General features: G+C 33.2%; 2 protein-coding genes and 1 pseudogene across 2 annotated transcripts; 1 reads left to right on the top strand and 2 right to left on the bottom strand.

Moving 5' to 3' along the window:
• Positions 1-11,206: 11,206 nt before the first annotated feature.
• Positions 11,207-12,615, top strand: LOC115984416 (UDP-glycosyltransferase 79B9-like). Its single transcript, XM_031107445.1, has one exon. The coding sequence runs from the start codon at positions 11,207-11,209 to the stop codon at positions 12,581-12,583; it is 1,377 nt and encodes a 458-aa protein (XP_030963305.1). The 3' UTR covers positions 12,584-12,615.
• Positions 12,616-23,809: 11,194 nt separating this feature from the next.
• On the bottom strand, positions 23,810-29,699 carry LOC115986687 (vicianin hydrolase-like). Its single transcript, XM_031109930.1, has 13 exons — positions 29,460-29,699; positions 29,273-29,342; positions 27,761-27,819; positions 27,229-27,304; positions 26,972-27,049; positions 26,513-26,600; positions 26,163-26,415; positions 25,838-25,953; positions 24,971-25,188; positions 24,853-24,884; positions 24,641-24,743; positions 24,451-24,559; positions 23,810-24,197 (listed from the first exon to the last, which is right to left on the bottom strand). The coding sequence occupies exons 1-13, from the start codon at positions 29,613-29,615 to the stop codon at positions 24,029-24,031; spliced, it is 1,527 nt and encodes a 508-aa protein (XP_030965790.1). The 5' UTR covers positions 29,616-29,699; the 3' UTR covers positions 23,810-24,028.
• Positions 29,700-36,641: 6,942 nt separating this feature from the next.
• LOC115984417 lies at positions 36,642-42,079 on the bottom strand (annotated as a pseudogene).
• Positions 42,080-72,089: the final 30,010 nt, after the last annotated feature.

Here is a 72,089-nt window from a genome sequence, read left to right on the forward strand (position 1 = left end):
TAGGTACCCCAAGAACTTTCTGGAACCCACACCAAAGGAGCACTTTGAAGCATTCAAGCGCAACTTGTGTTTTCTTAGTATCGCAAAGATACTCGTGAGATCTTTCACATGCTCAGACACCACTTTACTCTTCACAACCATGTCGTTGATATAAACCTCAATGCTTCTACCAAGTTGTGGTTCAAACATTTTCGTCATCATGTGTTGGTAGGTAGATCCAGCGTTTTTCAAACCGAAAGGCATCACCTTGTAATGGTAATTCCCAATTGGGGTGACAAAAGCAGTCTTCTCCTGATCGTCCGCGGCCAACGCTATTTGGTGATATCCTTGGAAGGCATCCAAGAAACTCATCCTAGGATGACCCACGGTTGCATCCACCAACTGCTCTATCTTCGGCATGGGAAATGGATCCTTGGGGCAAGCCTTATTGAGGTCCGTGAAGTCCACGCACACCCGCCACTTTCCAGTATTCTTTTTTACCACCACCATATTGGCCAACCATTGAGGATAAAAACTTCCTTGATAGTCCCAGCTTGTTTGAGTTTGGCCACTTCACTCCTAACCGCCTCGATGTGCTCCTTCGATGGTTGTCGAGGAGGCTGCCTCCTGGGGATAATGGTAGGATTCACATTGAGTCGATGACAAATGAAATTCGGGTCCACCCCTGGGGCTTCATACGGGTTCCATGAAAACACGTCTATATTCGCTCGGAGGAATTCCAGCAACCTCTCCTTCTCTTGCAAAGGCAACTTAGCCCAACCTGGAAGAATTTTTCCGAATCACCAGCAACAATTACCCTTTCCAAATCTTCACACTTTACCTCATCGGTTGGTACATCCAAGCGTAATGCTGGGGGCTTTAATTGCTATAATTCATTGTCGGTCGTAGCCGAGGTTTCTGCTTCTGGCCGATGCTATATAGCCGCTATTAGGCATTGCCAAGTAGCCGCCTGACTCCCTACTATTTCCAACACTTGGCTTCCGGATGGGTACTTCACTTTCTGATGTAAAGTAGACGAGACCGCTTTAAGGGTATGAAGCCAAGGCCTGCCCATAATAGCCGTGTACGGAGAAAAAACATCTATGACAATAAAGTCCACCTCCACCACATCCATACCTGCTTGTACAGACAACCTGATCAATCCTTTGGGAGCAACCATCCTTCCCTCAAAACTTACTAGAGGGGAGTTGTAGGTTGTTAAATCCTCTGGCTTCAAACCTAGCCCCTTATACAAGTCTGGATACATTATATCCACAACACTGCCCTGATCTACCATCACCCTTCTAACATCGTACCCACCAATTCTCAGCGTAACCACCAAAGCATTATCATGGAGCTGTATAGTTCCAACCATGTCCTCATCCGAAAAACCCAGAATCAGGGGGACATCCACCATGGCCCTCTTCGATACTTGGGAATGTTCCTCGGCCGGGGGTCGGAACACCGACAATACCCTGGAAGGGCAAGGTCCAATCCTCCCCGGGGCCGCAAAGATAACGTTAATCATGCTCAGAGGAAGTCTTGAAGAAGCGTCCCCATGCATCTCTGAACTTGCTTGGCTTGCCCTACCGCTGGAGTGATGCAAGAGTTGCTTTAATTTCCCTTCTCGGACCAACTGTTCCAAGTGGTCCCATAAATTCCTGCAATTTTCCGTCGTGTGCCCATGATTCTGATGATAATGGCAATATAGGTTCGGGTTGCGTTTCCTAGGCTCTCCCGCCATTTTGTTCGGCCATTTAAAAAATGGTTCGTTCTTTATCTTCTCCAAAACCTGCTGCACTGGCTCTCAAAATATTGCATTAACCACCTGGGTGTTCGCCGAACCCGACTGCCCGACAAAGTCCTTCCAGGGTCGATTACTATTATAACGTTCCGACCTTAAATCCCTCCTCTCTTGAGGGATCACCTTGGCCTTCCCTTTTCCCTGCAGTTAATCCTCCTCTACCCTTCTGTACTTATCTATCCTGTTCATCAACTGGTGTACACTAGTAACAGGTTTACCCGTCAGGGATTTTCTTAAATCGTGATCGGCTGGGAGGCCAGCTTTGAAAGTGGTTATGGCCACATCATCGTTCTTTCCTTCTATTTCATTAAACATTTCCCAGTACCTATCCGAATAAGCCTTGAGAGTCTCACCCTCTTGCATAAACATAGTCAGCAAAGATCCCAAAGGCCGAGGAACCTTGCTGCATGTAATAAAACGAGCACCAAAAGCCCGAGTCAGTTTTTTGAAAGATTCAATAGAATTGGCCCCTAAGCCGTTGAACCATCTAATCGCCACTGGACCCAAACTTGATGGAAAGACCTTGCACATCAAAGCCTCGTCCCTGGAGTAGATAGCCATTTTCTGGCTAAAATAGTTTACATGTTCTACCGGGTCTGATAGGCCATCATATAGGGAGAACGTAGGCAGATGGAATCGCCGAGGAAGAACTGCATCGTCAATATTCCTCGTAAAGGGTGATTTGGAAATTTGGCTCAAGGCTTTATTCATGGCATTGTTACCCAACCCCCTGCTAGGTGGACTTCTACGCCTACGTCGATGGCGGTTCTCCTCCTCATAGGAAAAAGTCTCGCTTGGCGGAGTTCTCGATTTCCGCCTGTAACTAGCTCCATCCGACTCCTCGGATGATGGTTCGGAGCAAGGTGGGGAGCGTTCCCGCTGGGCATGACGCAACTCTTTCTTCAAATCGGCAATCTCACGTTGTAGATTCCCGTCATGCTTTGCGTGGGAGACGTGACTCTTCCCACGAGAGTGACTTTTAGTGGTACGAGTTGTGCGTACACTCCCCTCACGGCCTTCTCTCCGTTCGGGACTCCTATGTGGATCACCATGCTGGGAGCCCCTTGACTCTGCCTGGTGTGGGTTGGCATCCTCCTGATGCGGTCCCGCCGCATAATGATGCGAACCTGCTTCCTCCATCATAAACGTTGCACTGGAAGTCTTTTAAGTTAATACAAGCTCTCCCCACAGACGGCGCCAATTGTAAGGACCTAATTTGCAACGACCACAAAATGATATTGGGCTCGCACGTAAAAAAGCCCAAACAATATAATTTGTAGAGCGTGGGTGTTCAAGAACTAGATTAACCTCTCTAGAAGTAAAAAGATCCAACCTCACGTTTATAGATGGATCAAAGCTGATATAACAATCGGTTTTTCTTTGAAATAAATACAGTTCTTTTGTTTTTCAAGTTTTCTTCCTGAGTCTTCTCTTTGTTTTTCTCTATGTTCCAATCCTCTCTTCTGCATGCCTGTTATATACCGGCCTCTTTACTCCATCTTAACCACACACGTGTAGGTTGGGTTCAGGGAATCTCTTTCTGTCCCATCTAACACCTTCTGGAACCTCTTTCTAGTAGCTGTAAGGTTGCTTTCACACTATTCAGGCATCACTTCCACATTAATGCGGCCAGAGAGTTGGTTGAGAGGCAATTAATGTGGTGGCAACTGTTGTCATAAATATTTGTTTGCCTTCTCTCTCTCTCACCTCTGGTCCCTTATCCCACCTTAAGTGGTGACGTAGCTCTGAGGAATGTTCGTAACCAGATGGCAACCTGAACGCCCTTGGACTCGTATTGCCGAGAAGGGTTGTGTCCTCGGACAAATACTAAACTCTCCTTTCGTGATATTCCCTCTTCCCTTCATTTGGTTACCCCTTCAATATGATATGGGCCTCCTCAGGTAGGTTTGCCTCCTCGGATGGGCCACTGGCCCAATTAACTTGACTTTAATAACTTTAGTGACTGACCGGCCCCCACATACATTAAATATTAATTATTTAATGTTGGTGTATACGGTTCGAAAAGGAGTTGATGTATAATTAATATTTGATTATTTAATGTCCCCAAAAAAATAATGTTGGTGTATATGGTTCGAAAAGGAGTTGATGTATAATTAATATTTGATTATTTAATGTCCCCAAAAAATATTGGTGTATAATTGTAAGGACTCAATTCGTGACAGCCCCAAAATAATATTGGGTTCACACGTAAAAAGGCCCAAACAATATAATTTGTAGAGCGTGGATTTGAAAGACTAGGCTTTGGTCATCGAATGGTGGTTAGTCATGGTGTTCATACGGAAATAAATTATGCTTGCTCGAGGAGTCTTTCTCCTCAGTTCGGCCTGGGAGGCTCTGGTTCCTAGCCTTTTTTCCCCAGCCCCTTTTTCGATTGCTTGCTTCTCCTTTTATATTAGCCTATATCCTTTATCCTACGTTCATGTGTAGGTTCGACTTTCCAGGACTGATACTTGTCCCATCAACCCATACCCAAAGTGGTTGGGGGTGGTTGTAAAAGCTGAAGAGCATGGTCCTGTCAGGTGCAGAGTATTCAATGGTAGTAATGGCAGCTTTCCCTTTGTCCTTGGTCCCCATATTGTCCAGCGGTCCTTTCTCTATCAACGTAGATATTTTAGGTTTTTCCTAAAACTGTTCCTATACCATTCTTACCCTTTCTTTCAGGAGGGCCTCGAGGATGCCGAGGACAGAATCATCCTTGGCTATGTCTCAAGATTACTTGGACTTTTATTATATATTCTCGGCTATATCTCTCCTCGGCTCGGGCCTTGGGCCCCAATGTAAAAATGGGCCAGGGTCACAAATTATTGGGCCCCACAATAGCCCCTCAAAATCCTGCTGCCCCACTTCTTGGTCGGGGAGGAGGATTTTGCTGATGTCGGGCCTGTATCATGGCTTGCCCAGCTTTGTCCCTCATTAATGTCGGTGTCTCTTCATCTACCTAGAAAATGCGCTGGGTTACGAGACATTCTTTTAGATTTACTCACGATGCGCTCCTGCCGTTCCCGTGTACAAGGCGTGTCTTTAATAACTTTCCTTTACGAGGCCAATTAAATCTGATGGTTATAGATGACGTTGGGGAGTTGAATGGACACTATCTCGTTTGTAGCTCTTCTTGGAAATCTGTACGAATTAAATGCTACTGAACTTTCCTTCCATATAAGAAGCAAGACAAGAGGGTACTTCCTTTGCATAGAGGCCCTTTAACCTTTCTAAAGCCTTAAACCTCAAGCTGCGCTTAAAGCTTTCCTTATCAGCACAACCAAACCTTAGAGTGTGATATGTCTGAGGTCAAAGCGGGGGTGAAGGAACCACACCCTCTCTAAAAGCACCGTGTCCCTCCGAAGTTTAAGATGGCTCGGTCAGGACAGGGTAGGCAAAGACTCAAGATATTTTTTATCTTCCTTCAGCCAAAATTCGAAGCAGGCGTTAATGGCATCAAATTTTTGGTGCAATTAAGCTAGTGTTGCTCATCATCAGTACCATCCATTCTCTTTTGAGCATAGCTAATATGGTACCAGCGTGATAGGAGTCAGGGCTGACACAGGGATTAAGTATCCTTGCTTCTTCCTCTCTTCCTTCACTGGTGCCTCCTTTTGCCTCCCCTTCTTCTTCTTTCCCATCACCGGATTCATCCTGGTGCTTTTACTTCTTCCTCTTCTTCTCCTCATCCATCAAAGGGGGTCACCCTCTCATACACGATTGCTATTGGAGCAGAGTTTAGAAAGATTTGTCGTTTTATTGTATTTTTTTTTTTTCTTTTGCTTTTGTAATTAGATTCCTGTATAGGCTTGTTTAAGCCCCTCATTATAGGCTGTACTACTTCTTTATATTAATAAAAGTTGACATTATTTTATTCTATGTATTCTTTCTTTTCTGCAATAGTTATGTTGTGAATAGATGTGCTATCATATGACCTTTTTTTTTTTTTAATTTATTTATATATATATATATATATATTCTGACCAATACTTAGAGCCGAAACCCCTGTTAAGAAAAAGATATCTTTACGAGCTTACTGAAACTACTCGGCACAATAATGCCGACCTGAAAAAAAACGATACTTAGGGCCGAAGCCCTTGTTAAGAAAAAGATATTATTCCGAGCTTATTGAAACTACTCGGCACAATAATGCCGACCTGAAAAAAAAAAAACGATACTTAGGGCCGAAGCCCTTGTTAAGAAAAAGATATTATTCCGAGCTTATTGAAACTACTCGGCATAGTAATGCTGACCTGAAAAAGGTTACATACCCAAGACTAACCAAGGTAACAGCTGAATGCTCGATACTGTGTAGGGGGTAATCATCCGAGGAGGGGTAACCCAAAATGAGCTGCCCATGCGGGTCGCCAAGTACTAGGGTGATTTATCACCTTCGTATTATCCTTCATAGCCTTAGCCATTTTTGGCATCCGGTCCGAGGATTGAAGCACGATCGTACCGAACTTAAATGCTCGTTTACATCAGTTCCCTTAGAACTAAGGATTTGAGAATAGGCTGGGACCTTCATTCCGTCTAGGACTTAATCCAACTTTTAGTATATAATCATCCTGTAGGACTGAGCAATTTAGAATTCTCCTTAAATGGTTGGTTTTGCCATAGGTTTGAGTCCGAGGGCCATGTAATACCCTGGTTCTGTCCAAAACTTGGATATTTTCATTAAGTAATTGGTTTCCCCATAGGTTTGAGTTCGAGGACCATGCAATACCTTAGTTCTGTCCAAAACTTAGTTTTTAAGTAGTTGGTTTCCCCATAGGCTTGAGTCCGAGGACCATGCAATACCTTGGTTCTGTCCAAAACTTGGATATTTTCATTAAGTAGTTGGTTTCCCTATAGGTTTGAGTCCGAGGACCATGCAATACCTTGGTTCTGTCAAAAACTTAGTTTTTAAGTAGTTGGTTTCCCTATAGGCTTGAGTCTGAGGACCATGCAATACCTTGGTTCTGTCCAAAACTTGGATATTTTTATTAAGTAGTTGGTTTCCCCATAGGTTTGAGTCCGAGGACCATGCAATACCTTGGTTCTGTCCAAAACTTGGATATTTTCATTAAGTAGTTGGTTTCCCCATAGGTTTGAGTCCGAGAACCATGCAATACTTTGGTTCTGTCCAAAACATAGATTTTTCTTTAAGGGGGGGGGGGATTAGCCCCTTGGCCAAGCTGTGGGACATTGGTTTGGGGGGATTAGCCCCTCGGCTAAGCCCCTAGAACTATCCACGCTACCGCCGCTTCGACGCGTAGCCCCTAATGGTACTTTATGTTAGAGCACTACAACAGGTTGTTGGGAGTGATGGGGGGACTTTCTTGACCACTGCCGGTGCCAAGACATAAGCATTTCCCACAGACGGCACCAATTGTAAGGACTTAATTCGTGACGGCCCCAAAATAGTATTTGGTTCGCACGTAAAAAGGCCCAAACAATATAATTTGTAGAGCGTGGGTTTGAAAGGTTAGGCCTTGGTCATTGAACGGTGGTTAGTCATGGTGTTCATACGGAAATAAATTATGCTTGCTCGAGGAGTCTTTCTCCTCGGTTCGACCTGGGAGGCTCTGGTTCCTAGCCTTTTTTCCCCAGCCCCTTTTTCGAATTGCTTGCTTCTCCTTTTATATTAGCCTGTATCCCTTATCCTACGTCCACGTATAGGTTCGACTTTCCAGGACTGATACTTGTCCCATCAGCCTATACCCAAAGTGGTTGGGGGTGGTTGTAAAAGCTGAAGAGCATGGTCCAGTCAGGTGCAGAGTATTCAATTGCAGTAATGGCAGCTTTCCCTTTGTCCTTGGTCGCCATACTGTCCAGCGGTCATTTCTCTATCAACGCAGATATTTTAGGTTTTTCCCAAAACTGTTCCTATAAAGTTCTTGCCCTTTCTTTCAGTAGGGCCTCGGGGATGCCGAGGACAGAATCATCCTCGGCTATGTCTCAAGATTACTTGGATTTTTATTATATGTCCTCGGCTATATCCCTCCTCGGCTCGGGCCTTGGGCCCCAATGTAAAAATGGGCCAGGGTCACAAATTATTGGGCCCCACAATAATTAATATTTAATGTACATTAAATATTATTATACACCAAGTTATTTTTCTTGTTTAAAAAGCCAAAAAAAAAAAAAAAAAAAGAAGAAGTTCTTCTTTAGTTATTATTATTATTATTGTTATTTGCTGGTGCTTCTTTAGTTATTCAGTTTAGAGTTTGAAATAGTCTAAATCAATGCTAGTCTTTGAAAGTTGATCCCTCTTTATGGTTGGTTTGAATTAAGGGAAAGAAAAGCAAAGCAGAGTAAAGTAAAATATAGTAGAATTGACCTAAAATTAATGATATATACAAAATAAACAATGTTAATTAAAATCACAACTTTTTTTACATACAAATTATAATGAAATAATATGATTAATATCACTTTCTCATATGCTCATTATTAATTAATTATTACTTTTATTATGCACCACCACAATTGGGTCACGACGGTAGTAAACAAAGTTCTGAAAAATTATATATCCCTAGTATTATTTTAATGATATAGTGACTGTTTGGATTCAAATGCGTTTGCGTTTGCGTTTGTGCTTGTGCTAGTCTTTTTTGTGTGGGTCTCATGCATTGTTCACGAGACCTGCAAGTACGGATTTCAGCAAATTTTTCTTTAAAATTGAATCCCACGGTACTATTCACACATTTAAATATTATTTTGTTACAGTATTTTCAGTTTTTAACAATAAGTGGGATCCAAACAAACTCATAAGCAATGTTTATATTAGGCGGTAATTGTGCCTTGGTAGCTGTTTCCACTTGTTTTTTTTTTTTTTTTTTGGACATCTATCGATAAGATATTAGTGGTGTATACAGCTGATATTAGTGGTGGCTGGTGAGACAAGATAAAAGCGATGTTAGATGATCAATCCCAATATATTACCATAAACTTCTTGTGAAACTTTTTGTCTCTATTATTTCACTTATGAAACTTCATCAAGTCGTGCATCACACGGGAATAATACTAGTACTATTATATTTTAAAATATATTTTTAGAAATATTACAATTTAATTATTTATTAGTCTATATTAACAAATATATCATAATTAATATGAGTGGTAATTAAAGTCAGTCTAACAATTAAAAATTCTATCAGATCAACACAATATAACAAATATTATAATTTTTTTTCTTTGCATTGAAATATCACTTAAATCAGATAATTTTTTTTTCAATAAAATTTAGATTGGTCTCAAGTACTCATATACATGTATGTATTTGTCGCTTATAAATTTTGCCTCCCCTGACATCCAATCTTGGCTCCCCCACTAAGTGCCAAGTTTTTTATTATTATTATTATTATTTATTATTTTATTATATTTTACATCCATGGGATTTTGTTGGAATTTGATAGAGATGCAAGAAGAAAAGTGCTTCTTTGACCTTTTCAAATGAAATCTCAAAAAAAAAAAAAAAAAAACCTTATACCATATCAGCTAGCAATCTCTCTCTCTCTCTCTCTCTCTCTCTCTCTCTCTCTCTGTGAGATTGAAGTTTAAGAAATTGTGATTCCTATAAGATCACCTTCACATAAGTTCATCACAATTGTAAATTGATCACAAGATTAGTTCACAACACATAAAAATTTATAAATTCTTCTGTGATACTAGATTCATTGTAGGGATTATATATGAAAGAATAGTACTGAATTAGTAATTCTGAAAATAAATGCATGCTGCAATTCCTCTTAATATAGAACAGAAAAAAAAAAAAAAAATTAAAGAATTAGTTCAGCATACAACAAATCAGTACACTTGCTATAACTATAAATTACAATTCACTGTACAAGTACAACAAAGTTGGCCTTCTGGTGACATTCTTCTTTTGGAGAAAGTTTTTGAACCATAAAGCATTAATTGTAAAGGATTGAGAAATTTTTTTTTTTCTTTTTTAGAAAATAATTAACTACGTACGTTGGGTTTTAATTTTGAAATTTCACGTTTATCATTCAAAGGAAATGTCCTCTCCTCCTCTTTTTCCTATGCAAATGTTCTTAGTTTGGAAATTGATATAGTCTTTGTTAGTAGAGGTAGTGTGAGTTAGAGAGAGAAATCCAGAATTAATGTGATTCAGCTTAGCTGCCTAGATTGATAGTAGAAAATCATTACTGGCTACCTTTATACTAATTACAAATTTACAATGAATCTGATGTATATGGGTTATATGCATTTAATTTTCTTGTTATACAACTTTACAAGTACATGGAAAGAGGAATTTGATGAACTTCAGTGCTCTACGAATTTGCCAATGTGAAGAATTGTTGTAGAGTTTAGCTCAATTTGTGACTCTTAGTTTTGTGGAATTTGAGCCAAGGTAGAGATTTGTTAGAAATTGTCTCAAATAATTGACTTGGATTGAGTTTTCATGGAAGGTAAATATATTCCTTTTTAAACAACTAATAGTACTCATTGTTTACAACTGAATGTATTCCTTGTTCAGGAAAAAAATATGTATTGATATCTTACAAATAAACAATAATATTAAGGTTTGATGGATTTGAATCACAACTCCTCACACATGGAAAGAGACTTTGAATTAATTTGTGAATACCTTTTGAGTATGTAAACACTTTCGTAATCACTCTTTAAAATATATGGTCATTATATGAAAATAATATTCATTCATAGTGTAATCATGTTAATCATAATTAATTGTTTTTTATTCACATGTTCTTAGTCTTTGTTTATTAAACACTTTCATCGTCTAAAAAACAAAATTCAATATTAAAAATTTTGTTGATTCACTTCAATTAATTAAACATAAATTTCATTTTATGTATGTTGCATGCACACCAAATACAAAAAGTCAAAAATGCAATTATTTCTATGACAAGATATACACTTTATATAACATAATTTATACTTCTCTTTCATTTGATATAATATAATATGAATTGTGGCATAATATATTTGTCGTGATTTATGTGCTGTTTGCTTTATAAAGTGTATACTTCATGAACGATTGTTAGATAGCACATATTTAATTAGTAGGATGAACGTTAGCTTCAACTTACCCGACAATAAATAAAAAAAGATGAAGAACGTTAGCTACATAAATATAATATGAATTGTGGCATAATATATTTGTCCATATCATTTTTAATGAACTAGAACTCGGAATTGGAATTGGAATGTTCAACTCTTCAAGACTAAAGTAATAATGAACTAGATTTCCATAGCCCTTTTTGTTTATTAAAATATATTTATTAAAAAAAATCAAATATTCATCACTAAAAGAATATTGGGTCCCAAAAATGATTATAAACAACTTTTTTGTCTCTCCACTAGGAAGATCCGGTTCTATCAGGTATACATAAAGGAATCACTTTAGTTCTCAAGTGGATTTTTACACCCAAAAAAAAAAAAATTCAAGCAAAGATGAGCAATCCAAGAAGCACAAAACTTCACATAGCCATGTTTCCCTGGTTTGCCTTTGGCCATATCACTCCCTACCTGCACCTCTCAAACAAGCTTACAGAGAGAGGCCATAGGGTGTCTTTCTTACTGCCCAAAGGAGCACAAGCAAAGGTAGAACATCTCATCCTTTATCCAAACCTCATCCACTTCTATCCCCTTCTTGTTCCCAGTGTAGATAGGCTACCCCCTGGTGCCGAGACTGCCTCAGATGTTCCTCTTCCACTTCGTGGACATCTTTGTGTTGCCTTTGACCAAACCCAAGACCAAGTTCAAACCATTCTGAGCACTCTCAAGCCTGATTTCATTTTCTTTGACTTCAGCCCTTGGATGCCAGCCTTAGCACACCAAATTGGCTCCAAGGCCATATGTTATTCCATTGTAACCCCAGCAACGCAAGCACTAAAGGTTCCTACCAAGGAGAAACCAGAGGATATGACTGTAGAAGACTTCATGCAACCGCCTCCTGGCTATCGTCCTTCGTGTGTGCGAATAAAGTCCAAGGACCATGAGATTGCACAACTAAAAGTGTTTGCCAAGGCTCTTGGAACAGAGATGTCTCTTTATGTTCGAATTACGTATGGCTTGATTTGGAGTGATGCCCTGGCCTATAGGACATATCATGAGTTTGAAGGGCCATATTGTGACTACTTAAAGCAGCATTATGCTAAGCCTGTGCTGCTAACAGGACCTGTCCTGCCTAAAGCACCGGCCACAAAGCTAGATGAGAAATGGACTAATTGGTTATGCAATTTCAAGCAAGGTACTGTGGTGTATTGTGCATTTGGGAGTCAAAATAAACTACAAAAGGACCAGTTTCAGGAGCTACTTTTGGGGTTTGAGTTATGTGGGCAACCATTTTTGGTGGCTCTGAGTACTCCAGATGGTTGCGCAACAATTGAAGAAGCTTTTCCAGAAGGCTTTGAAGAGAGAGTTAAAGGGAGAGGATGGGTGTATGGGGGATGGGTACCACAAACATTGATATTGGAGCACCCATCTGTTGGCTGTTCTGTGACCCATTGTGGATATGGGTCCATGTGGGAGTCTCTCTTTAGTGATTGCCAAATAGTATGCGTTCCATACCTTGGTGATCAAATTGTGGGTGCCAGGTTAATGGTGGAAGAACTTAAAGTTGCAGTGGAGGTGGAGAGAGAAGATAATGGGTGGATTTCCAAGGAAAGCCTGAGTAAGGCCATTGTCTCTGTGATGGACGAGGACAGTGAAATAGCTGGGCTGGTGAAATATAATCATGCCAAGTTGAAGGAGGAACTTACTAGTGAAGGCATGCAAGAGAGATATTTAGACACTTTCATTCAAAACCTGCAAGGTCTTATGGATTGACTAAGTGCTACATATGAACCCAACTACTTAATCCTTTGCACTAAAAAGAGCAGTAGCAGTTTCAATTGAGGAAGGATTCACTTGTGTTATAGTTTGGATGCTACTTCTTTGTCAATGTTGTTCTATTTGGATATCCAGTTGTATTTCTTTTTTGGGTTGTACTTGTGTTTCGTTTCTCTTTTAGCAAAAAAATGACAGTAATGATAAGGAAAATACAATTTTTACTACTTGAGCTTTGCAAATAGAAGTATGTCAAGTTGTAAATATATTTAAAGTTTGTTGCCAAATCCTATTATTATTTTGCTTCTGCACCTTCCTTCCCACCATCCTAATATCTCAGCAACCTACTTAGGCAGCCGACAAACCTCAAAGAAGGAAACATTTGCAGCCATAAGCAAATTATAACTAAATACTGCAGCAACAGCTTATCAACATGTTTTCTCCACTGCCCTTGGACATACAACAGCAGTCCATTTAAATAATTGTCTATTGAGGGTATTCTTTACAGCTTAAAATCTTTCCAAAAGGTGCAATCTTGCACAAAGAAACATTAGAGGACACCCTTGGACTCCACGTAAACATACTTCCAATAGATGCTCTGGAAGCCCTATAATAAGAGTGGACATCAAACTTTCTATATTCAATTAAATTCCAAACCAACAATTAAGAAAGGAAGAAACTAACTCTAACTCCCTCAACTCTGCTCGACTTCAACAAATCTTTGGTTATGATGAAGATTCCCAAATGCAACCAAATAAGAAGCCAATTTGGCAATCTTACCAAAACTATCACAAAGAAATTTGGATATAATATTAGGTCTAAAAAACAAAATTCGACATTAAAAATTTTGTTGATTCACTTCAATTAATTAAATATAAATTTCATTTTATGTATGTTGCATGCACACCAAATAGAAAAAGTCGAAAATTCAATTATTTCTATGACAAGATATACACTTTATATAAAATAATTTATACTTTTTTTTCGTTGGATATTATATAATATGAATTGTGGTAGAATATATTTGTCGTGATTTATGGCTTTTTGCTTTGTAAAGTGTATACATTATGAAAGATTGTTAGGTATCACATGTTTAATTAGTAGGATGAACGTTAGCTTCAACTTACCCAAAAGGAATAAAATAATAAATAAAAAAAAAAGATGAAGAACGTTAGTTACATAATTTGAAATAATCAAGAATTGTTCCCTTATCAAAAAATATATATAATCAAGCAAAATCTATAAAGATCCAACCTAGTCCAATCTTTATTTAGGAACAGCGATATATATATATATATATATATATATTTTTTTTTTTGCTTAAAGTATATTTGTATTGTGAAAAAATGAGAAAAAAAATTAGGCTTAAAAAAAAAAAAAAAACCTTGTACATTATACCTAAAAACTAAAAATTGAACTTATAAACTCTAGCCAAACAGACAAATTTGATTCATTAGATTGTGCACAAACCCAATCGGTGTGGCTCTCTTTTTTTCTCAAATCCAAACCTTTAAAGTCCAATCCAATACCTGAAGCCACCTCCAATAAATCCAAACCCACATGTTTTAAACCCAAACTCAATCAACCCACCCCAAAACATAAGCCCAAGCACCACACTTCCTAACCCAATACCCCCATCAAGCCAAAAGCCCAAACCCAACTTCCATATTTAACAAACTACCCTTTAGTTCCAAAACTACATTTTGACCCCTTTATTATATAGAATTACCCAAACATCACTTTACCAAATTGCCCACACAGAAATGTCAATATCATTTTTAAAATCCTAAAGGCTTAAAGTAATAACGAACTAGATTTCCATAGCTCTTTTTGTTTATTAAAATATATTTGTAAAAAAAAAAAAAAAAAATCATCATTAAAAGTATATTGGGTCCCAAAAACAACTAAATTCCACCAATTGTCGGTCTTACTTATCCTCTAACTTAGGATGAACGTAAGCCTCAACTTACCCAAAAAGAATAAAAAAAAGATGAAGAATGTTAGCTACATAATTTGACATAATCAAGAATTGTTCCCTTATTAAAAAATATATATAATCAAGCAAAATCTATAAAGATCCAACCTAGTCCAATCTTTGTTTAGGAACAACTAATTTAGTTTTATTTATTTTGCTAAAAGTTTACTAAAGTATATTTGTATTGTGAAAATTGAGAAAAAAAATTAGGTTAAAAAAAAAAAAAAAACTCATACATGATACCTAAAAACTGAACTTATAAACTCTAGCCAAACAGAGAAATTCAATCCATTAGATTGTGTACAAGCCCAACTGGTATGGTTCTCTTTATTTCTTAAACCCAAAGCTCTAAAGCCCAACCCAATACCTGAAGCCCCCCTCCAATAAACCCAAACTCAATCAACCCACTCCAAAACATAAGCCCAAGCACCACACTTCCTAACCCAATACTCCCATCAAGCCGAAAGCCCAAACCCAACTTCCATATTTAACAAACTACCCTTTAGTTCCAAAATTACACTTTGACCCCTTTATTATGCAGAATTACCCAAATATCACTTTACCAAATTCCCCAAACAGAAATGTCCATATCATTTTTAAAAACCTAAAGGCTTAAAGTAATAATGAACTAGATTTCCATGGCTCTTTTTGTTTATTAAAATATATTTGTAAATAAAAAAAAAAATCAAAAATTCATCATTAAAAGTATATTGGGTCCCAAAAACAACTAAATTCCACCGATTGTCAATCTTACTTATCCTCTATCTTAGGATGAACATTAGCCTCAACTTACCCAAAAAGAATAAAAAAAAGGAAAAAAAAGAAAAGAAAAGAAAAGATGAAGAATGTTAGCTACAAAATTTGATATAATCAAGAATTGTTCCCTTAAAAATATAAATATATACAAGCAAAATCTATAAAGATCAAACCTAGTCCAATCTTTGTTTAGGAACAACTAATTTAGTTTTTTTTTTTTTTTTTTGGCTAAAAGTTTACTAAAGTATATTTTTATTGTGAAAAAAATGAGGAAAAAAGAAAAAGAAAAAAAATTAGGTTAAAAAAAAAAAAAAAACTTGTACATGATACCTTAAAACTGAACTTATAAACTCTAGCCAAATAGAGAAATTCGATCCATTAGATTGTGTATAAGCCCAACCAGTATGGTTCTCTTTATTTCTCAAACCCAAAGCTCTAAAGCCCAACCCAATACCTGAAGCCCGCCTCCTATAAACCCAAACCCACATGTTTTAAACCCAAACTCAATCAGCCCACTCCAAAACATACGCCCAAGCACCACACTTCCTAACCCAATACCCCCATCAAGCCAAAAGCCCAAACCCAACTTCCATATTTAACAAACTACCCTTTAGTTCCAAAACTACACTTTGACCCCTTTATTATACAAAATTACCCAAACATCACTTTACCAAATTGCCCACACAGAAATTTCCTTATCATTTTTAAAAACCTAAAGGCTTAAAGTAATAATGAACTAGATTTCCATAGCTCTTTTTGTTTATTGAAATATATTTGTAAAAAAAAAAAATAAATAAAAAATTCATCATTAAAAGTATATTGGGTCCCAAAAATAACTAAATTCCACCAATTGTTAGTTTTACTTATCCTCTAACTTAGGATGAACGTTAGCTTCAACTTACCCAAAAAGAATTAAAAAAAAGAAAAAAAGAAAAAAGAAAAAAAAAAGATGAAGAACGTTAGCTACATAATTTGATATAATCAAGAATTGTTCCCTTATTAAAAAATATATATAATCAAGCAAAATCGATAAAGATCCAACCTAGTCCAATCTTTGTTTAGGAACAACTAATTTAGTTTTTTTTTTTTTGGCTAAAAGTTTACTAAAGTATATTTGTATTGTGAAAAAATGAGGAAAAAAAAAATTGGTTTAAAAAAAAAAAAAAAAAACTTGTACATGATACGTAAAAACTGAACTTATAAACTCTAGCTAAATAGAATAATTTGATCCATTAGATTGTGTACAAGCCCAACCAGTGTGGTTCTCTTTATTTCTCAAACCCAAAGCTCTAAAGTCCAATCCAATACCTGAAGCCTGCCTCCAATAAACCCAAACCCACATGTTTTAAACCCAAACTCAATCAACCTACTCCAAAACATAAGCCCAAGCACCACACTTCCTAACCCAATACCCCCATCAAGCCAAAAGCCCAAACCCAACTTCCATAATTAACAAACTACCCTTTAGTTCCAAAATTATACTTTGACCCCTTTATTATACAGAATTACCCAAACATCACTTTATCGAATTGCCCACACAGAAATGTCCATATCATTTTTAAAAACCTAAAGGCTTAAAGTAATAATGAACTAGATTTCCATAACTCTTTTTGTTCATTAAAATATATTTGTAAAAAAATAAAAAAAAATAAAAAAAAATTCATCATTAAAAGTATATTGGGTCCCAAAAACAACTAAATTCCACCGATTATCAGTCTTACTTATCCTCTAACTTATCATATCACAATTATCAGTCTTACTTATCCTCTAATGAGAGAGATGACTGTTTTCTTCATTTGCTAAGATTACAGGATATCTCATATATATACATGGATCTACAACTAACACCTATATTTTGTACTAAATATAAAGATTGTAAGAATATTTTTTCATCACTAACCCATTGAAAAAAAAGTGTGATGTGGGTTGCCAAGAGGATAGGATCCAACTCGAACTCTACTTGCCCTTATACAGCATTTAGCCTATATATGTTAGGACCAATCATGCATACCCTCAGGTAGCTCTTTTAACCCCAAATTAAATTATTTCCTATAATAAATATACTTATATAAATAATTAAAGCTTGGCACCAAAAATTACACTGGCACAAAGATATACTATAAAGACTCGTACATTTCTTTATTTCTTTTCCTTCTTTTTGGATGGATTCTTATAGTTAGGTTGAATTTTATTTCTTTATTGCATTTGCATTTGTTTTTGTTTTTTATGTTCTAATCTGCTTTGACCTATATGATGAAAATGATGATTAGACAATTATAATGGTTATGGGAATGGTTTAGTTTCAGAGATGAAACATTCTTAGAGTATGTGTTTTGACTTTTGAGATAAATATGGTTTATAATTCTTATACTGATATGTGGGCAAATGTAGCTAAATAGCCTCAATTTTTAAATTATGTAGCCAATTAGCCACATTTTCAAATTATGTAGCAAAATACCATTGTTTTGAAACTCAATATTGCTGATGTTGAGTTCCAAGTAAAATTCGACATTAGCAATATCGAGTTCTATGATAATTTTGCTACTTCAATTTTTTAAAATTTTGCGCAAAACTCAAAATTAAGAATGTCAAGTTTCATTTAAAAATACGCATAGAACTTGACATTACTAATATCTACAAGTTCTATGCTAATTTTGCTTCTTAAATATTTTTTAAAAATTTTGCGCAAAAGTTGGCATCAACAATATCAAGTTCTATAAATTTTTTAAGTGGAAATTGATATTGCTAATGTCAAGTTTTGTGCAAAATATTAAAAAAATTTAAGTAGCAAAATAAGCATAGAACTTTTCGACATTAGTAATTTCAAGTTCTACGCATGTTTTTAAGTGGAACTTGATGTTCTTAATGTCAAGTTTTGCTCAAAAATTAAAAAAAAAAAAATTAATTAGTAATATAAGCATAGAACTTGCCAACATTGGTAATGTTAAATTCTATGCATATTTTTAAGTGGAAATTGACATTCTTAATGTCAAGTTTTCCGTAAAATTTTTAAAATAAATTTAAGTAGCAAAATAAGCATCGAACTTGTTGACATTAATAATATCACGTTTTATGCATATTTTTAAATAGAACTTGACATTCTTAATATCAAGTTTTCCACAATATTAAAAAAAAAAAATTATATAGCAAAATAAGCGTAGAACTTGTCAACATTTGTAATGTTAAGTTCTATGTATATTTTTAAGCAGAACTTGATATTTTTAATATCAAGTTTTGTGCAATTTAAAAAAAAAAATTAATTAGAAAAATAAGAATAGAACTTGTCTACATTCGTAACCTCAAGCTCTCTATATATTTTTAAGTGGAAATTGACATTCTTAATGTCACGTTTTTCACAAAATTTAAAAAATAAAAATAAAAAATTAACACAAAATAGCATAGAACTTGTCAACATTAGTAATGTCAAGTTCCTTTGCATATTTTTAAGTGGAACTTGACATTCTTAATGTCAAGTAGTTTTGCACAAAATATAAAAAATAATAATAATAATAATAATAATAATAATAAATAAAAATAAAAAAGCATAAAACTTGTCTTCATTAGTAATGTCAAGTTCTATGCATACTTCTAAGTGGAGCTTGACATTCTTAATGTGATGTTTTCCAAAAATTTTTATAAAAAATTATTTAGCAAAATAAGCATAAAACTTGTCAATATTAGTAATGTCAAGTTCTATGCATATTTTTAAGTGCACTTGACATTCTTATGTCAAATTTTCCACAAAATTTTAAATAAAATTTAAGTAGCACTTGATTGATTGTTGCTGGCTGTAAAGTTCCTCATTTCATAAACGATGAAGATCATGAAGTACTTGGTTACAAAAACCAATGACGTACCAACATAGTAGCTTCACATAGAGTATATGAGTTCTAGGTTTTTGCTTCCATAATTGATGTCTTTTAAAATTTGTTTTATATATGTCTAGGGTTGTAGAGAGAGAAACCCTAATAATTTAAGTCATTATTGACCAAAATTCTGATATAAAGAAATATGAAATCGTAATTCTCTATAGATTGAGCTTAAGTCGAGCTTCTTCATTAAGCAACTATGTTGAGACTTAAAAAAAAAAAAAAAAAAAAAAAAAAAAAAAAAACCTTTTCTTCACTTGTTTCTTGGATCAAACGTAATGTCTTTACTAATACCCTTTGATATGTTTGAACAACTTAGATCTACCCAATTACGAGTAAAACACATTTTGTCAAAAAATTAGTCAATTACATAGAAAATATTACCCTAACAAAGTTAACCTATAAAATTAGCATGCAATTGAACAATTTTTGTCATTTGTCTTTAAATGCTGCTTGTCGTTCCTCCTGACTTAACTCTAGATTAATCTTCAATTGGGTTTTGTGCAACTTAGTGTACTCTTCAGTATCTCTATATCACACTTATGACCCTTTTAACATTTTCCCATCATATAATCTTTGTATATATAGTTTAAAAGGGAAGACCTAGGGGCTCAAATATATATGAATGGATTGTTGCTTCTGATCATTCTACACCTTGTTTCGTTGTTGCCTGGAAAAATAATTTATATATATATATATATATAAAATTTTAAATTTTATAGTGGTAGGAGCCTTGTAGGCCAGTTGTGGATTGATTTGAATGAATATTTTATTTCCATGTTTGACTAAATAGCATTAGAAATGTTATACAGTCTTATGTTTCAAGTAGATGCTGTCTTAAATTTTCATGGAAGTAATCTGTCAAGAAATTGATGTGCTGACACTGACAGGTGGTGGTTTAACTTTTTATGTTAGTATTTCAAACTCCAAATGTTCGTGAATCATTGATTTTATTATGTGTTATAACTTCATATAGTAGTTTGTGGTAAATCATTTGGACTGTAGGGTGAATGGAATGCCATAACCATCCGGCTGAGTGAGTGTAGCCAACAATACTTGAGAATCCCAACCCTATTTTCGTGCTGGGCTTCTTTTGAGGTTATGTTCTATTACTTTATCTTGTTGTTGATGCTGTCCACCTCTATAAAAGAACGTCATTGAAGCCATTCCAATTCCAAAATCATTCCATTCAACCTTGAGGAAATTTTCACAGGATCCTTTTCCCCACCAGGTAAATTTGACAATGCAATAGCCCTTGATCGTGGGCATAAAAATCATCATAACCCCCAATATTAGATGAGATTGGTTCTGGAAAATGGCATGCTCCCTTTGCTGGAAAATTTTCTCGAGCTTACGTGTCAAGAATACACGTCAAGAATTTGAATGTAAACCACTAATTGTTGAGAATACATGTCGAGAAATTTGAATGTAAAATCACTGGGGCATTAGTTTGAAGAAAGATTATATTGGAAGATTGCATTTAGAAGATTTAGGGGTTAGGAATTTAGAGGTTAGAGATTTAAGGGTTAGCGATTCTGCTGATACAATAATTATTTTAACAAATAGTGAAGATGAAAAGTGTGGAGATGTTCTTAATTAAGGTTAGCAGAGTTACATATTCTATCAAAATTTGTGGGTTTTCATGTGTTGGAATAAAGATAGGTTTACATGTACAATACTTGTGATGGGGTTCAATTACGTTGGCTAATAAGATCAAGAATGTCAATACCGTACCGGAGGCCGTACCGGTTTGGCCACCAGTACGATATATTTCGGATATCGGTCAATACCGGTGTTCTGTTTCGGGTTTACCACTATTTTTTATATTTATAAATAAATATATATATATATATATTTTATAATAAATATAAAAGTTTACCATAAAATATTTCCTCAATTCAGAACTAATTATTTATGGTTTTAGACTTTAGTATCAATCAAAAGGGGAAGAAAAATAAAAAAATAAAATAGAAAGCTTAAAAGTTACCATTGCATACTAAGAAAACAAATGATACTAATAAGTTAATGCAAATAAGTTACCATTTTGTCCTAACAAAAATTCAAAAATTACAAAACTTAAAAAAAAAAAAAAAAACTTTTTTTTTTTGTACCGGCCGGTACGCCTGGTATTGGCCGAAATTGACCGGTACGGCCAGTACGAGGTCGGTACAGCCGATATTTTTTCCAGTACGAAACAGGGGGGTTGAGCATACCAGATTACTGACCGGTACAGAATCGATAACCTTGAATAAGATAGAGTGTAAAGTTGTGGGGTTAGCTAGATTATTAATATGTTAGATGGAACTTTTAAGACCTTGGGTAATGTGAGACATGTATCCTAGCTTGAAAGAAATTTAATTTTGTTAGGCTAGCTAGATTCTTTGGGCTATGGAAATTCTTCCAAAGGTGGAGTTATAGAAGTCACTAAAGGTGCTTTGGTAGTGATGAAATGAGAGAGAGCTTTCATGAATTTGTATAAGTTGATTTGTGAGATAGTTAAATGAAGAGCATTTGGTTTAGAACATTGTAGAAGAAAAACAATCATGGATGGAAGAGAGTGAGAGTTGTAAATAATGCGGTTGATATGGTTGTGAAGCCAAGTTCAAAAGAGAAGTTTAAGCATTGGTTGTGCTGAATTGAACATATATCTCTTGTTGAGAATGAGGTGGAGCACCCCTATCCAACAAATGGGGTGCAAAGGGCCCCCCAAAGAGGTACTAGTAATGCACCTCATGGGCCATTGGTGGAGATTTGTCAAATCTAGTGCGTAAGATAAATAGTTTGGGTTTACTAGTAGTATTAATTGGTTTATTATTTAAGATTTTTTTGGTGTGGAAAAAAAGCTATTTCATTGTAAAAGAGATTAAAAGCTCGAAAATGTGTCAAAACACAAAAGCTGTTTAGACCCCCAAATTAAAGATTACGACTCGATTGATTTTACTCTAACTTATACAAAGTGTGAAAAAGAGTAAATGCGAGTGGATAAACAAATAAACTACTCTAACCCATAATCATTATAACACATAGTAAAATGAAAGGTAAAAGAGTAGGAAAGAAGAATACAAACACAAGATAACATGCCGATGTGTTATTGAAGAGGAAACCGAAGTAATCGACGTAAAACCTCTTCGTCACCCTCCAAGCTGTAATCGATCCACTAGACAATCAGTTGGGATACACGAATAACAAAAAACCCTACAAGCCTAGTCTACCTAATACACCTACGCCCTTCAAGCTCCTACTTCAACAAGACTTCTCGGAACCGTGTCTTGTTTAGCTCTCCAGATCCCGCAATATGCCCGATTGCATCTGCCAAAGCCTGGCTTCTTCCAATACTTCCCAGTAATACCAAAACCTCACTTGACACTCTAAAAGAGTGTGGGAAGTTTTTGGGCTATCAACCTCTCAATGGTATGGAAATGGAGAGATAGGAGTTGAGGAAAATCCACAAATAATTGTGTAGAGAATTATGGGTATTACAATCTCTAACTCTTAATGTTTGTGGCTAGGGTTTTCTATCAAAAGCACTCCTCAACATATGTGGGTAATGGGGGTATATATAGTGTGGGTAAGGATAGAGTGTATCTGGTAAAATAGAATGTTTCATAAGTGTCTCGCGAGAAGACCTTACCCGTGAAACACTCGCGAAAACCAGTTGTCTCAATCTTGTCCTGACTCTTCGCATTCCAGTCATCTGTAGGGCACATGCATCACTTCGTGAGAAGCTTACTTGTGAGCTACCCGTGAAAACAGCTTTAGTCTTCAATTAGCCTTGAGTCTTCACACTCTCTTTCTCTCACACACCTCCCTTACAAATAAAAACCCACAAGAAATACAAGGTACATAAGATTTAACATAATTACAATCAAATTTGATATGGAATAAAAGCCAACAAAATATATAGTTGTAAATTACAACTTTACAGAGATAATGCTATGTTCCTTGTCCATCATGGAATTTGAGTAGTTTTGGGTATATTGGGATTTTGGATTAGTTATGTTTGTGAGAATTTATGTGTGGATGTAATCCTTTGTGAGGGAATTATTGTATAACAGACTTAATGGCCAGAATAAAGTTTTTATCCTAATTATTAGTTATTATATTTGCTTAATTGTTTAACATCATGAGTCACAAACAAAGACCCAGCCCATTAGGATTCTAAATGTGAAGAACTATTAGTTGAATAGATATTTATGAAAAATCACATCATCAAGGAACAATCAATAACTCCTTAATGGGAATTGCGAAAATTTTATAAAGAGACTACACAAAAGGAGTCCCTTGTTGAGTTCTGTGTTTCCATCAAAAAAGTTTTATAAAGGTCGATCATAGACTAAAAGAATCTTTATAAAATTTTTATGTTTTGTCTTGAAGGTACTTTAATAATTATAGTTGAAGGTATGTGCCATTTATTATGTTGTGATTGCTCTATATAAATTTTCATACAAATGAATGCCGAATGGGTGTATTTCTCCACCAAAAAAATAATAAAATAATAAAATAATAAAATAAAAGTCTCTTTTTGTGATTGCTACAACATAAACATTTTAATCCGTTTATATTTAGGATAATTGATCATTTGTGTATGTAGCATTACTCAACAATAAAATGTAAAATAAAATAAAATGAGACATGAATAGGACTTTTTCTTATTTAGATAGATGTCTAAACATGATGACCGGGTTTGGATGAAGAAGATTACATCTCCTTACATAAACAAACCTTTCTACTTAAGACATCACATACAAAACACAATAATCTCTCCAATAAACAAGACGAAGTTTGGAGAAAGAAAACATAGCTAGCTCTCCTTATTCTCACAGATCATACTAGCACAATGACGATTTATTTTAGGAGGAACGACTTCAACCAGTAGGCAGAGTATCTAAGGTGTCTTTTCAAGTTGTCCTTATAATCAATATAAGTAAGGCCGAATCGAGCTGTGAAACCAGCATCCCACTCAAAATCGTCCTGTAAAGACCACACATAATATCCCTTCACTTTGACACCCTCCCTGCCAAAATCACACTATTAGCCTTCACGTACTACAACAAAATGTATATTTAGTGACGAAATTTTCTTCGCCTTTTTGATAAGCTTATTTTCATCATTTTACTTTGTTTATTGTGTATTATGTACACTTATACCTTAGAAAAAAAGTGAAACTTTAAAAGGTTGTATAATCTATTTTAAGATGAAAATGAACTCATCCAAATGAATACAAATCAAGGAGAAAATAACAGGACATTATTTTCATCGACACTCACTTGATAGCTTGTGAAAGATATGATAAATGTCCATAATGGTATCTTATCCTCAAACTATCTTTGATGGCCTCTTTAACTGACAAGGAGCTATTTTTTGCATCAGCCATTCCTGCAAAAAGAAGAGCACAATCAATTACATTAAAAATATTAGTTAAGACAATGCAAAAACATGAGGGAAAAGTTTTGTTACCATTCTCCGTTATGTACACTACTGGATCGTTGTAATTCTTCTTTACATATAGCAGAAGCTCTCGAAGCCCCTTAGGATAGATGAAAAGCCAGCTCAATGCAGTCTACAAAAAAATTTTCACTATATTCATTAGGTAAAAATAGCATACAAGCAACATGAAAAAGAAAATAACACAAATGCGTGAGTACACAGAGAGATAGAAGAATATGTACCGCTGTACCGATAGAAACCCCATTTTTTTCAGCTGTGGAGCAAAGAAAAATGTATTATAATCCTGGAATGGCAAAGAAAATGAAAAGGATGTTATTATTATTATTATTATTTGCTTACTAGTGAGAGTGGTTGCTCTATCTGTGAGATAAGTAACGTTGACACCGTTGGCTGAGGGAGCATTTTCTGCATAATTTGAAGTGTAATAGTTTATACTAAGAAAATCAATGGACCCTTTTAGCAACTTGGATTGAGCTTCTGTGAATCTGGGTAGTCGTTCCTTTACTGCTGCTTTCATGCTCTGGGGATAGTCACCAAATGTGATTGGATGGGCAAACCTATACAAATAGTGGATGATATTTCAGTAATTTTTTTTTTCACATATAATAGTGTTAAATTATTGTGCTAATGGAAGTTTTTCATATAAACACTAACAATGTAGAAAATGAGTGATGTTACTATAAATTTTACCATATAACTTTTACCATGTCAACAATAACAAAAAAATAATTAATTAATTCTGACATTTATTTATTATGTTGTAGGCTTGTAGCCACCTACTAATCACATTTATTTCTATGTTAGTTTTCAAAGATTATGTAGTAAAATTTGAAATATTTATTATATTTTTCAAAGAAAAATATGAACAAATAGGGGAGAAAATGATGAGAAAAAAAAGTTTGTTTTCAAGAAGAGTAATAATTATCTCATACATCAAATATATATATCCTCCTGCTAACATTGTATGGACTATGGACCTTATAACTGTGTGGGATATGGATTGGGATTCAGTGCAATTGCTCCGTGCAATTCACCCAAGTCCTTCACAAATTTTTTTTTTTTTTTTTTTTCACTTTTTTTACCTTTTTACCTTTATTTTTTTACTTTTCTTCATTTATTATAATTAATAGTTGAGATTTAAAGTTGTTTTTTTGCAAATTTAAATCTCAACCATCCATACCAGTTGCATATGATCTCAATACTCACCAACCAAACAAGAAATCAAGAGCTCTGGAGGCTGCCTTTTTGCTGCTAGAAGACTGGTCTTTTGGTATAAACCAATGGGTCACAATTGTAATCCCAATTTCTCCCTTTTGATGTGGCTGCACTCATATTAAAGTCAATCACAATTTTTCCAACATGACATAATCACTTTGTTAAATTAACATTACAACGTTTATTAGTGGGAAATATGAAATTTTTCTTTTTCATCAAAATGAAATACTATAATATAATCCTTTTTGTTTATTTCTCTTTGTAATTTTGTTTCGAAAATATATATATATATATATATATATATATATATACAAACCTTGTATTTCTCCCTATACAACTTCACAGCATATGCATGAGCAAGAAGCAAGTGATGGGCAACAATGTAGGGTTCAGTGGCTGAGTTACCAGCAGTACAATTTCCAGCATAGCTAGAACATCGCCCCGGTGCAAAAGTACCAGAGCTATACCCATACATGGTCCATCCATTTGGTTCATTCATCGTAACCCAATGCTTGACTCGATCTCCAAATGTTTTGAAGCAAAAATTAACATAAGCCACATAATCCTCCCTATTGATAAAACCAGATGGTTATTAGTTATTCATATTGCACAAGCTTAATTTTAAGAATTGCAATGCATATATTTTGTCCCATTGTCTAGACTTACACTATCTTGGGGCTTAAGAATGCACCATACTCCTCATCTAGTGCTTGGGGAGTATCAAAATGGAGCAAAGTCACAAAGGGTGTGATACCTGCCCGGCCCAATGGGAATTCAAATTTAGAAATGGCATATAATTAAAAATAGTAAAATAGTGAAATTTTCAATTTTTTTTTTTTTAAATTCTTTCAAACCATTTTAATAAACCCATTGAAGGTCATAACAAATTATACCTAATTATTCCTCTTTTTTTCCCCCATTTTTGGCTAAGTGAATGAGGCAAATATATACTTTTTTTCCAATACATTCCATTATTTTTAAATTCTAATAGAAATAAGTGTTCAGCTCATTTCATGAAAGGAGAGGGCTTTGATTATACATCATTGTGTATAGCATATAGTTTGATATGTATAGCATTAGAAAAATTGCATTAGCTGAAAATAAAAGAAAAGTTCTGAACTTCACCATTGGAGAGGAGCTCGTTAATGAGGTTGTTGTAGAAAGTCACAGCTTTTGGGTTAACTCCCCCACTTACTTTGCCCTCTGGAGACAAAAGTACATTATTCAATGCTATCATATGTCCCATTTGCAATACGACAAATATGAACAAAGATTTTTCCAGATTTGTGATCACTGTCGGTGTCATGGGACCCAACTGAGATCACATCAATAGCCAATGAATTTTGATCATTTAGATTGATCTAGTGTAACAAGGGTCTTACTTGGGAACAATCTGGACCATGAGATGGAGAATCTGAAGGAGTCCAAACCAATCTTTTTCACTAATTGTACGTCTTCCTGCAACATTTTTAGAAATTAATTAGAAAATAAAAATAAAAAATATTTTTTTATATTATTTCTTCATTTCTATTAAGATAGTAAGTTATGATTAGGGCAACTTTAATTTTTTTTTTAAAGGTATCATTATTAGGTTTGTATATTGGCTTTAAGAGGTCCAATTATATTACTCAGACCACACACATCTAATTCTACTTCCAAATTTTTTACATATACCCTGTAGAATTGAGATTACCGTGAAGATGTAGCCATCAAAATTTTCTTCCGTGAACATATGCCACTCAGCCAATTCATGTAAACTTTATGTTATCTCTCTCTACTCTATTTCTTCATATTTCCATTAACTCTCACAAATTTTACATTTAGCAACACTTATAAAAAATATTTGTCTTTAAACTTATTGTAAAAAACAACAGATAAACAATTATAGATGGTCATTGGAGTTTTTGGGCATACCTTGTAACGATGATAGAAGTCTTGTGCCACATCTGCGTTGCTATAATCCGCAATTTTTGCTGTAGATCATCGTGAAAATTTCTCAAATCAAAACGGGAAAATTTTTATTGTGATCACATAAAGGTCCTTTACATGGCTATGAGTTTAATGTATCCAAATTCTGAAAAATAATGAAGTTATTTTGTTTCAAAACCATTTGTGGAAAGCGGGTGTGGAAGTTCACAAACTAAAGGAGTTGGGGTCTAGTGGCAGATTGATATCGAACACAAAAAGACTTGACCAGTGAAAATCCTTAAATCTCTTCTACTTATATTTTTCTTAGTATTTTGTTGGATGTAAACATGTGAGTAGAAATCTCACATAAAAAATAAAAAAATGAGAGAGAGAGAGAGAGACCAAATGAGTCAAAGAATTTATAAAAATATAATTGGACAAGTAGTTTTAAGTAGGTCTCATTTGGAGTCTCCACAATGTGTTAATTCTTCAACAAGTATCATAGCAATAAGCTAAAGTATAAGCTAAAGTTTAAAGTGTGGTAGCAGAATTGTGAGCCTTAAAGGGACGGTATCAGGCTATGTATTGCTTTAAAAATTCCAGCAGTGATTATTGAGTTAGATGCTCAGGTAGTGGTAGACCTCTTGAAAAAGAATAATAGCCATTCAAGTGGCTGAGGGAGATCCCAATGGTCCAAATTTAACATTGCTACCGAGAAGCAAATAATGTGCCGATACCCTTGCTAGGAGGGGTGCTCTTTTGCCCCAAGATTTTGTTATTTTTTTAGAACCCCCAGCTGAGGTGCTGTTTTTGCTTAGTTTGGATGTATTTGGGTTGTACTCTGATAGTGCTGTTTCTACATTTTTTTTTTTTTTTGAGAAACAGTGTTGTTTCTACTTAGTTTTTAATAAAGCTTCCTTTCTACCAAAAAAAAATTGAAGGCTTATCATTAACATTATTTATGGCATTAATCACATTTGTTATCATGCCTTATTGTAAATTTTTAACACGGGTAAATTACGATAACCTACACTAAGATTTGAGATAATACCAAACACATCCAAAAAATTTTTAAATGACCAAACTAATCCTAAACACTAACGCCGTTTGTAAACCAAACCCCGTTAGTTAATTTCATTTCCCCCTTTCTTTTGCTCTCTCTCTTCTTCACAGAGACCAAACATCTCTCTCTCATTCTCAAGCTCAAGCACATAGACTCAGCAAAGGACCAAAAACCTCTGCCACTAAAACGGTTTCAGAGCCGGTTTACCCACAAACTCACGCTCTACACTGCTGTTTAAAGACCAAATTGGTCATTTTAAAAAAGTTTTGGACGTGTTTGGTACTACCCCAAACCTCAGGTAGGTTTTTATAATTTACCCTTTTAACAATTTTCTTTGCCAATACATGCAAGTAGCAGGTTACTAATAGTCTATGGAAAAGGATATGGAGCCTATGGACCACTTTGATATTTCTGATTCAATTGAGAGAGAGAGAGAGAGAGAGAGAGAGAGAGACCTTGCTGTTTCCTGGTGAAAACATCCCAAACATTAAGTCCTTTACCGTCAGTGAATGCTGCTCCTTCGGACTGAGAAAAAACCAAAAGCAAACAAACATTATATGCTACCATGTGTACATGCTTTAATTTTATGAGTTTCTCTACAACTCTTTAAGAGTAACAGACTAACCCCATTACAATATTTACCTGGTAAGCAGCTGAACCTGCTCCAAATATGAAACCAGTTGGGAAAATGGTGCGGTTAAAAGGAACAGAATAATGGGCTGGTGTTGCACCTTGTGTGCTATCACACAAGGCAGCTAAGGCCAGGAGACATAGCAGAAAAGGAGCTCGAGTTCCCATATGGCTAACTTAATTTGCTATGCTGAAAACTATACCTCCAAGCCTTCTAGCTTCGGTTTCTATATATAGAGAAAACGGGTTACTGATATAGTTTATCCGCAATATTAGTAAGAATAAAGACAAACTGTTGGATAGACCAGTGCCATAGATTTCCATGAGGTTAAACCCTTTTTTAACTACATTTTAAAGTTTCTTAAGTATATAACTTTTGTTATAACTTTTAGTACTATTTGTTGAAATGATATATCGATTGTGAATAGTAAAAAAAAAAAAAGTGGTAAGTTTATGTTCTCATAATTGATTACTTCATCATGCTGTGAAAAAAATTACAGCAAAAGTTGCATCTTTTAAAGAAAGAATAAATCAAAACTGTTCAAATAAATTTGCAAATAATAAAGAAAGAATCTTTTAAATTTGATTTAGTTAGTAGGGTGAAATGATTTATTTAGGTATTTAATTTTGAATGCATATTGTATACCTGAACAAAAAATAGAGCATCATTTTTTTTTTTATATAAAATAAGAAATACTTGTGCGATTGACATTTTCAAAAACTTTTAAATAAGCCAATAATTTATAAGCACTTCGTAATTAATTACCAGATGACATATTTATTTATTTATTTTAATTTTAAATCCACTTTTTATTTTATCTTTAAAAAAATAAGTTAGCCAAATAGACACAATTGTTCACTTTATTATAAGTTTTGTAATATCATCACTTATAACCCACTGAATATCCTAAATTATTTAACTAATTTTTGGGACAAATATGTGAGACCCCATCAAAATGGACGTGATGAGGTAATTGTAGCCTTTTTTTTTTTTTAATCAATATTATTTTTTTAATTTAAAATTTATAAAAAAAAAAAAAAAAAAGATGATTCCTCCTAGAGTTTGGGGATAGTTTCAAATTAAAACCCAAATTTTAGAAATTTTCAATTATAGCAATCAATTTTTGAAATCGTTTTCTTCCTCAAAAAATATATATATATATATATATATATATTATATATAGTTTCAATTTGCTCCCTCATTTAGGTTTTTTTTTTTTTTTTTTGAGAATATTTTTGCCCCCTCATCAGTTAATTACTATTGACAACAAGTAATAAAAATCATATTAGTTATAATTAAAACCTACAGATACCAAAAGTTATATAGAGGACTTTTTGAAGCATGATCTCCAGCTGTGCCTAACAATTAAAATTAATTATTGGTTAAAACTCTTGAATATTCCAACAACTTTTTTTCATGTGGTTATCATCAACCCTTTTTTTTTTTTTTTTTTGAGAAAGTGGTTATCATCAACCTTGATCTCAAATCATCAGTAAATGTTGTCTTCATCTTCTATCCTATCAAATTATTTGAAAAACAAATAACAGTGAATATTGAAAATGTCACATAGTTAAAATTTATAATTTATGAAATGTTGCATTTTTTTATTGTCACTTCATTTAAAGAAGTATTGGAAATTTGGAATAATCAAAATTTTATTAACTTCCAAAGCGGACAATTTTTTCTTACCATTAGTTTTTGAATAAATCTAGTAATATATCTAATTTCATATTTATGCATAATATGCTAAAATTGTCAATTGTGAGTGAGAGATGCTTTCTACCCACTACTTTATTTTATTTATTATTTACAATTAACCACTTCAACAAAATTTCTTTGTCTAAGGTAGTTATAAAAGAGTAAGGAGATAAAAAATTTATAATTTTTTTTTTGGTAGAAAATTTATAATATTTTTTAAAACTATTAACATGGTAAGGTGTATATATTTAACCACTGTAAGTTGTATTAAGAGTAATACTTTCCCATAACACCAACCATTATATACCACTTCAAAAGTTTTGTTTTTTTATCTTTTCATTTTTTTTTGCAAACCACTTCAATAGTTAGTACTTAGTACTTGGTACTTGGTACTTAGTAGCATGGTGAACTGTACTAGCTAGAGACTTATCTAGAGGCACATATACCATTGCCCATTAGATACTCTGGTACTCTGCTAGAAATTATTTCTATCATTATGTAAGCAAAACAACATAGCATGGTGAGACTACTCTGTAGAATAGAAGAGTAACATATTTTAGTCAATCAAATCTAAAATTCATTTACATCAAATTATGTAAAATTGTGTAAAAATATATAGTTGCAGCACTATTCATTTTACATTTAATTTTTTATTATTTCTTTATGTTTCATTAATGGCCAAAGTAGTGTCTAGACTGTCAAGTACAATTTACTTAATTTTTCGTTACTTATAATCAAGAGTGGTTTTGAGGGGACAAAAGTAAAAATAATTTTGAAATTTGGGAGTTTTAATTGAAACTTTGTATTATGTAGGATTTAGTTAAAACAACTCCCAAACTATAGGTAGAATTAATGTATTTTTTATAATAAAAAAAATCAATTGTTCATATATAGTTACACACAAATCCATTTAGTAAGAGTTTGGATACACATTTGCGTTTAAAGTTTGCGTTTTTTTTTTTTTTTTTTTTATGCATGAACAGTAACATCACATGGGTTCATTGTGCAGGAGACAAAATGCACTGTTCATGCACTATTTATGCACTATTTATGCACTGTTCACGAGTCCCACGACACTATTCACACATTAAAAAAATTATTTTGCCAAAATATTTTCAGTTTTCAAGTTTCAGTTTCAACAAAAATAAGTTGTATCCAAACGAACCCTTAATATATATATATTTTTTTTTTCTAAGTAAGAGTTGTTCTAAGGGAGAGGGAAAGAAAATTCGAATGAATGACCTGGATTTTTTTGAAGCATGACGTCTAGCTGTCCCTGAAAATTATTGGCTACAATTCTTGACTTTTTTTTATTATTTTTTATTTTGGGAATATTCCAACAACCATATTTTTCATATGGTAATCATAGTTTTAAAAACCGGACAGGATCGGCCAGTCCGACCGATTCAATCGGGAATCGAGAGCCAGTCCGGTCCAATTAAAACCCCCAAAACCAATCAAAAGCAAGACAAAAACCGAGATTGAACTGAAAAATAAAAAAATTAAAAAAAAAGGGTTTGATGCCCGGTTTGGTTTTTAAAACCATAATGGTAATCATTAACCTTGATCTCAAATCATTTCTTTGATGGATTCAGCAAAACAAAAATAAAAATCATCTCTTTGAAGGACATTAAATGTTGTCTAAATCTTCTCTCCTATCAAATTATTCGAAAAATAAATAATATTAAAAAATTAAAAATATCACAATTAGAATTTATAATTTATGAAAAGATGCATCTGTTTTTTTTTTGTCAATTCACTTTATAATTAATTAATAAGTTTTTTTTTTTTTTTTTGGCACTTCAATAGTTAGTAGCATGGTGAACTGTACTGGCTAGAGACTTATCTGGAGGTATATGCTCTTGCCTATTCGATACTCAGGTTACTCTGCTAGAAATCATTTCTCTCATTGTGTGGGCAAAATAGTACGCATGGTTACACCAACTATATGACTTGGCCTAGGCCCCCCACACCCAAAATAAAGTTTAAGATCATGTGCATTTTCTGGACAAATCTGCAGATTCTAATTATTGTTGTGTCGGGATAGTTTTTGTCCGTGTAAGTGTCTATTTAACATGATTAATTTTTGTCAATTTATTTTACTATTCAGTTTATTTTTATTACTATTTATAAGTCTCACCGCACTTTTTGATACTATTCATAAGTCTTACTATACTATTTCAGCTAACTTTTACCTTTACCTATAGTACTTTCAACAAAAAAAATTTTAATTTCAACAAAAATTCTAAACAAACCCTAAAAGTAAAACTACTGTAATCCAGTAAAAAAGAAAAAGTAAAACTACTATGCAGACAATTATAATTTTATTTTTTATTTTATTTTTTGGATAAGAAACAAAGCCATATAATTCTAATTCTGGAGCCTTCGAATTAATGCTATAGGAATCTGAATTATGGACTGAGTTTCACAGGTGCACTAACTAACCCCATGAAATATTTGTGGTGCACACTTATAGCATTGCTTTTCTACACTTTTGTTGCATTGAGATAATTCTTATTATTTGTTTGTGGTTCACATTAGGGTGGAGTTTGGATACAGATTATACCACGTCCACGTTTGCACTGTAGTGCGTTTTGCCTTTTTTCTTTTTCTTTTTTGTTTAGTTTGCAATTGTTGACAAATCAACTGTGAACAGTACTCTGTGCACTGTTTACGGGTCCCATAAATTATACTTTTCAATAACTTTTTCATTAAAAATAGGTCCTACAGTACTATTTACGCATTTAAAAAATATTTCGCTACAGTGTTTTCAGTTTTCAGTTTCAGCAAAATAAGTTCTATCCAAACAGACCCAGGTGTGAAACGTCAAATCATGTGGATTGGAAGGAATAAATATAAGTTGTACGGACATGAATGTTACTTTGTGGGTAATAACAGTTTGTGTGAGAATTATGAAGGATTTTGCTAATGTGTGCCTAAGGGTACACACTAATTCTCATTTTTGTAAAAAAATTTCTCAGAGAATTGAAAAGGTATTGACAGTTTTTTCAATTTCTAGAAAAATATTTACAAAAATAGATAGTTTAATGTGTGCCTTAGGGCACACATTAACCAGACCCTTCATCTACCATTGTTGTTTGGGTTATGAGAGAGAGAGAGAGTCTGACCAAACTAACGCTTCAGCGACATTAGTTTGGTATGACTAAGTTGCACCCCATTGACTATCTAATCTTAGCATAGTTCAATCATGTGTTTACTGTTTAGGCTTGTTGGCCACTTGGTTGGTCAAAGGATTGGCTTGACTCCGTTGAGCTCATGTGAAGTCTTGGCAAACTACTGATCATCAACTATATTGTAGCATCTTACAGTTTTAACTATGCATTAAAATATAACATTATTTTGAAGGGGCATTTTTAGAGCATTTGCTAGTTGATTTAGAGCTCTTAACCTTGTTTAAATTTTAGCAATGATACATAACAACTTGTGATTTAAGTTTTGCTAGATTTTTTTTTAATGTGCTCCATGGACTATATTCTCTGTTTTAGGTGGAATGACCTCCTCATGTTTTAATATTAATTTTCTCATTGAATATGTTATTACTATTGTTGCAATATGAATTAGGTCTACTTTTTAAGTTGATGTTTGTCTAAGTTTTTCATAACTTACAACATCATGTGGTTTAGAGAGGCACCGCAACACAACGTGAACTCTAAAACAACATCGACAATTTAAATGAGAGAGATTGCAATATCTCAAATTATATGGATTAGATAAAATATAATTTTGTTGTGCGGGCATGTATTGAATCTCACATGGAATGTTTATTAGGTCAAACAAGTTATGTAAATGATTATGAGAAATTCCAACGGTAATTGATTAGTTTTTTTTTTTTTTTGGAATATAGAGAAGATGTGGCTAACATTAACAAATAATAATCTTTGTTGGTCCAAGAGAAAGGATGACAGTTTCATGAGGATGGTGATCATATATAGAGGAATTTTTTGAAGTAGGAGAGTAACAACACTTTGAAAAGTTATGCCTCTCTCAGGGTTGCAACACATCACCAAATCAAACAACCATATTGTGAAGTAGACTTCATTTCAATGGGGGTGCATCATATAAAGCAGCTATATGAATCCACTTCTCATAGTGTATGGTGCCCACGTGCTATGAGAGAGAGGCTACATACAACCACTATATAAAATAATTTTTGTATTACATCAAGGCGTACTGTATGATAATATTATCACTTCAGGAACTTACATCTCCCACTTGAGCACACAATAACGTAGGGGATTTGGTATAGTTAGCAAGATACCTTGGTACTAACATATTGCATGATAATATTATCACTTCAGGAGCTTACATCTCCCACTTGAGCACACAATAACTTAGGGGATTTGGTATAGTTAGCAAGATACCTTGGTACTAACATATTGCCTTATGCTAACTCTAATTTATGAAAACATATATTTCAAAATCAATGAGAGTACACAAGCACATGTTTTTCCACTCTCAAAATTGAATGTATCCTTATTTTTACACTAGTTCTCAATAGTAATGGATACTAGATGACTTCCAATTCACTTTCTTTCAAGAAAATGGCAATGGACGCTGGTTCCAAAATGGAACCGTGGTTGGAACATAGTCACACACCTTGTGCCCACCATCGATAACCTCAGTTGTACACATTGATTCGTATGTTGACTTGCAACTGAATGTTCAGTTAACTATTTCTTTCCATGCTATTTACCTTAAAAAATTTCCTCAATGACCTTATCAGCATTTTCTTGTACTATATGGTTATAAATATCATTCAACTTTAACATATTGCCCATTAGTGGATTTTTTTATCCGTGTGAATTGTTAGTCTTCATTTCCTCATAATTATCTTCTTTTTTATCTTTAAACGGTTAATTATGTCCTTCAAGCAAAAATTTGCATAATTATGCTCATCCAAGCCTCCTCAACTGCTTCCATCTATGCGACCAACCATGTTATCATAATTTTTTAAGGATAAAGTTTAGATATGATATCTTAGGTACAGTACATTAAGTTCCTCAATTAGATTTAAACACGTGATTGCATTGATCAGTAAAATACAAATAAAGCTATCTTTTTAAATGAAAATTAAATTCAAAACAACCTAATCTATCGCACCTAAGTATCGAAGTTTTATAGTACAAAAATATCTAATATATGCCACAAAATATAAAACAAGAGACAAGTGAGATTCCTTTTATTTATTAAGATTAATACATAAAATAGAAAAATCATGTATATCTTATTGTGATTAATCTTAAGTGCAAACTTATTCACTCAATGAATTACATGCTAGACTGCTAGTCTTAATAAATAAATAAATAATCAAGTTAATTACAAGTTGAACATGAAATATTTTAGAAAAATCATGAATCCAATCACACCAGGCAATAGTTTGTTCAAAAGATCATATAAGAGGAAGAATCTCCAATAAACAATAAAGCTAGGTTAGAAAAAGACAATTTCCTCTCTTATGGCTCAAGAGTTACAACTTATTTTAGGAGAAACAACTTGAACAAATGGGCAGAGTACTTGAGGTATCTCCTCAAATTGTTATTAAAATCAACAAAGATTAGGCCAAACTGAACAGTGTAACTAGCATCCCATTCAAAGTCATCAAAGAATGACCAAACATAGTATCCCTTCACATTCACGCCCTCCCTGCCAAAATTTCACTATTAAAATAATTTTTTATTATCAAAAAATTATATAAATATATATTCTTTAATTTTAATTCTATTTTGTCTGTCGTCCTATATATTTTTCTACCATAACCAAATTAAAAAATGACACAAAAATGTTTTTCATTAACACTCACTTCATAGCTTTTAAAAGATAAGATAAATGTCCATAATGGTATCTTATCCTCAGACTATCTTTGAGGGCATCTTTAATTGGCAAAGATCTATTATTTGCATCAGCCATTCCTACAAAAGAAGAGTGCAATAAATTACTTTAGTAATATTATTTAAGACACTGCAAAAAATATTCTGATAAAAAAATGACAGAGAAAATTGTAGTACCGTTCTTTGTTATGTATATTATTGGATTGTTGTAATTTTCCTTTATATAGAGCAAAAGCTCTTGAAGCACCTTAGGATAGATGAATAGCCAATTCAAAGCTGTCTGGAAAACAATTTGTTGCATCACATTCATTAGGTAATGGCATGCATGCAACATGAGACAAAAAATATACATAAACATGCACATGCGCACACACAGAAACAATAAAGTATATATACCAATGTACCAATAGGAGTTCCATTTTTATCAGCTGTGAACAATGTAAGGTTGAATTTTATCAACCATCTTGTTGACTTTATTCCGTGCCAAATTTGCTTGTATTTTAGTAATTAGTAACCCTGTATTTAGATGGGAATCATGTAAGGGTAGTGTGTGAGAGAGTGTGAAGAAATACTCAAGATTATGCAAAGAAGCAGGGACTCGTGACTGGATCTCGCGGGTGGCTCGCGGCTTGCAAGCTGCCAGAAGTTGCACACGTGCCAAGCATGCCAGAAGCTGAAGAGTCACGCCAGCTGTTGCACTATAGGACAAAAGTCCCAGGCTGGCCAGGCCGTTAGCTCGTGGCTTGAACTCACGACTCAACCCAGTCATGAGGTCAAGTCGCCAGAACACCCTGTTTGGAAAAAACTGACTTTTCACATTCCTTCTCACCTTACTATATATATACCCTTATACCCACGATATTCAAAGAGTTTCCAGAGAGAATTTTGAGAGAGAAAACCCTAGAGAAAAATAAGATTAATTCATCCACAATCTTCACATAAAGACTCTTCCAATTCCTCTACTTTCTTCCTCTCCATTGTCAAATCCTTGAGAGGTACATTACCAAAACCTTTTCTCACCATACTCATATCTGTGAAAAGGCCATTTGGTGTTTGGGAAACAGTTAAGAAGAAACCAATTTCATATTGGTTGATGCTATGGTCAAGTAGCGGAATCCGGTAAGTTAAAAAAGAAATAGATTCGACGTAACCTCGTTGGAGTAGGAGCTTGGAGGGCTTAGGTACATTGGGTAGATTAGGCTTGGAGGGTCTTCTGCTGTTCATGTATCCCAACTACATTCTTTAGTGAATTGTTTACCGCTTGGAAGGCGGCGGAAAGGTTTTACACTGAGGGCTTCGGTTTCCTCTTCGATAACACATCGAGTGTTGTCCATGTGTTTGCATCTCTCTTCCTTTAATCTTTTCTATTTAATTTCTACTGTGGATGTTATTTTATTTGGTTTAAATTGTTTATCAATTCTGTATTAAGCTTATGTTCATATTCCGCACATTAATTGTTTGATATTAAGCTTGAATTGGTAATTTGTAATTTGGGGGTCTAAACGTTCATAGTGTTTTATACACTAATTGAACTTTCAAACAAAGTACACATTAAATTGACGAGGATATAATGATCAAAGAGTAAATAAAATGGGAAGAGAAAATAAAATGGTTCTAATTTTTAAGCATACTTGTAACTTGTGAGAGTGGCTTGTCTATCAGAGACATAACTAACATTAACACCATTAGATGAGGGAGCACTTTCTACATAATTTGTAGTGTAGTAATTTACACCAAGAAAATCGAAGGACCCTTTTAGTAACTTGGATTGAGCTTCAGTGAATCTGGGCAATCAATTACCCACCAAAGATTTCATGCTTTTAGGATAGTCACCATATATGACCGGATGGACAAACCTATATATAAAAATTGTGGATAATTATCAAGCATTTTTGTGCATAAAAATGAATAATAAAGTAAATTTACTTGCAAAGGAGATTTTATTTTTAATGTAAAAATTACCATTAGAGGCCTTCAAGAAGAGTTATGAAAGTCTAAATATATAGAAGAATGAATATGATTAATAACTAAGGATGGCTTTAGAAATTAATCTTTGTTGCAATATGTACGCACCAACCAAAAAAGAAATCAAGAACTCTATAGGTAGCCTTTCTGTTGGTAGAAGTTTGGTATTTTGGTACAAACCAATGTGTCACTATTGAAATCCCAATTTTCCCATGTTGATATGGCTGCAAGCATATTAAGTCAATCACAATTTGTCTAACATCACATATTAACTTTATCAAATTATCATAAAAGCTAAACAAAATACAATTGTACCCAGAGGGGAAAAAAAAAAAAAAACAAAAACAAAACAAAACAAAAAAAAACAAAACAAAAACAAAAGCAAAAACAAAAAAAAACAAAACAAAAAACAAAAAAACAAAAACAAAAACAAAACAAACAAACTTTAAACAAGTGTACACTAACTTAGAGGGCATTTTGATTCACATTCCTATTGCTTATTTAATGAAAGAACGGTAAAATAGATGGGAGTAAAATTAAAAACCCAATACGCTGACTTTTTTCCCTTTCCAATCAAATACTAATAAGTTGAATAATTAAGCAACTTAATTTCATCATACGCTTATTCAAATGAGCATAGTTTATGGGGGAAAATTATTAATTTTTTATTAAAAAATGCAATGATGTAACTTTTTTTCTTTTTTCAATTATACAAACCTGGTACTTGTCCTTGTACAACTTCACGGCACCTCCATGAGCAAGGAGTAAGTTATGGGCAACAATATAGGGCCCAAGGGAGTCAATTCCGTACCGTACCAGTCGGTACTGCCAGAATATACCATACCGGCAAGCAATCCGGTACATATAACCCCCCTGTTTCGTACTGAAAAAAATACCGACTGTACCGACCATGTATCGACCGTATCGGCTAATTTTGAACAATACCGGGTGGTACAGAAAAAAGGGTTTTTTTTTTTTTTTTTTTTAAGTTTTGTAATTTTTGAATTTTTGTTAGGGCAGAATGGTAACTTATTTGCATTAACTTATTAGTATTATTTGTTTTCTTAGTATGCAATGGTAACTTTTAAGCTTTTTATTTTTTATATTGTGTTTTTTTTTTTTTCTTCTTTTAATTGATACTAAAGTCTAAAACGATGAATAATTAGTTCTAAATTGAGGAAATGTTTTATGGTAAACTTTTATATTTATTATAATATATATATATATATATATATATACACACACACACATACATACATATATATAAAATAGCGGTAAACCCGAAACGATACACCGGTATTGATCAGTATCCGAAATATATCGTATCGCTGGCCAAACTGGTACAGCCTCTAGTATGGTATTGACTCTCTTAATAGGGCCCGGTGGCAGAGTTACCATTAGTACAATTTCCAACATAATTAGAACATCGTCCTGGTGCAAAAATATCAAAGGTGTACCCATTGATGCATAGCCCATTTGGTTCGTTCATTGTGACCCATAGCTTAACTTGATCCCCAAATGTTTTGAAGCAAAAATCCACATAATCTAGATAATCCTTCCTATTCATATACAACCAAACAATTAATTATTATTTCTGGCACAATGTTTTGAGCATTGGAAGGTCTCTATTTTGTTCAGTTGCTAATACTTACTCTATCTTAGGGCTTAAAAGTCCACCATACTCATCTTCAAGTGCTTGTGGAATGTCAAAATGGAACAAAGCCACTAGGGGCTTGATCATGGATGTCAATACCGTACCGTACCGTACCGACCGGAATATACCGTACCGGCCAGCAATCCGGTACACTCGACCCTCCTGTTTCGTACCGGAAAAAATACCGGCCGTACCGGCCAATTTCGGCCTCGTACCAATCCGGTACACCCGGTACCAGCCGGTACAGAAAAAAGTTTTTTTTTTTTTTTTTTAAGTTTTGTAATTTTTGAATTTTTGTTAGGACAAAATGGTAACTTATTTGTATTAACTTATTAGTATTATTTGTTTTCTTAGTATGCAATGGTAACTTTTAAGCTTTCTATTTTATTTTTTTATTTTTTTCCCTTTTAATTGATACTAAAGTCTAAAACCATGAATAACTAGTTCTAAATTGAGGAAATGTTTTATGGTAAACTTTTATATTTATTATAATATATATATACACAAACACATACATACATATATATATATATATATATAAATATATATATTTATATTTATATTTATAAATATAAAAAATAGTGGTAAACCCGAAACGGTACACCTGTATTGACTGGTATTCGAAATATATCGTACCGGTGACCAAACCGGTACAGCCTCCGGTACGGTATTGACATCCTTGGGCTTGATACCCGCCCACAATGTGAAACTGAAGTTTGGAGAAAACATTTATGCAAAAAATGCTAAAAATATCAATTTTTATGTTTTTAGACCATTCTAATAAAACTACTAAAATATATTCCGTTAAAGGTTTTTTTTTTTTTTTGTTTTCAAATTGGGTTGGAAAAATCTTCTCTTTTATATATGTAACCATTCATAAAATCACCAGCGTACATCTTTCTTATTGTGTAGCTAATTATTACTATACTAATGGTTTTGCCCATATATGTTTGACATTACAAAAATTATAGCCGAAAATAAAATGAAGTATAATTTCACCATTCGACAGGAGCTCGTTGATGAAGTTGTTGTAGAATTTAACACCTTGTGGGTTCACTCCCCTGCTTATTTTTCTCTCTGTAAACAAAATTGAAATGATTCAACAACAATATCAACTAGTGGGTTTTTCTGAATGAAGTTCAAATTAGATTGAAGTTTGTCTTAATGGAACCCATCTTAATTAGATACCTAATTACTAGGTAGAGACTTATAAATTATGAGAATTGGTTCAAGTGAGAAATCTTACTAGGTAATATTCTTGACCATGAAATTGAGAATCTAAAGGAGTCCTATCCAATTTTTTCATCAGTTTTATGTCCCCCTGTACCATTTCGTAATTATTAAAACAAATAATAACATTGAACATGTCTGCAAATAGTACGATAGGGTACCTTATAATGATGATAAAAGTCATCAGCTACATCTCCATTGTTCCATCTGCAATTTTTTCTGTAAATTTCACAAAAGATCAAACAGGAGAGAAATTGATATTCAAGGATGAAAAAATTGATCAACTTGATTTTCATTGTATAGTTAATTAGTTATATAATTAAGGGTTCTCATTCGATAACAATACCTATTTGGTAGTATAAAAATCCAATTACTAGCTTGACTTTATTTTTTTATTTATATTGTAGGAGCAATTCAAATTGGTGTTCCAGTACCAAAACTGAGAAATCCTAAATATATACATAGTCAGTTGAAGTGTGATATGATTGCATCACGATGCCTAAATATTTTGTGTTATTAATTGCACATTATTTCATATGTAATATTTAAAAATTTTAGTCTTAGACATGCTTCCTATCAGTATACCATATGGTATTTTCTTTTTCTTCTTCTTTTTTTAATTCAAAATCAATCCAATTATTAAGATATTTTTTCTAATTGAAATTCTAGTATCAAAAAGTTTGAAATACTGTTCAATTAAATTTTAACACCAATATTCTAAAGGAAATTTACTTTTAAACTAATAGTGAAAATTTCATGTTGAAAAATATGTTGTCAATTAACTTGTATGCACAGACACAATGCTAATTAACTACAGCATTTTGAGATTAAAAATGTCACATTAGGTCAAACGATTAAAAATCATATAGCATATGAAAGATTATTTTGTATATTCGACATATTATACCTTCCTCTTGTATAAAAATTGATTCTATTATGTACAACCCATGATGGATCCATCTTTATAAGAAATGAGAGCATTCAAATGTACTGAATAATTCCATTCTATTCTCTCAACCTTTCATTACAAGGCTATCCTTAGACTTTTAACTAATGGTTTATTGCTTATTAAAATTTCACTTTTCTAAAAAATGTGTTCCACGTTTTTTCTTTTTTTGAGAGGCACCCAAATCAGAAAGTCTTGACCTACGATATTGTTAAAGAGAAAATCACTAATTTTATTATTATCATTATTGTGGACTCAGTCGAATTTGAAGGATATATTATTATTTAAGTAGAATGGTAGCTAAAGCAAGTGATCTGAAAGGAATGGTAATAAAAAAAAAATATATAAAAAAAAACATAATAATCAGTAAAGATATGACATTTCATCAAAAAAAGTAAAGATAGGACATGATTGACATGTGGGGTCGAACGCATTTGAATTCAGGCTACAGATGCTATATATTATTCGCATAATATCTTGTACTCGTGTGTTCTTTTTTAAACACAGAAAAGTGTAAATAATATGCAGCTTAAAGATGTCACTTTAGATAAACAACCCCAATAGGATTTCACTTTTCATGGGCACGTTTCAAATGCTGTGGACTTGATTTAATCTGATGAGACTGTTTCGAGAAGGAATCCCAAGAATTGCATTATTGATTTTCCAAAAAAACAAAAAACCTCTTCCCATTATAAATCCTGCTTACATCTAAATGTTGAGAAAATTGATTTTCCTTGAGGACCAATCACCACAAGTCCTAATTAGAATCACATTTATAAGAAGGGTCCGGTTAATATATATCCTAACCATCCATTTTGAGAAAACTTTCATGAAAAATTGAAAAAAACGGTTAAAAAATTAATTACTTTCTTCGTTTTTTCATAAAAAGTTTTATAAAATAGTTTACTAATGTATACCTTAAAGGCACATGTTAATAAATCTCTTATAAGAATAATTTAACTTCTAAGCTATTCACATAAACCCTAGCAGCCACTTTTGGTGATTCCTTCTCTCTCTATATATTTTTTCTCTTTTCCATTATAGGTGTTTCTAGGTTTGAGGTCTAACTGTTAGATCAACTGCATCAATAATTTGGAAAATTCTAATGACACAACTAATTGCATAATTTTGTGCACAACTCGTCTACGTGTGACGAGTTGTGTACAAAATTGTGTAAATGGTTGTGTCACCAGAACTACTCCAATAATTTTTAATCAAAAGAACAAGTTCTTGAAAATTACTATCTTATGTGAACTGTGAAAACTTCCAAATTCCATAGAAGATTATCCTTCTCCAATTGGATAGCAATTCTATGCAATGGGTATCAAGATCACATTGTAGTTTTAAATGCTTTAATAGCTTTAAGAATAGTAAAAAGTGTTGGATATTTTTATAAAAAATATTATATTTATTTTAATGCTCATTTATGTATATCAATTATCCCTTAATGTCATATGCGTTGATTGCTAAATTTTGAAATTCAAATATAATTCAAAATTTGAATAGCTTTTGTCAATGGTGTTAACCGGGAAATTTATGAACATTAACGTGATATTAATATCATAATTGCCAGCATATTTGGTTTTATTACATATATATACTTTTCATTTTAAACGTTTTGTATTCAAACATTCTTATTTGAATATGACATAATAACGTCATATATGGAAGATATTTCAGCATTTAAATGTACAGCTATTGCTGAATTATTTTATGTTATAATAAGTTACCGTATATACACAAGTGTTTACTATTTGATTTAAGGAAAGTAAAAAACAAATGGCAATATTTATGCATATTTGAAATTGTATTACACGGTTTGGCTTCTAATCTTCAGCCACTTTATGGGACATTTAATGTCATAGCATCATGATTCTTTCTTTTTTTGTTCTCAACATACAGAAGGTTTTGACCGGTTTATATAATATATATATATATATATATATTTATATATTTATATATAAAGAAAGCTATTGATCACACATTGATTTCAATAATTTTATGATCATTTAAAGTTTTAAATATAGCAAACGTTTTATTTTTTTGACTAAGGACAAGCAACATGTCTGGCGTTACTTATATGGAAAGAAATAAAATTTTCAGAAAAACACATTTTTATTTTTGAATTAGAAAGCTACAGACTTTTCAAAAACAATTTTTTATTGTCTTAAACACTTACCATCTATTGCTTCTTACTACTCACAAAAATATTATATATTTTACAAAATTTTCTTGGAAAAGAAAGTACTATAGAGAGCTTATATCCTAGAGCAGTGTAGGCTCGCAAGGATAATCAGCAAAGGTGTCTAAGCTGTTGTATCCTGTGGACAATGTGCAGAAACTATTTTTCTAACTACATCGAATATACCGTAAACGGCACGATTTGTCTTAAGACAGTGACTTGGTCCGCGCCTCATCTCTGCCACCTCTTTTCGGTAAAATCAAATTGTGTAATTTCCAAGGAAAATTCAGGTATTATCTCTCCTTTATTTCCAACAATTTTGAGACAAATCGATATGGAGAACACAAAATCATCCTTGGAAAATGGTAATGTTATGTCTAATTCCTCTAGAGCGGGTGATCTTAATAAGCCATTCCGCTTCCGTGGTGTTAGGTTTAAGAGGTGGAGACAAAAGACTTTATTTTATCTTACTCTCTTGAATGTGGCTTATGTGTTAACTGAGAAAAATCCAAAGAAAAAGAAATTTGAATAATTGACTGAAGAAGAACTTTCTCAACATGAGAAAGATGTTAAGAAATGGGATAAGGATCATCTTTACTGTAGAAATTATTTACTTAATTGTCTTTCTGATGATTTGTATGATTATTATGATCAAGCTTACAAATCAGCCAAAAAGATATGGAAGGCATTGAATCAAAAATATGATATAGAGGAAGCTGGATCCAAGAAATACACATGTAGTCGATTTTTTAGGTTTCAGATGGTTGAAGGCAAGTATATGGTGGAACAATCCTATGAACTCCAAATGATTGCACAAGATGTTCGATCTGAAGGCATTCAAGTGGATAAACAAATACAAATTTCAGCCATCATTGACAAGTTGCTTGAGTCTTGGAAGGAGTTTGCCAAAGTCCTAAGACACAAGCAAAAGGAACTCTCCATTGAATCCCTTATCACCCGTTTGAGAGTGGAGGAAGAGGCAAGGAACCAAGACAAAGTTGTTGAAATCCATGGAGCAAATGGTCCTAAGGTAAATTTTATCTCTTCCAATGAAAACATGCCAAAAGCCAATGCAAAAAATAATGACTATGTAAGGCCTAAGAAAAGGAACTTCAAACTTAGGCCAAATGGAAATCAGCCTCAACATAAGACCCACTCTAATCAAAGAAAGAACCAAGCACACCATCCTAAGCATGCTCCAAATAATGGCAGCCACACTAATAATAGCAATTATGCATGTTTTGTATGTGGAAAGCCTGGACATTCGGCTAGAAATTGTCGCTTTCGAAAACATGGGCCTATGGCTCAAGCCAATGTCATTGAAGAGCCTCTTTTGGCTATGGTTATCGAGATTAATATTCTCGAAGGCTTAGGAGGGTGGTGGATTGATTCTGGGGCAACCAGACATGTTTGTTATGATAAAAATTGGTTCAAGACCTACACCATCTTGGATGAGAAAAAGAAAATTATGCTTTGTGATTCTCATACCATTGAAGTTGTAGGTATTGGAGAGGTGCTTCTCAAATTTACTTCTGGAAGAGAAGTCACTCTTAAAGATGTCTTTCATGTTCCTGACATTAGAAAGAATCTAGTTTTTGGTTTTTTGTTGAATAAGGCTGGTTTCAAACAAGTCTTTGAGGTTGACCAATATGTACTCTCTAAAAATGGCATGTTTGTTGGCAAAGGCTATGCTTGTGATGATATGTTTAAACTTAATGTTGAGATGAATAAAAATTCAAGTTTTGCTTATATTGTTTCTTGTGTGAATGTTTGGCATTGTAGATTATGTCATAGTAATAATAAATATATGAAAAATATGAGTGGTTTAGGTTTAATTCCTAAACTTGAAAATGAACTTGAAAAATGTGAAATTTGTAGCATGACTAAAATTACTCAAAAGCCTCATAAATCAATTGAAAGTAATACTAAATTACTAGAGCTTATCCATAGTGATATTTGTGAATTTGAAGGACATTTAACACGTGGAGGTAATCTGTATTTTATAACCTTTATAGATGATTTTCAAAATATTCATATGTCTATCTTATGAAAAACAAAAGTAATGCTTTTGAAAAATTATCAATTTTCTTAAAAGAAGTTGAGAATACTTTTGATAAAAAGGTTAAAAGGTTTAGAACTAATAGAGGAAAAGGATATGATACTCTTGGTCTTAATAATTATATTCAATCTCTTGGCGTTGTTCATGAGACTACTACCCCTTATTCTCCATCTTCAAAGGGAGTAGATGAACGTAAAAATAGGACTATCATAAATTTAATTAATACTATGCTTGTTAATTCTGGGGCTCCTAAACATTTTTGGGGTGAAGCTATTTTAACCGCAAATTTTGTTTTGAATAGAGTACCTCATAAAAAGACTTTTTTAACTCCTTTTGAATTATGGAAAAAATATAAACCAAATCTGAATTTTTTCAAAGTTTGGGGTTGCTTAGCATATGTGAGGCTACCTGATCCCAAAAGACCTAAACTTGGGGTAAAGGCTTCTACATGTGTATTTTTGGGTTATTCTTTATATAGCACAACTTATAGATTTTATGATATTGATAATAATACAATAATTGAATCTAGAGATGCAATTTTTCATGAAAATAAATTTCCATTTAAATATAAAAATAGTGGGATTTTTGAACAAGAAGAGAATTTTGAATGTTTAACATCTAAGTCAAAAGATGTTAATGAATATGAGATTGAACCTAGGAGTAAAAGACCTAGAATTGAAAAGGTTTTTTGGTCCTGAATATTATGTGTATAATTTACAGGGTGACCCTACTTCTTTAGAAGAAACTTTATCTTCTTCTGATTTAGGTTTTTGGAAAGAGACCATCAATGATGAGATGGATTCTATTATCTCTAATAATACTTGGAAACTTGAAGATTTACCTCCAGGTTGTAAAACAATTGGATGTAAATGGGTACTTAGAAGAAAATTAAAACCTGATGGATCTATTGAAAAATTCAAAGCAAGGCTTGTAGCTAAAGGTTTTAAACAAAAAGAAGATATTGATTTTTTCGATACTTTTTCTCCTGTTACTAAAGTTACATCTATGAGATTATTGATTGCTATAGCAACTATTCATAATTTGATGATACATCAAATGGATGTAAAGACAGCACTTCTAAATGGAGATTTAGAAGAAGAAATCTACATGGACCAACCAAAAAGTTTTACAAGGCCAGGTAATGAGCATAAGGTATGTAAATTATTAAAATCTTTATATAATTTAAAACAAGCACCTAGACAGTGGCACAAGAAATTTGATCAATGTTTGCTTTCTAATGGTTTTAAAACAAATGAAAGTGACAAATGTATATATTATAAAACTTTTGATGATGCTCATGTTATAATTTGTTTATATGTTGATGATCTTCTAATTTTTGGTACTAATATGGATATTATAAATGCTGCCAAAATGCTTCTTAAAAATAACTTTGATATGAAAGATTGAGGAGAAGCTAATGTGATTCTTGGCATGAAAATTCCTAGAACTTCAAATGGCATATTTGTAGATCAATCTCATTATATAGAAAGAATTTTGAAAAAAATATAATTACTTTGATTGTAAACCTGCAAGTATTCCTTTTGACTCTAGTGTGCATCTTTTTCCTACTAAAGATGAAAATAATATTTACAATCAAAAGGAATATGCTAGTATTATTGGTAGTCTTAGATATGCTACTGATTGTACTAGACCTGATATTACTTATGCTGCAGGAGTTCTAGCAAGATTTACTAGCAAACCTAATTTTGAGCATTGGAATGCCATGACCCAATTAATGAGATATTTAAAAAGAACTGTGCACTATGGTTTGCTATATCAAAGATATCCTGCTGTTCTTGAAGGATATAGTGATGCTAGTTGGAACACCTTATCAGGTGATTCTTTGTCTACCACTGGCTATGTATTTACAATAGGTGGTGGAGCAATAAGTTGGAAATCTAAAAAATAACAGATTATTGCTTAATCCACCATGGAGGCAGAATTAATTGCCTAATCTTCAGCTAGCGAAGAAGCAGGTTGGTTACAAGATTTATTATCTGAAATTCCCATGTGGGAGAAACCTATTTCATCCATCTTAATTCATTGTGATAGTACTGCCACTATTGGTAGAGTGCGCAATAAATACTATAATGGTAAATCCAGATCTATTAGAAGAAAACATAGTACTGTGAGATCATACATAAACAATGGTACCATAAATGTTGATTATATTAGTACAAATGATAATATTGCGGATCCTTTAACTAAAGCTCTAGCTAGAGAAAAGATTTGGATAGCATCGAGGGGGATGGGACTTAAGCCCAAAGAAGAATAAACTATCTAAGAGGATACCCTACCTAGGGACTGCAACTCCCAAGAACTAGGTTCAAAGGGAAAAACTAATCATAGAGTAGTTTGATTAACATGCACTAAATATATGTATGAGTAATAATACTCATGTCCCTCCCTATGGTGTGCGTGCATGTATCTTGTAACATTATATAGGATGAGTTTTTATTTATTAAAAAAAAAAAAAAAACTCTTAATGTGGACTATAGCTCTTATGAGTGGGATGTTAGAGTTACAAGAACATCATTGATAACCACACCTAAGTGAGCATGGAAGTGAGGCCGCTTCTTTTGAGAATGGGGCTAGTTCTCTAAATAGCTCATGGATGTTGGGATAAAACACAAGGCCGTAATGTGCTGGCTTAGAAGCTCATAGTAGAGTACTGGAATATTATGTGTGTGATGTAATGTTTTGTATCCACAGAAAAAGTTATAGTTCAAGACTTAGATCACTATTAACTTTGGAACAATGTTGCTGAAACACTAAATGAGAGTTCAAACCATTGGCACTCCCATTATGCATAATGTTCTACTTAACTCAGGAAATTTATATATATATATATATATATATATATATATTTACCTATTTATTTTTTATAAAAATAAGTGGGGGATGGTTGGATATTTTTATAAAAAATATTATATTTATTTTAATACTCATTTATGTGCATCACTTATCCCTTAATGTTAGATATGTTGATTGCTAAATTTTGAAATTCAAATATAATTCAAAATTTGAATAGCTTTTGTCAATGGTGTTGATTAGCAAATTTATGAACATTAACGTGATATTAATACCATAATTGCCAACATATTTGGTTTTATTACATATATATACTTTCCATTTTATATATTCAAACGTTCTTATTTGAATATGACATAAAAATGTCACATATGGAAGATATTCCAGCACTTAAATGTACAGATATTGCTGAATTATTTTATGTTATAATAAGTTACCATATATACACAAGTGTTTACTATTTGGTTTAAGGAAAGTAAAAAACAAATGGCAATATTTATGCATATTTGAAATTGTATTATACGGTTTGGCTTCTAATCTTAAACCACTTTATGGGACATTTAATGTCATAGCATCATGATTCTTTCTTTTTTTTGTTCTCAACATACAGAAAGGTTTTGATCGGTTTATATAATATATATATATATATATATATATATATATATATATAAATAAAGAAAGCTATTGATCACACATTGATTTCAATAATTTTATGATCATTTAAAGTTTTAAATATATCAAATGTTTTATTTTTTTTTGGCTAAGGACAAGCAACATGTCTGACCTTATTTATATGGAAAGAAATAAAAGTTTCAGAAACACATATTTTTATTTTTGAATTAGAAAGCTACAGACTTTTCAAAAAAAAAAAATTTATTGTCTTAAACACTTACCATCTATTGCTTCTTACTACTCACAAAAATATTCTATCTTTTACAAAATTTTTTGAGAAAAGAAAGTACTATAGAGAACTTGTATCCTACGAGCAGAATAGGCTCGCAAGAATAATCAGCAAAGGTGGCTAGGCTGTTGAGGTTGTTGTATCCTGGGGACAACATGCAGAAACTATTTGTCTAACTACATTGGATATACTGTAAACGGCACCATTTGTCTCAAGATAGTGACTTGGTCCATGCCTCATCTTTGACACCACTTTTCGGTAAAATTAAATTATGTAATTTTCAAGGAAAATTCAGGTATTATCTCTCATTTATTTCCAACAAAAAGAAACCAAATAAATCGAAAAGAACTGTTAACTGCAATGGTTATTCTACTACAATGCATAGAGAAGCTGGCCAAGAAGAATGGAAGCTGCCTGAGTAAAATTAACAGAATAGGTTATAGGCTATTAACTTCACTACAAACTACTATATACTTTACATAATCATTTTTAAACGAAGAATACTATAATATATATTTGCTTTCCAGACTTTTTGAGAATGCCAAAGGTCAGACATCATTCTTTTTCTTTATTAATAATGAATGTTACTCTGATTAATCACATCATAGATCATCTCATTGATTAATGCACATTTGAGTTCTTAATTGTACTTGTAGCTTAATTCTAGAGCGAGAATCGTTTATTTGACTTAATAAATTCTAACTTGACTTTAATATTTTTTTAATTGTAACAATAAGATTGAAACATATAGCATCTAATTAATGTCGATTACTCATTCTTTTTTTCTTTTTCCTTTTTTTGTGTAAACCAGATTCAAATCTTTGTTCAATGACAAATGAAATCACTAAACTTTAATATTATTGATACAACAGTAATATGCATGTTTCCTTAAAATTGAAATACATCACATGGACCCTGCACCTTTCTAATCATGCATATGTTTCTATTCAATTTATTCAAATAAATTTTTTATGCTCAAGTGTAATTTTTTTTTTTTATAAATAATAATTAATATTTCGTTACATTGAAAGAGATTGAGACATTCTTTCCTTGCCTATCCTCATTTCTCAATGTCTCTCTGTACATATTTTTTTGGCTGAGGTCTCTTTGTACGTATTAAATAGTCATTTGTTTTAGTATAAATAATCCTTTAAATACTCAGTAGAATCCAAATGCCTATCTGACCTACCAAATCTTTTTTTTTTATTATATAGTAGTGTGGATAAATCCACACTGAATATCCCTTTCTCTATTTGGAAAGAAAAAATAAATAAATAAAAGTTGGTCCACGTGTTGGACTTCTGGACTTCTGTTTTGGGATGTATTCATCCTTCTTTTTTTGCTGGCTAATTATTTATGTAGAGGCTAAAACCCTTGAGTTGAAGGTCACTAGACTTGACCGGATATCACTTAGGCCAGCAGGCTCGGTGGTGAATGTATTCATCATCAACATGTTTGAGAAACAGCCAGATTATTTTTTCTATCTCCGCATCAAACTTGGCCCAGGGGTGAAGCCAGGAATTTTTGTTTAGGAGGGCCAAGTTGCAACTCTAATATATTTATCAAAACAACCCCACAAAGACAACCCCATATATACATATAGATACGCTTTTTTATTATATACACACTTTTTTATTTGATAAGTTATATATATACACACACACCAAATAACAATAAAAAGAACTTAGTAATTTCAATCAAAATTATGTTTGGTTACATAAAATAAAATTCATTTTTACTATTTTTATAGTGAAATTCTTAAAAAATTTCATTTTTGATACAAATTATCAAATTTTATACTAAAGTAAGTAAAAAATCTTTCAATTGAACTAATGAAATTTTCAAAAACATGGATGATCTAAAATTTTGAGGAATAAGTTAGGCTTCAAACATATTTAAAGTTATCTTACTCTAACCCATTATGTAGTAACTAAAAAGACATTTCATGTATAGTTTTAGTAACATATTTTAATGAGTTAATAACTTGTTAATTGCCACATAACTGGTTGAAAAATATATAGATTCAAATATGCTTGGTGCCAAACTTTATTAAATATTTAACAAATATAAGAGCATATTTTACAATAAAAAATAGAATTATAAAAATAATATTATATTTCTATAATTATTAGACCAATTTTTTTTTAAGAGGATCATTGGACTAAATCAAATATTTGAAGGGGTCAACTCTTATTTTTGTAGACTAAATTTTGAAAACATTAAAATAATTATATATATATATATATATGTTTAAAAAAATTTCAAAATTTTGGGAGGCCATGGCCCTCCACCGTTCCACATAGCTGCGCCCTGACTTGGCCCATTATCATGACCATGGCCATGCCCTGATTTGATGGGCACTGATAAAAATATAGTATACGATAAGATATAGATCTAAGCCATTTCGATTATGGAGCCAATAAACATGTGATAACTGACAAGGCCATGTAACATTCATAGTTAAGTGTCATCGACATTAAAGAAATGAAACAGACTTTAATGAAATAAATTTATATCTTTCCAGTACGATTTCAAATTTTCATGATATTGATGAATGTGTACTCGATTCCGAGAAATAATGTGCAACATTATTGGATATGAAAAATCGCTACCAAACACTATTTGGATATAAAAATATGGGGCCTAGGGAGATCCATTGTAACTATTCATGATTGAAAAGGCAAAACAACACTCCAAAACTCTACATTTTTGGCAGCCTTCGTTCTTAGTCAGTGGAATATGACTAGTTTCACTTTTTTTGAAACTTGGAATTTTTTGTTTGCACCATGTAAAACTTAATTTTCTAATTCCTGCTTAAAACGCCCATTGGGTTTTTTGTTCCAAAAGGTGAAGATGAGCTTGGACCAGTATCTGTGTAATTTCTTTTCCTCTTAAAAATAGAAAACAATAGAAAAGAAAGATATGACAACTAGGAGAACGTTTTACATTGTGGTTGATAATATATGCCGGATTCATGACATGATTTTGTACACATTTGCCCCACGTGTTACAATTATAAACGGATAAGATTACACAGATCTGGGATTGATGACACTTGTCGAGAGGAGACTCAAAATGATTGACCCTATGTTTGGTTTGAGGGAAATGAATGAAAAAGAAGAGATAAAGACTAAGGGTAGGGGAAAAATGTGGGTTCAAGTGATATATTTTTCATCAAATTTAGCTCATTTTCTTTTTTCTCATGCTTTATCCAAACAGCGGAAAAGACTTAATTTCTCTTTGTTTCCCTCCTCTTTCCCTTAAACAAATTAAAACATAATGTAAGTGAGTATTTCCCTAACTAATGAAGTCTATCTTCTCTAGCTATTAGAACATGCTAATGTTAACCTGAGTTAACGCAAACTAGAGAGTTTCAAGATAATATTCATACCTAAAATTTCTAGTCAATTAGTGGCATAATAATATATTTTTCTAATACTATATTAATATTATTCAAAGATATATATAAGAGGCTAAGATATAGCTACATCATGTGTAATTCTTACTTGACAATACATCATTTAATAATTTTTTTTAGATTAATATTTTAAAAATCCTATTTTTGGATTACATCTTATCTTTATGTTTTCAAGACGTTTCAAATTTCATTTTAATTGAATATTTGTTTTATTTAATTCATACACTCATATTTTAAGTACAATTTTAAAGTTAAAGAATAAAAGTTTAAATTTAAATATTTCATGTATGGGATGGTTATTGATCTTTAATTTTTTTGATATGTCGCAAAAATGTTAGGTGTAAGAAGATAATATAACCACAAATAGAATTACCTCTCCAATTTTGTCAAAGTACCTGTATCTCCAATGTTATAGCATAATGCAATTTTGCTGAACTTGTTTGTTGATTTCCTGAACACAGATAGGATCTTTTCATTAGAAGTTGCTAGGACTCTTGTGGATATTAAATTGACATGTGAGAGTTTTGATAATAAAGTCTACTTACCTGAACTCAGATAGCATCTTTAAGATATAATATATCATTCTGCTCTAATTCTTAATAAAAAATAATAATTGTAAATAATTAAAATAATATAAAATAAACAATTAATATTCCTTTAATTTTATTAAAACTTTTGGGGATAGAGAATGGTAGAATTTATATACTAGTATGAACATGCAAAACTACATCTTGTAAGACAGTTTTTATTAAACCAAAAATTTATAATAGATTATCAATAAAAAATAATGCAAGCATGCACAGTGTGTAGGATAAAATGGGTTGCTTTCTTTGAACATATTATATTGAAATTTTTGTATAAATGGACTTATATTCATTGAAATCTCGCATACATGAAACTAGTCACTAACCCGTGCTATACACGAAAATCTACCTATTTGTGAGGTAGACTAAAATAATTTTATAAAATCTTAAATTGATTAAAAAACTACACCATTGCATGATTTTCTCTTGTATGACTTCAACTTGTATTACAATTTGATGAAGAAGTCATTGTTTGAACATGCAATGACTTACAAAAATTTGTCCTATAGTTTCAGATACTACAAAAAAATAACTCAAAATTTCACCAAAAAATATTAAAGAATCAGATGATTTACTGCTTAGAAATTATTGAAACAAAACAAAATATATATGACTAAACAATAGAGAAATATAAGAGAAAGATGGATTACATTTAAAAGAATAATCCATGGCTATAACTATTGAAAGGAATCAAAAGATTCAAAGCTTACAAATTATAGGTAATATATATATATATATATATGTATATGTGTGTGTGTGTGTGTGGCTACATAAATTCAGATGTTAAAACTTTCAAAATACCAAAAAAGATATATAATTAAAGAATAAGCTATTGAAACAATTCCAAAAACATATGACTATTCAAAAGAGAATTATAAAAAATGAAAAGAAAAAAGTACATGAACTCATAAAGTAATAAGTTTTAAATTTTAATGGGTCTAAACTTTTTTTTTGACCCAAAAAAAAATTATAAGATCTAGGTTTATGTTCTTGTTGTTCTTGTTCAAGACACACTTAGATCTTAATTCATGTGATTTTTGGTTTTTAATTTTATTTTTAATTTTTTTATTTAGTTAAAATTAATAAAATATATATATATTTTTTAATTTAGATGCTGACGTGGCATTTTTTAATGCCAAAATAAAAATTATTATTATTATTATTTTAATAGTTTTGTTTGCCACGTAGGACTTTGCCGTTAGGGCACTACGGAAAGGACTAAAAAGGATGGTGTTTTTCTAAATAGGGAGTAAAAGCGGTGAAAATAAAAGATAGAGACCAAAGTGGAAATCGCGTAAAAATGTAGAGATGAAAATGTGGTTTTCACCTATAAAAAAAAACTTGTACATAATACCTAAAATCTAAAAACTGAACTTATAAGTTCTAGCCAAAAAGACAAATTCTGTCCATTTGATTGTGTAATAGCCCAACTTATGTGGTTCTCTATATTTCTCAAACCCAAACCTCTAAAGCCCAATCCAATACCTAAAGCCCGCCTCCAATAGACCCAAACCCACATGTTTTAAACCCAAACTAAATCAGCCCACTCCAAAACAAAAGTCCAAGCACCACACTTTCTAACCCAATACCCCCATCAAGCCAAAAGCCCAAACCCAACTCCCATATTTAACAAACTACCCTTTAGCTTCCAAAATTACACTTTGACCCCTTTATTATACAGAATTACCCAAACATCACTTTACCAAATTGCCCACACAGAAATGTCCATATCATTTTTAAAAACCTAAAGGCTTAAAGTAATAATGAACTAGATTTCCATAGCTCTAACTAATCATATAACGATTTATTAATAAGTAACTTGACTCAATATATAGGTTATGTGACTAAAAGTATATTTAAATAGTTTTTATTAAATGCCACATAGTGAATTGAATTCAAGTAATTTTTCTCCAAATTGGTTTGGATGTACATCTATATATATATTTATTTATTTATTTTAAGTAATGTCAAGTTCTATGCATATTTTTAAGTAGAACTTGATATTCTTAATGTTATGTTTGCGCAAAATGTTTAAAAAACATTTAAGTAGCAAAATAAGCATAGAACTTGAGTAATGTCAATTTCTATGCATATTTTAATTAAGTGGAACTTGACATTCTTAATGTTAAGTTTTGCGCAAAATTTTCCTAAAAAAATTTAAGTAGCAAAATAAGCATAGAACTTGTCTACATTAGTAATGTCATGTTTTGTGCATATTTTTAAGTGGAACTTGACATTCTTAATATCAAGTTTTGTGCAATTTAAAAAAAAAATTTAAGTAGCAAAATAAGCATAGAATTTGTCGACATTAGTAATGTCAAGTTCTATGCATATTTTTAAGTGGAAATTGACATTTTTAATGTCAATTTTTCCGCAACATTTAAAAAAAAAAAATTAAGTAGCAAAATAATTATAGAACATGTTGACATTAATAATGTCAAGTTCTTTGAGTATTTTTAAGTGGAACTTGATATTCTTAATGTCAAGTTTTCTGCAAAATTAAAAAAAAAATAGAAAATAAGCATAGAACTTGCTGACATTGGTAATGTCAAGTTCTATGCATATTGTAAGGACACAATTTGTAGCAACCCAGAAAAGATATTGGGTTCGTACATTTAAGGGCCCGAACAATATCATTTGTAGAGCGTGGGCTTGAAAGGCTAGGCCTGGGTCACCAAACAACGGTTAGCCATGGTGTCTATGGAAATTTGCGTGAAGGTGAACCTGACTAGTTTAACGAGACCTTCTTCTGGTGGCGACATGAATAGTTCCGGTCTTTAGACCTCGTCCGAGGAGCTTAATGTTATTATTCTCCTCTTCTCAGATTTCACGGCCCCCCTTTCTCCATTGGTTCTCCTTCTCTTTTATATTAGCATTTACCCCCCTTCTAGTGTCCACGTGTAAGCTCCACTTTCTGGGGTTGGAACTTGTCCTCTCAGCCCATACCTGGAGTGGTTGAGAGTGGTTGTAAAAACTGAATAGCATGATAAAATGCATGGACCTATCAGACGTAGAGTTCTTTATTGCTGTATTGGCAGCTTTTTCACTTGGCCTACTCCTGCACTGAGCTCGTCCTTTCCTCTAGGCGTTCTATAGGGTGCTGAGCATAAGATCATCCTCGGCCATATCCTTGGGCCTTTTTTGGGCTTTCATTATGCGTCCTTGGCAATAGTTCTCCTCGGCTTAGGCCTTGGGCCCTAATGTAAAGTGGGCCGGGGCCACAAATTCTCCAGTCTCACACATATTTTTAAGTAGAACTTGATATTCTTAATGTCAAGTTTTGCGCAAAATGTTTTAAAAATATCTAAGTAGCAAAATAAGAATAGAACTTGATGACATTGGTAATGTCAAATTCTATGCATATTCTTTGTGGAATTTGACATTTTTAGGGTATGTTTGGATACCACTTATTTTGCTAAAAACTGAAAACATTGTAGTAAAATAATTTTTAAATATGTGAATAGTGCTGTGAGACCCATTTTTAATGAAAGTTTTGTTGAAAAAAGAGGTTTGTAGGTCTCATCAACAATGCATGGGACCCAGTGGAAAAACAAAAACGCTCTTCTAAAAAAAAAAAAAAAAAAGAATTCTTAGATTGGAACCCTACTGCGAGAGGGACGCCTCGCAAGCTGGGCTTCAACGAGATGAGGCCTTTTGGCGAAGCCAAGTTAGTTTCGGGCCACCAAACCTTGCAACTGATGAGAAGGCCTATGGAGGGAAGCGTGTATGTTGTCACACTCTCTGCCTTCCAAAGGTGCCTAGAGGATGAGCCAGACACAGCAAAGTGATGACTTGGGAATGGATTCCCCCCCGATAGGGGGGACAGGAGACGGCCATCTCGAGGCACATAATGACCTACGAGCAAGACCAGCGAGACCTGGGAAGGCAACCCGATTGGGAGTCAGAGGATCCATAGTACCTGCAGCCCCACAGACTTCATATTCATCATTTTTTAAAGTGGGGGAAGGGATCTCTTTTCTGCAATGGAAAAAAACAAAGCAGGTTTTACACGGCACAAACGTGAAACGCAGAAATGCAAAAAATGTGGCCGCTATCCAAATGGATACTTAATGCCAGGTTTTGCACAATTTTTTTTTTAATAGTTAAAATAGCAAAATAAGCATAGAACTTGTTGACATTAGTAATGTCATGTTCTATGCATATTTTAAAGTGGAAATTGACATTTTTAATGTCAATTTTTCCGCAACATTTAAAAAAAAAAAATTTAAGTGGCAAAATAAGCATAGAACTTGTCGACATTAGTAATGTCAAGTTCTATGCATATTTTAATTAAATGGAACTTGACATTCTTAATGTCAAGTTTTGTGCAAAATTTTTCTAAAAATAGTTTAGTAGCAAAATAAGCATAGAACTTGTCTACATTAGTAATGTCATGTTCTATGCATATTTTTACGTGGTTTTGCGCAAATTTTTTTTTTTTTTTTTTTAATTTTAGCAAAATAAGCATAGAACTTGTTGACATTAGTAATGTCAAGTTCTATGCATATTTTTAAATGGAAATTGACATTTTTAATGTCAATTTTTCTGCAACATTAAAAAAAAAAAAATTAAGTAGCAAAATAAGTATAGAACTTGTTGACATTAATAATGTCAAGTTCTTTGAATATTTTTAAGTGGAACTTGACATTCTTAATGTCAAGTTTTCTGCAAATTTTTTTTTTTAAAGAAACCTATTTAGCGAAATAAGCATAGAACTTGATGGCATTAGTAATGTCAAGTTTTATGCATATTTTTAAGTTGAACTTGACATTCTTAATGTCAAATTTTGTGCAAAATTTTTTGAAAAAAATTTAAGTAGCAAAATAAGCATAAAACTTGTTGACATTAGTAATGTCATGTTTTTTGAATATTTTTACGTGGAACTTGACATTCTTAATGTCAAGTTTTGTGCAATTCTTTTTTTTTTTTTTAAAAATTTAAGTCCCAAAATAAGCATAGAACTTGTCAACATTAGTAATGTCAAGTTTTATGCATATTTTTAAGTTGAACTTGACATTCTTAATGTCAAGTTTTGCGCAAAATTTTTTGAAAAAAATTTAAGTAGCAAAATAAGCATAAAACTTGTTGACATTAGTAATGTCATGTTTTTTGAATATTTTTACGTGGAACTTGACATTCTTAATGTCAAGTTTTGCGCAATATATATATATATATATATATATATATATTTTTAAAAAAATTTAAGTCACAAAATAAGCATCGAAATTGTCAACATTAGTAATGTCAAATTTTATGCATATTTTTAAGAGGAAATTGACATTCTTAATGTCAAGTTTTCCGCAAAATGTTTTTTAAAAATTTAAGTAGCAAAATAAGCATAAAACTTGTTGACATTAATAATTTCATGTTCTATGCATGTTTTAAGTGGAACTTGACATTTTTAATGTCAAGTTTTCCGCAAATTTTTTTAAAAAATTTTACATAGCAAAATAAGCATAGAACTTATCTACATTAGTAATGTCAAGTTCTATGCATATTTTTAAGTAGAACCTGATGTTCTTAATATCAAGTTTTGCGCAAATTTTTTTTTTAAAAAAATTAATTAGCAAAATAAGAATAGAACATGTCTACATTAGTAATGTCAAGCTCTATACATATTTTTAAGTGGAAATTGACATTCTTAGGGTTTGTTTGGATACCATTTATTTTGCTGAAACTAAAAAATTATTGCTGAAAGTATTGTAAATAATGATAAAAGTTAGTTGAAATAGAACAGTGGGACCCATGAATAGTAGCAAAAATAAACTAAATAGTGAAATAATTTTAATTTTTAATCTTAATCCAAACACACACTTAATGTCATGTTTCATAAAATTAAATAGCAAAATAGCATAGAACTTGCCAACATTAGTAATGTCAAGTTCTATGCATATTTTTAAGTAGAACTTGATGTTCTTAATATCAAGTTTTGCGCAAATTTTTTTTTTTTTAAAAAAATTAAGTAGCAAAATAAGAATAGAACATGTCTACATTAGTAATGTCAAGCTCTATGCATATTTTTAAGTGGAAATTGACATTCTTAGGGTTTTTTTGGATACCGTTTATTTTGCTGAAACTAAAAAATTATTGCTGAAAGTATTGTAAATAATGATAAAAGTTAGTTGAAATAGAACAGTGGGACCATAAATAGTGCAGTGGGACCCATGAATAGTAGCAAAAATAAGCTGAATAGTGAAATAATTTTAATTTTTAATCTTAATCCAAACGCACACTTAATGTCATGTTTCATAAAATTAAATAGCAAAATAGCATAGAACTTGCCAACATTAGTAATGTCAAGTTCTATGCATATTTTTAAGTGGAACGTGACATTCTTAATGTCAATTTTTGCGCAATTTTTTTTTTTTTTTTTTTTAAAATTGAGTAGCAAAATAAGCATAGAATTTGTCCACATTAGTAATGTCAAGTTCTATGCATACTTTTAAGTGGAACTTGATGTTCTTAATGTTAAGCTTCACACAGATTATATGTGTTCTACGTCTTTGTTTCTGTACTTGATGACTTTTAAAATTTGCCTATATATGTCTAGGGTTGTAGAGAGAGAAACCCTAGTCATTTAAGTCATCATGGACCAAAATTCTGATATCAAAAATTTGAAATCGTAATTCTTGATAGATTGAGCTAGTGTCGAGATTTAAAGAAACAACTTTTCTTCACTTGTTTCATGGATCAAACGTCATGTCTTTAATGATACCCCTTGATATGTTTGAACAACATATTTCTTGATACATTAAACCTATCTTAGATCTACCCAATTTTAAGTAAAGTGCGTTTTGTCAAAGGATTAGCCAATTACATAGAAAATATTACCCTGACAAAGTTAATCAATAACATTAGCATCCAATTGAACAATTTATGTCTTTTTTCTTCAAAGGATTAGTCATTTGTCTACAATTGAACATTTTAAGCATTGTTTGTGCTAAATTGAACATATATCTCTTGTTGAGAACGAGGTGGAGCACCCCTATACATAAATGGGGTGCAGAGGGGCCCCCAAAGAGGTATTAGTTAGGGGTGTGTACAGTTCGGTCGGTTTTTTTTTTTTTTTTTTTTTTTTTTTTTTTTTTTTTTTTTTTTTCAAATTTGTTACTAAACCTATAGAAATCGGTTTTGTAATAATTAAAACCGATGCATACCGATTAGGGTTGCTTTTCCAACCTATAGCGGTGCGATTTGATTGGCTCGATTTAATCAGTTTGGTCGGTTTGATTTGAAACATTAACAATCTTTTTTTTTTTTAATCTATTCAACCTATAAGAAAAAATATTCAACATAATCTTTATAAAAAAAATTTGTTTACCCAAACAGTAATGATCCAAATTCACTCACATAAACAATCTGTGCAAAAATCTGTTACCCCAAACCTACAATAATGATCCAAATTTCATAATTTAATTCACATAAACAATCTGTGCAAATTTTTTACATAGCAAACTGTCCAAACAATTTCACAGTTTCATTGTCCAAACAGTTTCACAGTTTCAAACATGACAAACTATCCAAATTTTTTCATTTCACTCACCATGCAAATATTTTTTGAAATTGCCTCAATAAGAGTTCAACTCCCAAAATACTATCATGTAGCATATAATATCATTAATGTCACTGTGTGTCAATGTCAATAACAATAAGCATTAATGTATCCACTTAATAACGTATTACAAAACTATTTGTCGCTGTCCACAAATGCCAAAAGAAAGATATACAAATTAAATTAGCATTTAGGCAAAAGAATGCTAATTGCTTGTATCCCCAATAATAATCACACCCATAAATACCTAAATAACTACCATTAGTGAAAGTCTACTACCAATAACATGTACAAATATAATTAGCATATAGGCAAAAGAATGCCAATTCTTGTAAGTCCTTTGTCCAATAAGTCTGTGCACTATGCATCATTCTAGAACTCCTACAAAATATTAAAAAAAAAAACAAAATAAACACATGTTAATAACAATAAAACGTTTATGAACAATAAAATATTTATAATTAACACAAATGAATGATAATAGCAAGTATACTTACATAATTCTAACTACTAACTAACTCCAAGCAAAGAGTAGCACATCACTCATCATCATCCAACACAATGGTGCTTGGATCCTCCTCCATAGGCATTAGGCAAACTGATGCAATTTCTACAATCCCATTAAAAAAAAAATGATTCTTAAGCATTGAGCAAATAAATAAACAATTGAATAATTGATACATACAACAAACAAAATGAACATATATATATTTTTACCAGTGTCAATCTCAAAACCATCCATATCCTCCACATGCACTCCCGAAGCTTTATTGGACTTTTTTTTTCTTTGCATCCTTCAACCAATTTTGGGTACAAATAAGGGCTTCAACTATATTAGGAGATAGTGAACTACGAAACGAATCCATAACGTGCCCCCCCATACTAAAAGCAAACTCGGATGCAACTGTAGAGACAGAAATAGCCAACACATCACGGGCAATTTAGGAAAAGAATTGATATCTAGATGAATTCATTTTCCACCATATCAAGATGTCAAAATCTTCCACATCAGGGTCCTCGGAAGATTCCAACAAATACCTATCCAACTCATATTTGCTTTACACACTGTCCTCGTCCGCCAAGTGTTGCTTAAACCTATTATTATAGCTTTTAATGCGATTAAACAATGAAGCATTACCAACACTTGGCCTGGAGTCCCTAGACAATGAAGCACCACTACCACTACTATAAGGTTGAATTTAATCAACCATCTTGTTGATTTTATTCCGTGCCAAATTTGCTTGTAATTCAACATTTAGAAACCATGTATTTAGGTGGGAATCATGTAAAGGTAGTGTGTGAGAGAGTGTGAAGAAAAGCTTAAGAGTGTGCATTCAAGCAGGGGGTCGCGACTAGCTCGCGGCTAGCAAGTCACCAAAGTTGGCACATGTGTGAAGCATGCAGGGGAGCTGAAGGGTCACGCCAATTGTTACACTACAGGACAAATCTTCCAGTCTGGCCAGGCAGTTAGCTCGCGACTCGGACTTAGGACTCAGTCAAGTCGCGAGGCCAAGTCACCAGAACACCCTGTTTGTTACAAAACTGACTCTTCGCATTCCATACACACCCCACTATATATAGACCTTTATACCCACGAAATGTAGGGAGCTTCCTGAGAGAATTTGAAGAGAGAAACTCTAGAGAAAAACAAGATTGACTCATCCATAATCTTCATCTTTTGATTCTCCAAATTCCTCTACTCTAACTCTCTCCATTGTTACATCCTTGAGAGGTACATTAACCAAAACCTTTTCTCACCATACCCATATCTGTGAGGAGACTGTTTGGTGCTAGGGAAGCAGTTAGGAAGGGACCAATTGATATTGGTTGATGCTAAGGGCTATAACGGAATCCGGTAAGCTAAAGAAAACAAAGGTTCGGCGTAACCTCGTTGGAGCAAGAAGCTTGGAGGGCTTAGGTACACTAGGTAAATTAGGCTTGGAGGGTCTTCTGCTGTTCATGTATCCCAACTTTATTCTTTAGTGGATTATTGACCGCTTAGAGGGCGGCAGAAAGGTCTTACGCCGAGGACTTCGATTTCCTCTTCGATAACACATCGTTGTGTTGTCTTTGTGTTTGCATCTCTCTTCCCATAATCTTTGCCATTTAATTTCTACCGTGGTTGTGATTTAATTTGGTTTAGATTGTTTTATCAATTCTGTTTTAAGTTTATGTTCATAATCCGCACATACATTATTTGATATTAAGCTTGAATTAGTAATTTGTAATTTGAGGGTCTAAACGTTCAAAGTGTGTTACACACTATTTGAACATTCAACTACCACTAGAACTCGAAGCTCCATTTTGACCCACTCTCTCCACATACAACTTCTTCAATGCATCCCGAACCTTAGAGCTCATCGCATCCCTCTTGTCCTTTCCATACCACTCCCTAAACCAAAACTTGACATAATTCAATCTATACCTTGTTCAAGAACAACAACAACAAAAAGCGTCAAATTGATATTATCTATACTTCCCTAATACTTATCATATTTTTTTTTCAACTTTACTGTCTGATAGGCCAAAAATGTATTGACCCCATGTGACGAATTATCCAATTACTTAACCATGTTAATTAATTAATTCAATTTGCATGTAATAAGCATAGTAGCACAAACAAATCACCAACTAAGTTAAAATGCAACGGAAAATAAATTGACACGGTGATTTTTTTATGAATAGGGAAAATCTACGCGGATAAAACTCCACCGAGTGATTTTAAGGCCACTACTCCCAAGAATTCACTATTATCATAACAAGCAATTACAAGTAAAGGAATCCCAGAACCTTATACCAACCTATAGTTGAACCCTTACCCCAATACTCAATTGGACTTGTTCTGTAATCAATCTCTCCTTTCAATGCATGGCTCCCAGTACGTGACTAACTAATTCGATGCGTGGATCCCATTACGCGGCTTACTCACAAATTTAAGAAAGATGTTGGCTGCAAAGGTCTTCAATTCATCAACATGATGAAGATCTCGAAGCTCCTTGGTTACAAAACCCTACAGTATACAAATGCAGCAGCTTCTTGAATAGGAAGATGAACTAGGGCATAGGTCTCTGGTTCACAATATGCTTATGAGAAACTTTTGCATTGAGTTGCATCAGCTGTGACGGCCTTTAAAACAATCCTTATATATGTTTAGGGTTGCGAGAAAAGAAAGTCCAAACATCTATTCATGGATTAGGGTGAAATCAAATTTGAAAAAATGATTTTCATAAACCTCGACAAATAACCTATCTATTGAGCAGCTGTCGAGCATCGGGCATAAACAGCCTTTTAAATCTCAATAGATACTGGCTATCAAGCTTTAAAATCCAGTACTTCTTCATTTGTTTCTTAGACAGACTTGCATTGTTTTAACACTTGAACTTGAAACCTTATTCCTTGAAGTATTAAACACATCATAGATTTACCCAAATACAAGTAAAGTGCGTTTTGTCAAAGGATTAGCCAATTCTATATTGACATATGTTCCTAACATGATTCATATATATCCTAACAATCTCCCCCTTTGGCAATCCTTGACAAAACCACAACAAACAAATTAACATATGAGAGAAGTCATAAATCACTCAACTCATATTCACTTGTTGAATACAATAAAATATATCCTAACACAAACTCGTGAAAATCTTTGCAAGAAGAGAGTTTATGGCAAGAAAACTTTGACAACCTATATTTTTGAAACACTTTAAACAAAATTCATTACAACATCTTAGTGTGAAACATAAATAAAAGATTGCATATAATATGTAAGAAGCATATGCATAAAGAGAGAAAAGAAACAACACATGTAAAGATAGGTGAAAGAACTGTAATAACAACCTTATCATATATATAACATCATAAGTACAAGGTTTGCTATCACAATGTAAGAGCAATGTATCCCTAAAAGAAGAAAAGAAAAAAATACATAAGTCCTCACTACATCCCTCAAAGTATAAACATTCCCCCTCTCAAAAATCTCCTATGTTAACTCTCCCCCTATGTACATGACTACTCTCATATCCAAAACTACTCCCCCTTTTTGTCACGAATGACAAAGGGTAAGTAAATCAAGTAGTCATCTCGTTGTCACTGGTTGAGCTAGCATTCTCATCCTTATCATCATCATCATCGTCGAAGTCACCACCATCGTCCTCATTCTTAGATGCCTCTGGAGAAGGAGAGGGAGACTCTACGAAGCCACCAAGGCGAGCCTGCCATCTAGCAATACGGCTGACACAAGTGTTCATCTTACACAACTCATCACTGAGTGTGTCAAGGTGATCATCCATGCACTGTAACTGCGTCATAACCGCCTTGAGGGTCACACCACTCGCCGATGAAGAAGGTGCGGATGTGGAAGGAGCGAAAGAAGCGGAAGGAGCTACTGTCTCTGTTCGTGGCTGCTTCGGTCGAAGCTGGGTCTCACTCAGTCTGACGGTAGCTGCATCTACGGCACACATGACTGAGAAATGAGAAGACGCGGGATAAGAAACAAAAGAATGGCGAAGGATCCACGTGATAGCCAAAGGAAAAATGAGCTTATCACGGGTCGCTGTATCCCTATAGACATCTATGAGGGATAGGATGAAGTGAGAGGGAAAATTAATAGAAAGTCCCTCAAGAAGGGATAACAAAAATCGAGCACGAGGCTCTGTGATAGAGTTATAGTGAGACAATGGATGGAGAACGAATGTCATCACCATGTTAAGGAATCTCAGACCTTTTGCAAAGCTCGAGCAAGGGGTGTTTTGACAGTCACCCCAAGAAGAAGGTGTCTCACAGAATAGAGACGAGAGTTCGTCTTTGGACATAGTCCTCAGACGATCGCAGCTAGGGTAGTCAGGATGCGCTACCCTAGGAACGTGTAGTACCTTGGATACAATATCCGGAGTAACTACGATGCGCATACCTTGAACGCGAGTGATAAAATGAGGTACTGAAGTATCAAATCCGTACATATTGGAGTAAAACTCTTATATGATCACGGACGAACAAGTGACCCGGATGCCATACAGTGACTCCCAATCCCGACAGTAGATGACAGTGGGAAGATCAGTATCGGAAAAATTCGATAGAACGACTTGGCATTTTGAATGAATGCCGCATAGTGAAATGTTCTCCGAGAAGTTTAACTTGGCCTTCTCATCACGAAACCGAACATGGGAGGGGGTAGAATCAGAGGAAGATGCCCCAGAATGAAGAAGGTTCTGAACAGAGTGGATTTTCGTTTAGGTGCCATAGAGCAACTAATTGAAAGAAAGAGAGAGGGAGAGAGAGAAACACGTAGAAAAGCACCAACACAGATCAACATATGAATATAAAGAAAAGAAGGTACGTACGCATGAAAATACATGAGCATGTGATATGCAACATAAAAAGCATCATGGGCTTAACCCAATCCAAACCTAACAACATATAACAATTCAACATATATAGCACACATCTATAATGCATAAAAATAAAGTTAAAATGCAAAGGTAATGCAATGCATGATGTTTTAAAATCATTTAAACAAAAACCTGTCCCAAAAATTTCACAAAAACTCCAAAATTTTTGAAAAACCCAAAGTTTATAAATTAAAAAAAAAAAAAAAAAAACCCCAAAAGTTAGATCAGAAAGATGAAATGCACGAAAAAGTGAAAGAAAAAAGATCTTACCAGAAGAAGAAAGATCAATCTAGGCCGAAAAACCCTTGGGAATGAAGTTTGGAGAGAGAGAGAGAGAGAGGTGTTTGGGAAGAGGAAGAGATGTTTTCTGTTAAGAGAGATCGGGGAGAAATGACGAAAACATCACGTGGACCCTTTATATAGAAAACCCAGTTTCTCGATGGATCGAGAGGTGTCGAGAGGTGTTGAGAATTAAAATGCAAGAAATAGCTATCGAAGAGCTATCAAGTAGCTATCGAGAGGAGTCCACAGCAAATGGGGCTCGATGGATCGAGTAGCTGTCAAGCAACTATCGAGATTGCGATAACAACTATTGAGAAAGGAAATTGAAAAGGCTCGATAGATAGCCTAGTTGTCAAAATGTATTGAGAAGCTGTCGAGATTGCTTAAAAATAGTTTTTCAAAGAAGAGAAAAACACAGATATGAATGCAATCAAACAAGCTACTCAACCAAAGATCCAAACAACATTTTAAGTTCTCAAAAACATCTCTCAATAAGAAAAATGTCAATCCTTTAGATCCAAAATACACACACACACACTAAACAAGTTTAACCAATTTTATATTTCAAAAACAAGTTAAGATAGTTTAGTGAGCATACATTAACACATGTATTCCTTATGATGGTCAAATCACATTGTACCTTCACATGTATCAAGAGTAGCAAAGAATATTGCATGTTGTGTGTGAAAAACATTGCAAGATTGCATAAGTGTCTACAAGTTATGACGATTTGAGATATGAGAAAATCACTTTAACTCACATACAATCATAATTGCTTGATAGGGACTATCACCTTCAAGGTACATTCTATAATTCCCACATCTCTTAGAAGACACGCTTACAATCATATATAAAGCATTTTGATTCTTTTTTTCTTTTATTTTTCTTCTTTGCATATATTCTTTTAAGCAAACCATGCATGGGCATATAAGGGAGAGAAAAGAAATACCCAATGATGTTAAGCTTTTTGACATTGCACTTTTGCTAAGCCGAAGCATGCAAATGTCATTTCATGATTGGCAGACAATAGTGGTGAGATGGTTATTTATGCCTTTCTCTTAGGATTTTCTAGTCCTTCCTGTTAAAAAGAGTGATACAAGTGTTAAGTACAAGAGATTACCTAATCTTACTCATCACAAACACGAGCCACAAAACTCACTTGCTTAGTTATGCATAGAGATGCTCATCTAAACTACAAAAAATACAAAGTTTAGAAAACTTAGTTTCAATGGCCATCCAAGGTACACAAGTACCAATGTACACAAATACACACTGTTTTTGTATTTTTTTATTTTTCAATTTTTTTATTTTTATGAAAAAAAAAATAAAACAAAACTGAAAATAAATAGATAAAAACATGTTAAACAAAGCAATGCATAAAACTAGACTGACTCAAAAACAAGAAAGCAAAACACACAAGTAATGCAAAAACAAAAACAAGAAGGGGAGAGAGAGAAAAAGTGACCAAATTTCTTGGAGCCTTTTTCCTTCTCCACACCTTGGAAGAACCTTTCTGTTTAGCAAACCCTTGATCCGTCGATGAAGGGGAAGAATTGAAACCGTTCAAGTTTGAAAGGAACATGGGAGTAGATCTCCAAGAGAAGCAAAGGAGGATGGAAACTGATTCTGGTTTCCCGGTGAGATCATACTGTTGCTCTATTGAGTGGCTAACCACTTATAGTAATTAGGTCGAGTATGTCCAACTGCTCCATAGTGATGATAGAGATACTGCTTCTTCTTTTTAGGCTTTTGAGTGTTTCCCTTCATTGCCCTACGTTTTTTAGTCTCTTTCTTATCCAGCTTAGGGGGTGTTCCTAAGATAGATTAACCCTTGTCTATGTTCTCACTAGTTAACACATTTTTCATATCATTGTTCTCAGATTCAATATTATTTTTAGTAAGAACAAAAATAGTAGTACTAGTAGAGGCAATACTAGGAGAAGAGAAATTATACCCTAAACCAGTTTGATCAAAAGCATATTTCTGAATATTGAGAATCTCATCAAGCTTTGCACTTGAAGTCCTTTCCAACTGAGCTCTGACTTGAAATAACTCTGCGTCAAGTTTCTTGGTCTTCTCAGCCAGGAAGTTGTTCTCAAATCCCAGTGCTCCAATGGTCTAATTGGCTTCATCAGACTTTGTGGAAAACTCTTCTCGATCAAGTTCCAAATTGCTTAGCTTCTTGGTGGCCAACCTATATAGTTTCTCATGCTTCTCAGAAACCTTATACAACTTTTCATAGGCTGTATGGATATAATCTTGATAGTCCATTTTCTCGAACTTAGAGTCCACCAAGTCCTTTTCATCATCCACATCTTCAACAATCCCCTCAGTAGGATTTACAGTGGTAGTGAAGGCATTTAAGATTCCATCATCCTCATTGTCAGAATCATCCTTAGGCTCGGTGTCGCTCAAGGAAGCAGTAAGTGCCTTGCTCTTCCCAATGGTCTTGAGATACATGGGGCACTTTTGTTTCATGTGACTGAAGCCTTGACACCCAAAGCATTTTGGTCCTGAGGGAACAGTGTACTAATCGCTATCCCTAGCATCCTTCTTTCCTTGGTCCTCGTTCTTGAACTGAGACAAGCAGGATTGCTTGCAATCTTTGTCAAATCCTTTAGCATTGGGACTCTTCATAAATTTTTAGAATTGCCGGGTGATATAGGATTTCTTCTTAGAATCTTCATCGTCTGAAGACTTGTTAATGTCACTGCTCTTGGCCTTCAATGCCATACTCTTTCCCTTACTAGATTTCCTTATCCTTGTCAAATCCAACTCATAGGTCTGTAGATTACCAACCAACTCTGTCAAAGGAATTTTGTCAATATCCTTTGATTCCTCAATTGCGGTGATCTTGGCATGAAATCTCTCGGGTAGAGATCTAAGCACCTTTCTGACAATCTTGGGTTTGGGAATGATTTCCCCAAGATTAAAAGCTGAGTTCACTATATTCTTGAGCTTGGCATAGAACTCATAGAACGACTCATGCTCCTCCATCTTAATCTCTTCAAAACTAGTAGTAAGCCTCTGAAACTTCGAATCCTTGACAGCCTTAGTTCCTTCATAGGTTGTCTGGAGGATGGTCCATACTTCCTTCACAATTTCAATAGATGATATCTTTTTGAAATCCTCATTCGTGACCACATTGAATAACGTATTCAATGCCCCACTATTGAAATTTGCTGCCTTGATCTTAGCATCATCCCAATCGGCGGCGCTTCCTTCGGCTAGGTCCAACCTATCTCCACAGTTTGCAACACCTTTTCATCTAATGACTGCAAGAAAGCTCTCATGTGTACTTTCTAGTATGCGTAGTTAGTGCCATCAAATAAAGGAGGTAAAATAAGAGACTGTCCTCTATCCATGACAAACAAGGGTCAATGGATCACACAAAAAATATTAAAACCTAATCAGAGTGTGCTTGCTCTGATACCACATGATATGCCAAGAATGTATTAACCCATTGTGATGAATTAACCAATTGCTAGCCAAGTTAATTAACTAATTTAATTAGCATGCAATAAGCGTGGTAGCACAAACAAATCACCAACTAAGTTAAAATGCAGCGAAAAATAAATTGACATGGTGATTTACTTACAAATGGGGAAAACTTAAGTGGCAAAAACCCCACTGGGTAATTTTAAGGTCACCACTCCCAAGAATTCACTATTATCACAACAAGTAGTTACAAGTAAAGGAATCCCGATACCTTATACCAACCTACAGTTGAACCCTTACCCCAATACCCAATTGGACTTGTTATGTAGTGACAATCTCTCCTTTCAATGCACGGCTCCTAGTATGTGACTAACCAATTCGATGCGCGAATCCCAGTACACGGCTTACTCACTAACTTGAGAAAGATGTTGGCTACAAAGTTCTTCAGTTCATTAACACGATGAAGATCTCGAAACTCCTTGGTTACAAAACCCTACAGTGTACAAACACAGTAGCTTCTTGAATAGAAAGATGAACTAGGACATATGTCTCCGGTTTACAATATGCTTGTAAAAAACTTTTGCATTGAGTTGCATTAGCTATGATGGTCCTTAAAACAATCCTTATATATGTTTAAGATTGTGAGAAAAGAAAGCCCAAACATTTATTCACGGATTGGAGTGAA

The sequence above is a fragment of the Quercus lobata genome, chromosome 4 (genome assembly GCF_001633185.2).
Source record: "Quercus lobata isolate SW786 chromosome 4, ValleyOak3.0 Primary Assembly, whole genome shotgun sequence".
Lineage (NCBI taxonomy): Eukaryota > Viridiplantae > Streptophyta > Magnoliopsida > Fagales > Fagaceae > Quercus > Quercus lobata.

Bases quoted from the DNA above. Each gene is read 5' to 3' on its own strand.
- LOC115984416 (XM_031107445.1), top strand. From the start codon at position 11,207: ATGAGCAATCCAAGAAGCACAAAACTTCACATAGCCATGTTTCCCTGG.
- LOC115986687 (XM_031109930.1), bottom strand. From the start codon at position 29,615: ATGGGAACTCGAGCTCCTTTTCTGCTATGTCTCCTGGCCTTAGCTGCC. The intron at 25,189-25,837 runs GTGAGTATTGAG...CTATTTGTATAG, and splicing joins CTTGATTTCTTGTTTGGTTG to GTTTGCCCATCCAATCACAT. The intron at 24,885-24,970 runs GTAAGCAAATAA...TTTGCTCCACAG, and splicing joins TAGAGCAACCACTCTCACTA to CTGAAAAAAATGGGGTTTCT.